Genomic DNA, 72,089 nt, shown 5'->3' with positions numbered 1-72,089 from the left:
CTAACAACCACAACAATATCTCATACCTCGAGGATGTTGAACATATCCCATCAATGAAAAACAGGCCGATAAAACTTCCAATCGCAGAGGAGAACTCTAACATTACCAAGAAATTCTACCAAAATCCTGGTCGAATCAATCCAAATACTAACCCAGTCGACTCGACCTACCAAAACTGAACTTTGTATAACCTCGACGATGCCTAAAAACTGAACAACGTCGCTTAGATATTCGCTCTTCCAATAACTAAGGCTAACTGCCATCTCAAATCAACTAGGAACCATAAGTCCATAACCAAGAAGTCGAGAGAACACCTACACAGAGGCCAAGATACAATTTTTACCAAGTTTGGCTTTGGACTGACTCATCAGTTACACCGGTATGTGATATAGCTTGAATCCTTCAAAAAAAAACTCAACTGCTACTGATAAAAGATACATCCTACGATCGAAGATAGTTCAGGAACTAAACCCGATGATCCTACACATACTGAACACAACCCCTAGGAAATACTCTTATCAAACTCTAAAGTTGCCTGCTACATCAATGACTACCCATTCTTGGCTATAAATAATCGAACCATACCGCGAGTTAGCCATGACCTCTAAATTTGATGCACAACTTGATCGGCTCAATGTCCCCTTACCAAGATCCCTAACACTTACATAACAAGTTCTTCACCCATCACATTCCTGCTACAAGAACAATGCATGCGTCCTTGCAAATATAACTTCTCAGTAACCTGATCCACACTCACAATCTAACCAATCCTTAAAGTTTCCATAACCATGGAGGACTCTGATAGATCCTTGCAACGAGAAACTTCTTAATCATGAGCATTTCGATGGTAACCCAATTTCCTTCCCTCATGCAACTATAAACTTGAACTAAAAATTGAGCTTACCTGATATGCCGATTCCATTGACACATCGCAATGAAACCATAAAATTTGAACCAACCAAAGATCCCCCAAGCAAACTGCCTAGTTCTCACCGACTTAGGGTTTGAACCATCATCAATTGACGTCTACAATACTAAAGCCTCAGAACAAATTAACCAAAAAATACCCTACCTGACTCTCATATTGTATAAACAACCAAAAATTATCCTTCGAACAAGAAAACTCTGAATCTCAGATGAAGACTTCAGAGGCCATTCTCTCAAAATTGCCAACTAAATTTAGCGAAATGGATAAGAACACCATCGGACAGACTAAGCACCTTCTAAAATGAACATATACATAGAAAGTATTACACTTGGGGAGTTGATCCACAACCTCATCCTCCTCTTGAAACTTCAAGAAACCCCTAGAGATGCTCAAAACATAGCTCCGACAAACTCAACATAATTACAAAACTATCTCCAGACTTAAAACAGAAACTACTATATGCCCTGCTCACGGATAAACGTGACGCTCAAGGACCTGCAATATATATTCCACCTGCAACATAGTCTTTACTTTGGCCGTCAACCACAAGAACCATCAAGTCTCAAACATCCCTTCACTACGACATAGATACGATTTACTGCGAACCAAAACTTCAGCTTCTTAAGACAGAACTAATAAGAAGATCACCACCTTCTATCTCAACCATCGACTGACCCACATCCAATATCTCCCCCTCGAGCAAAGTAGGAAGGAAAACACAACCTCAATTTAGAAGGTGACATCCCGTGTCATCGACTGACCACTCAGCCGCAAGCAGTGTTGCAAAACTCGAACTACTCGGCCGATTACTCAGAATCGGCCCTCCACCAAGGCGAGTAATGTCAACTCGGCCAAAAAACTCGGATTTAGTCAAAATCGGCTAAAAATCGGTCAAAATCTGTCAAAAATCGGACAAACTCGGTCAAACTCGGGCCTACTCGGTCTTACTCGGGCCTACTCGGTCAAACTCGGCCAACTCGGTCAAAATCGGTCAAACTCGGTCAAGGGGTCAAAATTGTCATGAAAAGAGAAAAAAATCAAGAATTTCAAGATTAATGTATATAATGCACTTAATGGTTTATTATTTAACACAAGCATGTGATTATTACTACATATATATCTTATATTAGTAATTATCCACGAAGTGAGACAATTTTGTGTATTTCAGTTTTTATGTATTCACATGTATCTAATTTTGGTTATATATTTCAATCGAATTATGATTTTAACTTATGATTTTGACATACATAATTTTCCAAAAAATATTTCTACATGAATTACCGAATCCGAGTACTCCCTGAGTACTCCCGAGTACTCGCTACTCCCCAGTCGGCAGAGCAGGTACCGAGTAGCGAGTTCTACAACCTTGGCCGCAAGCTGCAATCATTGAGTCGATTGCCACAACGACTCCCTTGTTGAGTCACGTGAATCATATTGGCACTACTTCGGGCAAGGTCCTTGATGTCTCAAAATCAGTTAACCCTCGCAGGTCTACACCAACCAGACCCTAACTGCCGCAAATACTAAGGCCCAAATGATTACCGGTCTTATTCTGCACAATCATAGTCGAGAGTTTGACAACAACGGAAATGATTGTAACTACGCTAGTGCTATACCATACTATCTATCCTTTCATATCTCCTTAGAAATATGTTTGACCCTTCCCGGTCCCTATACGGGTCATGTGCTTTAAGTAGTATGGGCCCCTACTACCTTCCACACTTATTCGTACGTGTCCCAAGAATTGCCTCAAAGACTCTAAGTCACTATGCTAAACCACTAACAATCTCAGATACATATGCCACCACAAGCACACACTATTGTCCACCCTAGACTCTCTCACTCTAGGATTCTGCTAACGCATGTGCACGTATTAGAATGCTTTTATAGGAACTCTATCATTTCTAGGTAGGGGTGAGCATCGGAACATGGTACCCGCTTTTGGAATCGGAACCGCCAATTCTGGAACCAAAACCGCCTTAGCCGGTTTTGGTTCCGGTTCCTAAAATTGTGGAACCGCCTTAAGTGGTTCCGGTTCCAGTTTTTATTTTTTCGGAACCGCTACCCGCCGGTTACTCGACGGAACCGGTTTGTGTTTATATATATATATATATATATATATATATATATATATATATATATATATATATATATATATATATATATATATATATATATATATATATATATATATATATATATATATATATATATATATATATATATATATAGGATGAATTGTTCATTCTTGACTACAATTAGACATTGTCATACATTAAAACTGATGTGTTAATTTGCATTGTGCACCTCTAAAAATGAAATTGCATGAAACCCATTTGCATGTTAACCCTTTGTAACATATAATAAGTTACGAACTAATTGGAGTGGAAATTCGGATATTTAATATCCTGTCTTTTAAATTTGAACATTGAATCATAGAACTTTTAAATGTTTTTTTTTTGCTATCAAATTCAAATCACTGTTTCGTTGTCTTCTTTTTTTTTTATTAGTTTGCAAAACGTTTACATATATATTCTCTGTTTGTTTAAATTACCTCAAAGTTTTGCTTATCTTTCTTTGTAAATTAAAGTTTCCATCGTCAATGTCTATAACATTTAATATTTTTTTATTTACGTCATAATCGTCAATTTAAAAAAAAAAAAAAAAAAAAAAAAAAAAAAAAAAAAAACTACTGGGTATCCGGTACCAAAACCGGTTCCGGCGGCTCCTGGACCGGTTCCAAAATCTAAAAAACCGGTGAAACCGGTTCTGGTTCCGGTTCCAAACATTAAGGCGGGTACCCTCTTATGCTCACCCTTATTTCCAATTGTATCAACACACACAAATGCTTAGAAAAATCCATCGCAAACTGCCTTGATACCTAACTTAGACTTCCTCATATACAATCGCTCACACCAGTACACTCTAGCACTCTCCCAAGATCACTAGGAATACTCACCCCCACCCCACTATCAATTGTGAAAGAAACTTCTATCAATATCAACTAGCTATCTTATGAATACAATTACATGCATCAAGGATTTAATAGTCCTTCAACTAAAAGATCGTACACTACAACGGTTAGACTCAAACAAGAGTTACGCAATATGACAAATCAAGCATTCTAAAACTATTCAATCATTGTGGCATGTAACTTAATGTATTTAATTAATAGCTAACTACCATCGATATACTTTCACATAGCACAAAGCTGATGGGTTTAAGCCATAAGAACTTTCTTATGTGCACATGCAAACCCTAATTGCTTGGATCTAGGTTTCTCTAATTGAACATGCATTGAATCCAAGACTTACAATACTAGATCTAATGTAAACAATTGAATCTAATCATATGAATTGGGATCTAGAACAATACCTTGGATTACTTGCTTGATACTTCTTCTTCTTGGAGCTTAGAGTCACAATTGGCACTCCTCTAATGGCTTACAAACACCAACTAGCAAGAGGATGATATTGAGAGAGAGAAGATGGTGGGAAATTGGCCCTAGGGTTCATTGCCTTGCATGAGTGGCGATTTCCCTCACCCTAGGGGTCTATTTATACTATGAGCTACTACGGTTTCACCTTAAACCCTAATTGAATAACTTAGGCCATAAGCAATCCAAGATCCTCCTAGATACTAGGCTTGGACAATTTCAAAGTTCCCAAACCCTAAATTTCGTCCACCCTCATATCCATAAGGATACATAGCCCAAAACACAACTATGACACATTTGACAGTTTATGCCCCTTTATTCAATTAACCTCTTTAAGTCACCAAATTAATTCTTAATTAATATATGACTTATATTAATCAAATAACATTATTAATCCTTTAATATATTATTCTCATAATATATTAACAATAATATCTCTTCTCTCTTAACAAATCATCCTGTCAAGTTGCTATGGTGAAGACAACCCAAAAGGACCATGCGTAACCGGGTCAAGTACTTACCAAATATAGTTACAGCCTTAGACACTAATCCAACAGTCTCCCACTTGAATAAGTCTAGTAACTATATATGCAAACACAAACCGATTAGCAATCGTAGCTCTCAAAGACGCTGTTAAATCTGATCTTATCAGTCTCCTGTCCTTTAGATAAGGGATCGTACAGTCCTCTGTTTAGATATTATGCGGACAATCTCATGGAACTTATTGTCCAGCAATTGGTTTCTCGATCTTAGATTCATTTGACATAGAACTTAATTGAACACATTAATTCAGTCCTAACCGGGCCTGGCACATAAGTCAAATCAAATCATCGAGCGGCCGTGATATCGCTTTTATTCTCTTAGGATAAAAGTAACAGATAAACTTCGACTTATATGCATTTACTATTTACTAATCAACTATACACAACAATGCGTTTTATGACATCAATTTACTGATGCAGTTTCGCATTGTCAATGCACAACCAATTAATAAACAATAAACCATATATCTTGGTTTTAAGACCATATGATATTATCTTTTTGCGATGACTTGTTTCACATTCCATAAAGTGATTCCAGCCCAATTTATTCTGCATTCCTTGAGATAGTCGTGGAATTCAAGACTTAGGTACTCTCCTCCTCGATCGGATCGAAGCATCTTGATTTTCCTTCCCAATTTATTCTCCACTTCATGTTTGAACTCTTTGAACTTTTCAAATGTTTCTGACTTGTGCTTGATGAAATAAATATTCCCATATCTACTATAATCATCGGTGAAAGTCACGTAGAAGCGGTTCCCATCCTTTGTGGTGGATCTAAAGGGCCCACACACGTCGGTATGTATGAGATCCAATAAACCCTTACCCCTCTCACAAGTGCCAGTGAAGGGTGACTTGTTCATCTTTCCAAGTAAAAAAGATTCGCACGTGTCATCTTCCCTAAGGTTGAATGACTCCAACACTCCATTCTTTTGGAGTTGGGCTATGCGCTTCTTGTTGACATGTCCAAGACGACAATGCCACAAAGATGTTTTATCCATACTATTGGAAGAATCCATACACAACACATCATTTCCTAGGTTATCTACAACCATAACAGTTTCATAAATTCCATTACAAGGCATTGATTCAAAATATAAAACACCATTTAGATAAGCATAAATCAAACCATTCTCATTATTAAACGAATATCTAAATCCTTTTCTAAATAAACCATGAAAAGAGATGATGTTTCTTGCCATATCTGGCGAGTAGCAACAATTATTTAAATCTAAATTCAATCCATTACTAAGCACTAAAGAATACACTCCAATCTTGGTAACAGGCGACGATCTTTTGTTCTCCATGATTAGATTTATTCTTCCAAGCTCCACATCCCTATTTCTTCCTAGTCCCTATAAATCAGAACAAATGTGGTAACCACACCCTATATCAAGAACCCAAGAAATAGCATGAGATGGACCATTAGATTTAATTGTGTATATACCTGCAAAAGATGGCTTGATCTTCCCATCCTTGATGGTTGTAGATATCCCGGGCAGCTTCTCTTCCAATGCCCTATTTTGTGGCAATGATGGCACTCTGCCTCCTTTGGGTTAGGGTTGGGCTTAGCAGGATCAACCTTGGTCCCACTAGAAGAGGAATCATCTTGTCACTTTCCATTGCGGTGGTTCTTTGAAGAAGCCTTCCTCTTCCTGCTCCTTCCCTGCCAAATAGCCAAAACAGGAGCAACAAACGGATTGGGAGTTGGTGCAATAGACTTGTCCTTTAGGTTGCTCTCAGCAGTCCTTAGGAGACCTTGGAGTTTGCTTAGGGTGACCTCTTCCTTGTTCATGTGGTAGGTCATCCTAAATTGGTTGTAGCATGATGGCAAGGAGTGGAGAACAATGTTGATAGCCAAATCTTCCCCAAAGTTGACATTCAACTTGCGAAGACAATCGACATACCTTTGCATCTTTTGCAAGTGCACGGTTAGAGACTCTCCACTTCCCATTTTAGCAGTGATCATATTCGTTATGATCTCATAGCGCTCTTGCATTGCGCTTTGGTGGTATCGCTCCATCAAGTCTAGATGCATCTCATAAGGATACATGTCCTCATAGGACTTTTGGAATTCGGAGTTCATTGTGGCTATCATGATGAAATGGACTTTCGTTGCATCACGTTCATGTGTCTCAAAGACATCCATTTCTTCGGGAGCAGCAGTTTCTGGATTGATCTTCTCGAGCTTCTCATCGAGAACATACTCCTTGTCCTCGTAATGCGCGATCGTGTGAATGTATCTTCTCCATTCGCTAAAGTTCGATCCATCGAAAGTCACTGTTTGACAAAGGCTCATTAGCGTGAATGAGTTAGCAGCAGCGTTATTCGCATTAGACATCTACAAATAGAAATGAAAAAAGTTGATTAGAATTAAATCCCTAATTAACACCCAAATGAAAAAAAATTGAGGGCTAGGACCCAACAACATTATTTACACATTAGAAAAGGGATACCGTGATCCAGTATGCAAATAATTTGGAGGTAAGTGAATGACGATTCACTAATTCTTCACCATGAAAAACATAAGATTTAAATTTTAAATGTATTGAGAATTCCTAGATTTCTTTGAGATTCATTGAAACCTTTCAATGGCATGTTTAAATCTCGATATGCCCCTATAGTTTGCGACTGGGATACCGTGGATCACAAAGCGGGTGTGAATAACCATGCAAATCTACATGGCGCCTTCATTGTTACAATCAGCTATTTGATGTGCCGGTAAACCACACACGCTCCATCGAACTATGACAAACAACGAATCACCCTTTGCCACCTTTGCTTAGAACCAATTAGTGTGCCGGTTAACCACACATGCTCCACTAACTTCTTAACAAGGGTGCAAAGTGTAATTTCATGGGATTGCATCAATTCACTTTTCCTAAAGTAACTAAGATTGGGAATTTTATAAAACACATTTAGTTACTTTATATAGATTCATTATACTTATTAATGAGAAGAGGTTTGCCCTATCCCACTCGTTTGGCTAACGACCCTCTACCAGTCAAGCAAGCGGTGGGTGTGAGTGTATGCTCATTAAGCGTCATTTTATAGGCAGCAACCTTATACCCACCTTATAGATTGGCTTCGTGAATGAGGCCTCCTAACAGTAAGACAAGCATCTTTAATTTTATATATATATATATATATATATATATATATATATATATATATATTAAACTTGCAATATTATACTAGTATAGGTTGAATTTTAAACTTGTAAAATTCTAGGGTTTGAAATTTAAAGTATTCAAATTAAACTTTTAATCACAAAACTTAAATTTCAAAACTTGAGGGCAAGTTTTAAACGTTTCAAAACATAAGGATCAAATAGCAAATAATATAAATCAACTAATTAGATTATCTCAATTTGATCTTATTCAACATTACTTGCAAGAGAATTCACCAATTCAATTCAAATAATCAATTATTATCATATAAGGAAATTATTATTCAACTTATTGGTAATTATCTTTTGTATGGTTAAGAATATACTCATATATGTTTAAAATCGGATTTTAATGACCCAAAACAGTTAAGGCAAGTTTCCTCAAGTAAAACAGCAAGAAATCCCGAAACTACCTCTTTCTGACGCTCAAACTCGCCGAGTTCCCACTATGGACTCGCCGACTTGGAGCTACTCACCGAGTCCACGGTGGAACTCGCCGAGTTCATCAGGCAGAAGCACAAAATTCGAATTTTTTAAGCAACAAGCAATCAATCAATGCATTAATTCAATAGAAATCAACCAAATCTCTGATACCACTGATGGGTTTGAGCCATAAGAACTTTCTTATGTGCACATGCAAACCCTAATTGCTAGGATCTAGGTTTCTCTAATTGAATATGCATTGAATCCAAGACTTACAATACTAAATCTAATGTAAACAATTGAATCTAATCATATAAATTGGGATCTAGAACAATACCTTGGATTACTTGCTTGATACTTCTTCTTCTTGGAGCTTAGAGTCACAATTGGCACTCCTCTAATGGCTTACAAACACCAACTAGCAAGAGGATGATATTGAGAGAAAGAAGATGGTGGGAAATTGGCCCTAGGGTTCATTGCCTTGCATGAGTGGCGATTTCCCTCACCCTAGGGGTCTATTTATACTATGAGCTACTAGGGTTTCACCTTAAACCCTAATTGAATAACTTAGGCCATAAGCAATCCAGGATCCTCCTAGATACTAGGGTTGGACGATTTCAAGGTTCCCAAACCCTAAATTTCGTCCACCCTCATATCCATAAGGATACATAGCCCAAAACACAACTATCACACATTTGACAGTTTATGCCCCTTTATTCAATTAACCTTTTTAAGTCACCAAATTAATTCTTAATTAATATATGACTTATATTAATCAAATAACATTATTAATCCTTTAATATATTATTCTCATAATATATTAACAATAATATCTCTTCTCTCTTAACAAATCATCCTGTCAAGTTGCTATGGTGAAGGCAACCGAAAAGGACCATGCATAATCGGGTCAACTACTTACCAAATATAGTTACAGCCTTAGACACTAATCCAACAAAAGCAAGCATCATTTGATCAGAAACACAATAGGAAAAAAGGCATCATATGGATCAGGTAATTCTAACATGTAATTCCTGAGGATCCTTAGCTTACACACTATCATACATCCCTAATAGCTCATACATCACACATAAAAGGCATCTCTCCTAAACATGCACTCTAGCATGCAACCTTGAGTAGATCCATAGCCTAACTTATAGCATGACATCATACTATAACACATATAATAACAAGTCAAGTACAACATATAAAACAAGTATGCATATTTTTGAAAATCACCTTTTGAGCTCTAGCTAAATGTACACATCACATCTTCTCCATTCTTTTCTTCAAATGAATATTCTCCAAAAAGGTTTAGGAAAAGTTTCAGCTCCACAGTTTGAGTTTGGAATCCCATGAGTGTTCAGCCAAATCCCTCAAACTATGGCTATGATACCAACTTTTAACATCCCAAAACCTAGGCTGATCTTTTTTATTTTTAAAATAACATAACATCCATTTTCATAAAATTACATTCAAGATAAACCATTTGTTCATAAGCCATTATTCAGCAATCAGAGTTATAATGAAGATAATGCGGAATCTCGATTCACAAAAATAACTATCAATGTGTGGGTATAGTCCCTCCTTCGCAATCTAACAAGTACCTAAAAATTGTTAATCAACAACTGCAAGCACAAAGCTTAGTGAGTTCACCAGTATAACACATACAATACAACATAAAAATCAGCTAAATGTTATTAACAAACTCTTAAAACTATCAGTGGTCCCAAAGGGCTAACAACATGCCTTATGGATTAACAACACACCTCACAGGTTATCAGCAACCCCGGAGACTTTTAGCAGTCTCATGGACTTATAGCAGTCCAAGAGTTATCACCAACTTATTTCACATATAAAAAAACTCAACAAATAAGATCCAACTGGTCGACATGCATATACTACCACACTGTCACACCCGCGTCCTAGCAGCGGAACTGCCGAGTGGCACGACGTTAGGATGTCGGTTCATAGATAAGTATTTCACATATCATTCATGTCATAAATATTATTTTCATTCAATGATTGATAACTTTCAAAAGAACTTTAATCTTATTACATTGAGGTTTGTCATCGTAATCATACACTTCAATTGATTGTAATTCTTTCATAACCTTTTTGTTGAATGCGATTTTGTCTCCATCGGTGACCTAGGAATACAAGTGAATTTTGAAAGGGTCAAAATAATTTCGGTGACTCCACAAGTTTTGTATACTTGAAAATACTTTTTCGAGTTCCGATAAGTTACCTCTTGTTGTATTCTTAACTTATGATGTGCATTAACTATTCCTTTAATGTTTCTAGTAGTGGGTTTAGATAGTTTAGTGACTAAATTTAAACCTATATGAATAGATGGGCGTATCACATTACTTTCATTGATTTCAAACGCCATTGTTGGTACCAAGGTTGTATTCCCTAATATTCTTTTATCGTTTTGTATGTATTGCTTCCTTATTCAAGGCGTTTTGAATTTGATAACGGTAATTTGAACTCATTTCCTCGAGTTCGAGTGTACTATCACTACATATTTTATTTGTAGTATTTGATAGCTAGTTTAGGTTTAACAAAGTAAAGAAGAGTTAGTATAACTGTGCAATGACTGTTGATTCTAAAAACCACGACGCTTCATCGAACATTGCAAATGTGTTTAAAAAGTTATACATGCTTCGACATGTTGTCAGGTTGTATCTAGCAACCACAAGTGGGAGTGTCAATCCAGAATAGATCTATACATATCTCTCCCACTTACTTTAGATTTGACGATTATAGGCCAGGATCTAGCTGAAAATCTTTTAGCATGTTAATGAATCGTGTCTCATCTTACTCTTGTTGTGAGGGCCTCCCTGGTCGATCTTGTTGTTATTCTCGTTGTATTCATATGTGTTTACTTATTATTATTATTATTATTTGGTCGTTTCGGCTAATTCTGACTTTAGTTTTTAGCTTGTATTTTATAATCTATATGCTTTCATAAAAATCATAAGTTTCTCATACATATTCCGTTTTATTTGTTTTTCAAAAGTCAACCATTCTCCTTGTAGTTTTTGTCGTTGTAAATTCTTATGTACGGTAGACGTTTATTCACTATAAGAGTCATAAGTCACCCAAACTGAGTCGATTTGTTGTGAAATTTAATTTTTCGTGATCGCGATAGCTTATATAATCTATAAATGTTAACATGCTCTCTAAGCGAAGCGACTTTTTGTGTACATATTTCTGAGCTTAAGCGTTGACGAAATCAAGAATTTTAGTATATTGACATTTACAGGACCTCCATTTTTATGTTTACTTGTTTTATTGTTAAGTACTAACAACGGTTGTGGTCGTATTTTCCAGGTTGTCGTATCCTCACCTTGTTGAAGGAAATTTCGTTCTGAAACATGTGTAGTACTCAATGCGGAGGCACTCGCTGGGAGGATCTTAGTGGTTTTAGACTTTCAAAATTATTCTTATGGTATAAATTTTTTAGAATAACTTTTTCTTCTTAAGGTTTGTTTTTGCAATGAGGTTTGGCATGCCTTTGGATTTTTTTTTTGCTTATCTCAAAGCTGCTGGAAGCTTGCTGACTAGGGAGAGGTTTTTCTCAAGAGGCATTTTAAAGTTTATTTATTACTTCTAATTCTTCAACTTCATGAGGTGTTTTCTTTTTACACCAATAGGAAGCCTAGAATTCCTATTGATTAGTTCTGTTGAGGTCGTATTGAACCTCTAACTTTTTGCTCTGCGATCTCTTCGATTCTGTGTCATGTATGCTTATGAACTAAGCAATTAATATCGGCGATCTCCAGGTGATTTCCAGGTGGGATATCGGTTATCGGTACTTTTCAAAATAGCGGTGTCAAATATTGGTCCAAAATATCGGACCGCAAATATCGGTGATATTTACCGATATTTAACCGATATTTCCAGGCGATTTCCAGGTGGGATATCGGTTAGGTAATTTTACTTGCTTTTTTAGTGTTAAGTCATGGCCTTAAGTCTTATGGACTTAACTTAACTGAACCTGCTATTATGTTAAGTACTTAATTGCAAGTTTTAGATCATAAACTCATGTTTTAAGTATTAACCAACAGTATTGTTATGTTAATTGTTACATACTTAAGTGTTAACTTGCTAGTTTCTATAGGTTTGATCATGTTGATGTGCTAAGTACATAATTCTTAAATGATGGTGATGATATTAGAGTTGATGTGGATGATCTAGATAAAATAATCGGATGCCTTGGTTGATGTGGACTTGGAGGAAGATTCAATGGCTTACGTAAAATTATGTTTCAAACATTGACAGTTTTGAATTTTTACTTTTTATATTACTTTTATATATGTTTTATGTTTATATATATTAATTATGCATGATATAAAAATACCGATATCCCACTGATATCCCACCGCGATAACCTATATCCCAAATATCACCCCTTGACCGATATTTGATTTTGGACCGCTATCACTGCCTAGCTTACGAATTTACTTCGAGTTGTGTGTTCCTATCTTTTGTCTAGTATCTTAATTTTTTCATACTAGATATGTTGGTCTTTCTAACATGTTACCTTATGTTTATGTTACTTTTGGATACTTGACATATTTTATTTATTCTTGGCTTTCGTAGACTTTGTTTGGAGCTCTACTCTTAACAAAACGGTGGAACGTTTTTGAAAAGAAATAGGAATGTTACGGATTTACTTAACCTAGCTGCTTGTCATGAATTTTATATTTTTTATTGTTTCGAAGTGACTTATCAAAAACTCTTCTTGACTAAGTCTACGGCTAGTTTGTAACGTATTGAAATTTAAGAGAAAAAATTGATTTTTAATAATAATAAAATCATCATCCAAAACGTTTTCGTAAAACCATAATGGAAAATCAAAGTAAGTTAAGCAATCATCTCAATATGTTAGAGTTATATAAAACGAAAGTCGTGGTGTGTGTGTGTGTGTGCGAGATGCGATCACCCTGACTTCTTCCCATTCGATCCAAAAGGACATGAAACATAAACTATAAACCGTAAGCATGATGCTTCGTGAGTTCCCCAAAATACCTCATACCATACATATCAAACATACATTGGGCCATTCCAACAACCATCGGGCCTCGCCCAACATTAGGCCCCCCCGACATCGAGCCCCGCTTGGAACAAATCTGTCAGTAACATGAGATGGGCCCCGCGTATCACATTCACCAGGCCCTACCCGACATTCATACATACACATAAACACATGCAAGAATCACTAAGATAAATAGCATACAATACACCCATCAAGCCTCACCTAGTATCGAACCCCACCCGGTATATATATATATATATATATATATATATATATATATATATATATATATATATATATATATATATATCACATACTACACATGAAAGAGTCACATAGACAACTAACATCCTAATCATAATAAATCATGGTTCGACATTGGTGCCTTCCACCCGTCAAGCATAGTGAGAAGACTCACCTCAAACTGCTGAAATTCAGATAAATGCTCGGACTGTTGATCTGAAAAGTCCCCACACTATTCAATCAAATAAAACCCAATTAATAATTGGGTCATAAACCAAATAGGAATCTATCTCATTTTCCATCTCCTAGGGTGAAAGACCATTTTACCCTTTCCTCACTTGTCCGAACAACCAAGGCCCGACCCATTGGCCCCAAAATCCTAACATGGCCAAAATTCCTAAATGACACCCGAAGCCCACTATGGGCCTAAATCTAAGAAGGCCCAGATCCTAACAATGACCCAAATTCAAAAGGACTTGGGTCCAAACAAGGCCCATAACCTTAGTAGTCTAAACATAGCCTAAAACCCAAAAGTCAACAAAAGTCTATGGTAGTTGAGTACAGCCGGCGTACTCAGACTTACGCCCACATACAATACACCTTCTTTGGCCAGTATGTGCAGCGTACTCTGCAGCTAACCCAAATCACCATTAAGTGCTTAATTGGTTAAGCCACTATGTCCAATTCTCAGATCTGTTCCTAAATGATGTATCAACACGTTAAGTAGGAAATTTTACTCCTTTGCATATTTTTAATGGGACCCAATACTTAATAAAATCCATAATAAGCACCCAAACTCATGCATGGTCCAATATAACTCATCAAGATTGCATTTTTATGAACACGGGACCTCAAAAATGCTAAGATATAACATCCTTATCTTCTGGTGTATCTCATACTCTCATGCATGACTTTAAGGACCATAAAAAGCACAAAAACAAGCTCTAACTTGATCTAACAAAATGAACCATCAAGTTAAGAGCTTTATACCTAAAAGAGCTTTCGAAGTTGATGATTATTCTAGATCCACAAGCTCTAGCCACACCAATGCAACTTCTACAAATTCCTCTTCCTTCAAAATCACCAAAAACACCTTCAAAGCTTACTTCCAATCTTAAAACACTCATAAGGCAATTAGGATTTTGTTCTTAGGGTTTGGAGAGGTGGAGGCTGGCCATAAGAAATTCCCAAAGCAGCCTAAGGTGTTTAAATAGGGCATAAACCTTAAAAATTAGGGTTTTTCCCTGCTGACCATATGCCACGCACACCTCCACCTATGCCCCGCGTACGTGGGTTTCCACCACGACCAACTTTGACCTAATACGCCCAACGTACTCATAGCATACGCCCAGCGTACTCGGCTAAGGACTAAAACCACCAATCTTTCGAAGGCCATAACTTCTTCGTTCTAAGTCGGATTTCAACGTTATTTATATCCACAACAAGGTAATGAGAAGCTCTATATTCTATCAACTCTCCTTCAACTTAAAACTTCCCGAACTTTAATCCAAAATTCATAAAACGCCCAAACTATCGCTTTAAGGTTATACCCTTGTGCACCAAAACACAAACCAAACTCTCGGATAAGGTAATGTACATTATCCACATCCAAGGGTTCTAAATCCCTTCTTCCCCAAGGCCCATAGCTTTATGATAACAGATCTTCAGTTCACGGCCCCGAATTAGGAAACGATTTGAAACGGGGTGTTACATAGTTTCTTTTGGTGGCTTGATTTTATAGTACTTACTATGTGATTTTGACTTCTATGATTTCTAGTTGTGTAGCCCTTCAGGACATAGTTCTAATAACTTAGTTTTCTACACTCTTTTGTGTAACGCCCGCAGATCCGGGCTAGTCAATTTAGAGGTAATAAGGGTCGAAAACGACTTTTCGACAAAATATTATTTAGAATGAATAATCTTAACCAGGTTGTATAATATGTCACAAGGTTTCCGTACATATAAAGAACGCCAAAATCCGAGTTATAACGAAGAAGTTATGGCCCGTCAAAGTTTTTCTGCAAAACCGGTACGGCACCGGGAGGCATAAAAAGTGAATTTACGATAGAAGACTTTTTAGCCTTAGTAGTCTAAGCCAAAGTCATAGATTATTTTAAAACGAGAAAATCCATAAAAAGAACGCCCAAATCTGACTTCGTATGAGGAAGTTGTGATTTTTCAAAGTTTCGCCTTAGCAGTGTATAGCCCGAAACTCAAATTTTAGTTCGAGCGGTTTTTGGCTTACGCGACCTAAATGAGAGTTGAAGATCTCATTAATAGGAACTCAACGGTAAAAAGATAGACGAAAAGAGTCCGTACGAAGGAGTTACGAATTCTTCACGGTCATTTAATAGTCTAAACGCCTCCTACTGTTAAATTTAAGATCGGTCGAGAATTAGCCAACGGAGTATAAACAAAAGTTCTAGATCTTGATTTTACCTACACATGGATATAAAGAACGTCAAAAAAGGAGCTTATATACGTGAGTTATGATTTTTCTAAGTTTGAAGGCTGATACGCGATAGGGGGTGACGTGGCACCACCAGAATTGGACACATGGCACCACCATAAGGTTGCCACATGCACCAACTCGGCGAGTAGGTCAGTCAGCACCCCTATAAATAGAGGTGTCGGGCATTCCAACTTCCTCACCCCTCAACCCTCTTCTTTCTCTCTCTAAACTCTCTCTCTCTCTAAGCCTCCCTAACCCCCCAAAGCCTAGGGTAACTCCCTAGCACGAGGCGGAAGCCCCGGAGCGCCCGACGGCTCCGAGTAAAGAGCCTTTTGGCTTGAGAACACTGCTCCAGCGAAGCCCAGTTTTCATGAAAACCCGCTGTAAGTGAGCTATGTCTACCCTATCTTTAGTATAGCTTATGTTTTAATATAGTAACGTTATTAGGAACTTATAATAAGTATTTGGGCTATTACTATGAGTTATATTGAGTGTTATTTAATTCTTATATAATAATAATAATAGCTAGACTATTAATTTGTCGCGGTTATCGTTAGACTAAACCCTAGTGGTATTGATACTAGGTTTTGTCGAAGGAAAATTGTTTCGAAAGTATCGAAGCGCTGTCTGAGTGCTGAGTCACCACCTTTCAGGTGAGTGCATAGTCCCTTTCACCTTACACATAGATATGAAGTATTTTAATAAAAATTACATGCTATGTGTGCATATTGTCTGAATACTTGCTGTCTATGCTGGGTGAAAGATTTTTATACATGTTTTAAATGATTTAAACTGTATATATATTTTATATCTACAAAATGTGTTGGGTAAAACATGGGTAGATGAAATAGTTGTTTTGTGATAACACGATGGAAGACATCAATGTTGTCAGTGATCCAGTCATCTAGTGGAATATAGATGATGCCGATGGACAATACTAGACAGTCTGGTGGAACGCTAGCAAGCTCGTAACCTGTATGTATTTTTGAACAGGTGCTCATTAGGTATTTTTGAACTGAGTGTGTTCACTAGGTATCTTTGAACTGAGTGTGTTCACTACATATCTTTGAACTGAGTGTGTTCACTAGGTATTTTGAACTAAGTGTGTTCACTAGTTACTTTTGGACTAAGTGTTTACCAGATGTCTGGAGTACGTGTTTACCAGTTGTAATCTATAAGCTTTGGTAACGATGGACTTCATGCCGATTCCTTAGGATAATCCTTAGGAATGAATGAACGAGAAATAGCTAATTCTTAGGGTAGATCCTTAAGAGTAAAGAAGATAATGGGGATGGGTAATTGGGTTTAATTGGTTGATTATTTAAACGTAATAATTATATTATTGTGGGTTGAAAACCCTATGTACTCACCAGGTTTCCCAACCTGACCCACTCAGTTTATTTAATCACAGGTGTTGATACGAAGTCGCATTACACTGAGAGATTAAAGAGATGTAGATCACTAGTGTAAATAAATGTAAGTTCCGTTTATGCTTGTGTTTCTGTATTGACAATGACATCCCAAACATTTTAAAATGAATAAAATACGTTTCTTTGAAAATGATTTGATAACGTATTGATCGTGTTTTTCTGGGAACAAATTCCGCAACATTTTTTTGAAATGAAGTACTCTGATTTTTATAAAGCATAAACAAAATCGGTCTTTTCTGGCCGTGAAAATTGGCGATGTCACAGTTGGTATCAGAGAATTAGTTTAAGCGAACTAGGAATTTGTAGGAAATTTCTAGATGTAAACTTAGAATGCTAAGCGATGATTGTGAGATGAGTGACCGCTATATTTTAGATGCAAGCACTAGTTTATTTTAGGGAAGATGCCTAAAATGTTTTATGTGCTAAATGTTTTATGTTATAGCTATAAAGATACATTATATGCTATTATTTTTTCGGATCTATGGTCCGTTGCCGACCGGATCTGGAAACATTATGTGTTTAGGTTTCTAAACGTTTGATTACGGTATTACAACTGGCATATAACTTTTCGGTGCAACAAGGAGATCTATACTTCTATTGTAAATAAAATCTTTCCTATCTTAAAAATTCTCGCCTCGGTACACCGAACGTCTGCTTGGATGTACAAAATGTGATGGTGAAGACAGACTAGGAAATATCCGAGGAAGATGACAACCTGAGCCTAAGAATGTGATGGGTCATGCATCGGTCGTTGCGCCTACACCCGAACCTATCACAATGGCTGAAGTTTAGGAAGTGATGCGAACCATGATGGACCGAGAAAATTAAGGAAATGAGATGGCTTATGATAGTGAATGATACCTATCGGAAGATACCATAAGGGAGGTATCATGCCTTTAGAATATGTCTGATAAAATAGTAGTACGTCTAGAGAAGTACGGTACATCTGAATGTACATATTTGATTGGCGGGATGATAGAACGATTGGTGTAATTCCTAAAGTTTAACTATCATCTAGAATTTTCATCACCAACCGAGTTGAAGCAGATTTGATGATTGATGATACGCATCGAAGAAGTCCTAGTAGAGTCTAAGGGAAATTTTTATGATTATTTGGACACACTCGCATGCGTTAAATTGTTTTGTGATTTTAGGACTTGGGGACTGTCACACCCCCAAACCAGACGGCGGAAACGTCCGAGGGTGGATGACTTCATTTGTAGTATCACAACACATGTATCATAGTAATTAAAGCACAAACAACCATTGTATTTAAAAGTATAATATTTACATGTGTTCAATCATTGTATATTCAAACCAAAATAGTTATACAAAAGAAGAAGATAAGATTCCTAATGGCTCTATCTTCTCAAAAAGCTCGGGGAGTACCTGTTATTATTTCCCTGATAATACAAGTAATTTGAAAAGAGAGTATCAACAATAAGTTGAGTGAGTACATAAGTCTTTATGTTTGAATGGGTGTCTTTGTATTTTGAATATGAAAACACTTCTAGAAAATCCCATATTTTCTGTGGTATGTGAAAAGTAGTTTTATTCCCATAAAACCATCCTATTTGTAAACCAATGTATTTATAAAACTTGTATTTGAGAGTGTGCTTGGCTTCACCAGCTGTTATTGAAAACTATAGTATACCATTGTACTTTGCATTTTGTAAACTGGTACTTTGAAGATATACTTATGTTTAGTTGTTTATACACTAACGTGTTGTTAATATCTATTTAATGGTCTATTATAACCATACTAAGACATGAACGCCTGAAACAAACGCCTAATGAGCGCTTAAACTGTTGATAACAATTGCCACTCATTGGCGTGTATGCGTGACTGTAGCTAGCAGCCTAAGTGCGGGGTTGTCAATCCCGATATAGATCTACACACAACTTGTTTCGATCCCCGGACTGGAGATTCTGGTTATAATGTCAGGGATTTACTTTGGTTGTCTAAAATGAATTAAACAACCTGAATTTAATGTCTCATAAAAAGCATATAAACGTTACATGTATATTAGTTATGAAAACCCAATCATTCAGAAATAAATGATCGATAGTATGTTCTTGACTTAGTATCCCGAACATGTATTTGATAAGTGTAAACCCTTGATCTGTTTTGAATTAAAACCCTTGTTGCATGTAAAACAGTGTATTCATATGAATTATTGCTCTATGTATCATAAATTATACCTATTATAATTTATATGTACTTTATGAATTGGTAAATAACTATTTTTACATGTAATCCTTTGCTCAACATGTTACAAAGGGAGATTTAACTGATGAAATAACTTTTTTTTAGATACATATACAATTTCATATATAAGTAAAATTTGAACGACCTTCGGACAAATAACTGGTACTATAAGTCCACATCCAAACAAGGAAAAGGACCTAGAATGAATTATTAGTCCTAAGCCTTTTAAATCTTATTTATATTAAATTATATATACAAATATGTATATTTGGGAAAAATATAAGTTTATAAAAGAGTTCAATATTTAAAGTATTTTTGATGCTTTAAAATCATTTTATCGTGATTTGAAATCATTTATTTATAACACAAAGTTGTTGTGTTATACTTGTATTTCCCCCCCTTAAAACAGTAGAAATTATGAAAATACGGGGGTATGAAACCACTTGATAGATGGTAATTCGGACAGAGTTTCGTTTCACGAAAAGGAGTTTATTTGTCGACAATCGGCTCAAATCGGGCAGAGTTTTGACAGGAGAGAGGATGAATTCTCAAAAATTTTGGGGCTTCACGGCTTACTTCGGGCTCGAGTCTTGATACCGGGGCTTTAGGGGCTGTATATGAGCTTAAGGGAGTGGAAAAGGTGAAAGAGGGTAAAATTTAGGGTGAAAAAGTGAAATTATTCGGAAGCCCTCCATTGCTATATATAGACCGAAGGCTCGGACCTGAAGCTATGCGAGGGTGACACGCGTTTGACAGATGGCGAGGCGAGGGTAGTTCTTCGGACCGGAGGCTCGCTGCTAGCTGGCTCGGATTGGACCAACCCTCGGTCCAATGGAAAGACAACGCGTGCGATGGAGGCTGGTCCGAGGCATGCGAGGGAGAGGTCCGGTGTGTCTCATGCGAGGCTGTCCGGTTCTAAGTAGACTTCAGACTTGGTCGAATCAGGAGGTCACACGCGAGGTTGCGGTCCAATCATAAGATGCCACGTGGAGGCTCGCATGCGAGGGTGACGTGGCAGTTACTGTTCATGCGAATATTCCCCGTTTTTGTTATTTTTCTTTATTTTTTTGCCAAAACTTGTAAAATTTCGTAAATTTTGCATACGAACTCTGTTTTTGACATTTTTTATATGCACGCGTAGTTAAAATTATACTCTACGACTTTGGTTTAGACTTCGTCGGCTAATTTTGACTTTATTTTTAATATTATTATTTTAAACAGACCGGGACGTGAATCCGTTATAAATTCATAACTTTTTCATACGACGTCCGTTTTTATCTGTCTTTTTACCGTTGTACTACTAATGACGAGACCTTCAATTCTCGTTTAGGTTGTGTCGGCTAAAAACCACTCGATCTTTATTTCGAGTTTTTAGCTGTACACTGCTATACTGAAACTTAGAAAAATCATAACTTCCTCATACGAAGTCAGATTTTGGCGTTATTTTTATGAAAGTTCTCGGTTTAACAAATACTATAACTTTCATTTAGATTGTTAAGGCTAGAAAACCTTTTATTAAAAATTCAGTTTTTACACTGAACAGTGTTTTGCCGGTTTTGTCGTGGATTTTCGACTGGTCATAACTTCTTCGTTATAACTCGGATTTTAGTGTTCTTTATATTTTTGGAAACCTTGTTACAATCTCTATCACATGGTTCAACCCAATTGAGATTATTTAAAAATTTATTTTTGAGGGTCAATTATGTAAATATAGATAGTATGCCAAAATTTCTCTTTATTAATTTACAAATAAGTACAAATTGACCTACACTATTACATAGGTTTGAAATAACGGTTTGTTACATTATCCCCCCGTTAGAGAGAATTTCATCCCGAAATTTACTTTACAGATAGACTAGGGGAAAAGATGTGGGTATTTTTGTTGCATTTGATCCTCCCGCTCCCAAGTGAATTCAAGTCCCTGCCTTGCATTCCAGCGAACCTTCACTATCGGAATGCGGCTTTGTTTGGTTTTCTTAACTTCCCTGTCTAGTATCTCTACGGGTTCTTCCACAAAATTGAGGCTCTCGTTTAACTCGATTTCCTTGAGTGGTATCACAAGAGTCTCGTCGGAAAGACACTTTTTCAAGTTCGAAACGTGCAAGGTAGGATGAATGTTACTTAGTTCTTGGGGTAATCTAAGTTTGTAAGCTACAGGGCCGATTCGGGCAAGAATCTCGAATGGTCCTATATACCTTGGGTTCAGTTTGTCACGCTTTCCAAATCGTATCATGCCTTTCCAGGGTGAGACCTTTAGCAAAACTCGGTCGCCAACCTGGAATTCCAAGGGTTTTCTCCTTTTGTCTGCGTAGCTTTTCTGTCTATCTCTGGAAGCTTTAAGTCGTTCCTGAATTTGTACGATCCTTTCGGTAGTTTCTCGAATAATTTCTGGACCAGTGAGAGCACTGTCAGGAGTTTGACCTCTAGCTAGCTGTGTGTCACCCACTTCAGCCCAGCACAGAGGGGATCTGCACTTGCGGCCATAGAGGGCTTCGAATGGAGTAGCTTTTATGCTAGTGTGATAACTGTTGTTATAAGAGAACTCAACAAGGGGTAAATGAATATCCCATGCCTTTCCAAAGTTTATCACGCAAGCTCGTAACATATCTTCTAACGTTTGAATCGTCCTCTCACTTTGTCCATCGATTTGCGGATGGTAGGCTGTACTCATCTCTAGCCTAGTTCCTAGAGAGTTTTGTAAAGACTGCCAAAAATGAGAGGTGAATCTACTATCTCGGTATGAAATAATAGATATTGGTACACCATGTAGTCTAACAATCTCCTTGAGGTATGTTCTGGTTAGCTTTTCCATCTTGTCATTCTTTTTGATTGGTAAGAAGTGTGTGGATTTGGTTAATCTATCGACGATTACCCAAATAGTATCATAACCACTTGATGTCTTGGGTAACTTGGTTATGAAATCCATTGTAATCCGCTCCCACTTCCATTCATGGATTTCAGGTTGTTGTAATAAGCCTGAAGGTTTCTTGTACCCTACCTTAATTTTGGCGCAAGTAAGGCACTTGCTCACAAAGGTAGCGATTTCGTCCATCATATTAGGCCACCAATATAGCTTCTTAAGGTCCAGATACATGTTGTCTGAACTTGGGTGGATGGAGTATCGGGTTTTGTGTGCTTCATTCATAACCACATCTCTGTAACCACCGAACTTTGGTGTCCAGATCCGGTTCATGAAAGAATAGACTCCATCATCCTTGACTTCGAAGTTCTTGTCCATTCCTCTCAGAGTTTCTCCTGCTACATTTTCGGGTTTCAAGGCTTCAAGTTGAGCTTCCTTGATCTGTGTGGACAGATGTGAATGGATTGTCATGGTCAACGACTTTACCCGGCCTCCCGAGTATTCTTTTCTACTAAGGGCGTCAGCTACTACGTTTGCTTTACCATGGTGATAAAGAATTTCACACTCGTAATCATTTAGTAGCTCCACCCATCTTCGTTGTCTCATATTCAACTCTTTCTGACCGAAGATGTGTTGGAGACTTTTATGGTCCGTGAATATTGTGCATTTCGTGCCATATAAGTAATGTCTCCAGATCTTCAGAGCAAACACCACTGCTCCTAGTTCAAGGTCATGTGTTCTATAATTGACTTCATGTGTCTTTAGCTGTCTTGAGGCATAGGATATAACCTTTCCTCTTTGCATAAGAACACATCCAAGCCCTTGATTAGAAGCATCACAGTACACTACGAAATCCTCTGTCCCTTCAGGGAGAGACAGGATCGGTGCACTACACAAGGCTCGCTTCAGCATTTGAAACGTTGTTTCTTGCTGTTCTCCCCAGCTAAAAGTTACACCCTTTTGGGTCAGAGTAGTGAGAGGCTTGGCTATTCGAGAGAAATTTTGAATAAATCTATGATAATAGCCAGCAAGACCTAAGAATTGACGGATTTCTGTAGGTGTTTTAGGTGCTGACCAGTTTTCAATTGCCTTTATTTTGGAAGGTTCGACGTGTATTCCTTCTGAACTGACCACGTGACCTAGGAAATCTACCTTCCTGATCCAAAATTCATACTTTGAAAACTTCGCATAGAGCTTCTCCGATCTAAGAGTTTGTAATATTTGACGAAGATGTTGGCCATGTTCCTCTTTGCTCTTTGAGTAGATAAGGATATCATCAATGAAGACTATAACGAATTTGTCCAAGAATGGACGACACACTCTGTTCATTAGGTCAATGAACACTTCAGGTGCATTCGTCAATCCGAATGGCATCACTATAAACTCGTAATGACCATAACGAGTTCTGAACGCGGTTTTGGGAACGTCTTCCTCCAAAATTCGTAACTGGTGATACCCGGATCTTAATTCTATCTTCGAGAAGTAGTTTGCCCCTTGAAGTTGGTCGAACAGGTCGTCAATGCGAGGCAAAGGGTATCGATTCTTGATGGTAAGTTTATTCAGCTCACGATAGTCTATACACATCCGGAATGATCCATCCTTCTTCTTTATGAACAAAACCGGTGCTCCCCAAGGTGAGAAGATTGGTCTTATGAAACCTTTGCTTAGGAATTCGTTAAGTTGGTTGGATAATTCCTGCATTTCAGAAGGTGCAAGACGATAGGGGGATTTGGCTACAGGGGTAGCTCCAGGGATTAAGTCGATTCGGAATTCGACTTGTCGCTCGGGAGGCACCCCTTGAAGATCATCGGTAAATACATCGGGAAAGTTGCAGACCTCAGGAATGCTTGCGATGTCTTTCACTTATTTCTTTTTGTCTACCACATGAGCTAGGAATGCACAATACTTCTTGCGAAGGTATTTATGTGCCTTGATGCATGAAATAATCTGAAGGTTCGTTCCGGGTTTGTCGCCATAGATAATAAGAGTTTCGTTAGTTGGTAAGTTCAAATGAATAGCTCTTTCATAGCATAGGATGTCGGCATGGTTGGGGCACAACCAATCCATACATATGATGTCAAAACTTTTGATAGAGACAGGCATAAGGTCTATTGGGAAAGACAACTCATTTAAGGTAAGGGTACATCCTATGTATATATCATTGGTGGATTCGGATTTCCCGTTAGCCATTTCTACTGTGAAGGTTTTATTTAGTGGTTGGGAGTTCTGATTTAGTAGGTGTTTACAGTTATGGCTCACGAAGCACCTCTCGGCACCACAATCAAAAAGAATGCATGCATAAGTATTGTTGAGAAGGAACGTACCCGTGACCACAGCAGGGTCTGCTACCGCTTCTTCGTGACCTAGTGCTAGAATTCTCCCAACCCCACCAGCATTTCCAGCTTTTGGACAATATTTCTTGAAATGCCCCACATCACCGCATTGGTAGCATGCTCGACTTACTCCAGCGGCTGGTAGTTGGTTAAGGGGTTGAGGTGGTGTTCTACAGAATCGGGCAATATGGCCCTTTCCTATTGCAGTTATGGCACTGCATTTCAGGGCAATTTCCGATGTGGTGAAAATTGCACTTGTTGCATTTAGGGAGGCTACCGGCATAGGGCTTAGTTGGTGCTAAGTAGTTAGGGGCAACAGCAGGTGCAGTAGTAGGTATGGTAGTAGGCACAGTAGTAGCATGGACTGCCACTATTTGTTGCTTCTTTGAAGATTCTAGAGGAGATTTTCCCTTCCTTTTGTTCCAACCCTTCTTCTTGCTGTCGTTGTTGTTCTCCCTAGGTTGTTCTGGGGTAGTAACCACAGAGTTTTGACGGTTTTCGTGGTCAATAAGTGACTGTGCCATTTCCTTGGCACTGTCAAAAGTGACAGGTTTAGATGCAATGACAGTTGCTTGTATCTGGGGCGACAATCCCCAAATATACCTTTCAATCTTTTTGCTCTCTGGAGCAATCATCTCCGGACACAGAATCGCCAAGTCACAAAACCGATTCTTGTAAGTTGTTATGTCTACACCGGCCATGGTAAGACCCCAAATTTCTTGTTCCAGTTTCTGAATTTCCCCTCGCGGGCAGTATTCCCGCATCAACATGGTTTTTAGGTTCTCCCATCTTATAGTATTAGCCACTATCAAAGTTAGTGACTTAACATGGCTATTCCACCATGTTAGGGCCCTATCTAAGAAAGTAAAGGCAGCAAATTTAACTTTGCTACCCTCTGGACAGGAGCAAATTTCAAAGACTGCTTCTATCTTCTTAATCCACTGCCTTAAAACCATCACTCCTCCAGTTCCATTAAAGGTCCTGGGTTTGGCATTCGAGAAGTCTTTATAAGTGCACTCTCTCGAGTGCTCATGACCCTCGGCAAGGTTAGAAGAACGTGGACCAGCTCCCGACCCACTAGCACTAGGAGTATTGATATGAGATAAGGCAGCCACTACAGCTGCCGTGACTGTCGTTTGGAACATGGCAGCATCGAATTGAGGGGGTGGTGGTGGAGGTGGCGTCGGTGCTTCCGTTTCATTGTTACGTCTTGGATTCCTACGAGGAGGCATCATTTTGTATAAAAGTCAATAGATAAAAAGATAGTGAGATATCAAGAATAAATATGAATTTGATATCTCTGAACTTAAACACATAATTCAACAAGAATCTTGTAAAGAATTGAAAATGGATGTCCATTGCAAGTACAACTTGCAACTAGATAGATTAAAATGAAGTGTTTATTTTTCAAAGAGTATGAAAGTACATGTCGATGGTGTTGGTATATTAAGTATATGTAATTTGGATACTTAACCCTAAGGTAGGTCTTTAATAAACCACAATATTGCAAAAGTATCGACATCAAACCGTCCTACCGAAAATAAAAATTTTCACGGTCGTATTTGAAAAGTATGAAAAATAACACTGGAACATATCCAAAATCCCAAAACCTTGGAATGGAATGTTTATGTAAATTGTAATAACTCTTGTTGAAGTAAAGTGCTTATTATTTTATTGATATTTGATTTATACATATCCTGAAAGTAGTCTATACATTCAGTAATTTAAACTAGAAAGTAGTGTAACACTACTTGCGGCGGTTGCTACGATGGTTACCGGGTTCCGCTTCGTCTTGCGATTTCCAGCGCCTTTCTTGGGCAGCTTGATGTTCCCTCAGTCCTCTGATCTCTGATTCGGCAGCATTAAGTTGCTTTTGAAGGGCTTCAGTATGGTGTTGGGTATCATCTTGCATATCGTCAAGACGAAGGATATCGGAAACGTTAGCCTGCGCAGCCGCATTTACTTCTAGGATGTGATTGATTGACATCATTGATTGATCGAATTGTCAGGCAATTCGGTTCACTATAACTGGAAGAGCTCTGTCGGTTTTTCCTCCTTCTGAGACATTATAAAAACCCTGTGCCATTCCGTAGGGAGGGCGTTGGCCGTCTTGTCGACTCCAATGGTTTATGTATTGGCCCCACTCGGGTATGGGTATTGCTTCCTCTTGTCTCGGGGGACGTATCCCCGGGTTGCAGACTTGTGGCTCTGTATCTGTACCGCTTGATTCGTTGTCCTCAAATGGTTCTTCATCTGAGTCTTCTTCTGGATCCTCCTCCGGATCTTCCTCCGGATCTTCCACTATCCATCCTTGATTGCCATGATTTGGAAAATCAGGGTCCCCTGGTAGATGATGTCCTGCCATTGTGTCTGTACGAGAATAAGGTTATGAGAAATGCCTGAAAAGAAAACTAAAGCATATCGATATTTATAATATTCTTATAGTATTTTATGTTATGTTCTTAAAGTTTCTTCGGTAGTTGGTAAGTTTTAGACATGTCACAACACTACTATCACTCCCAAACACATGTTGGTCATGTCTGAAATCAATATAGTTGATCAGGCTATATTAATTCTAGATATGATTACATAACTGCCCGAGTTTAATTGTAATGTTCAACATCCAAATACTTTTAAGTTCTTATGACTATGTACTTGTAGGTATGAGGGTTAGTATACTTGTTGTAAAAATACTTAGAATTCTTACAAGTATACTTGTAGTCAGAGCTCTCAGCCCCAATGTATTTACAGTTTGTATATCTTTTATGGATTGATATACTGAGTTCACTATAAACAATGCTCTGATACCAATCTGTCACACCCCCAAACCAGACGGCGGAAACGTCCGGGGGTGGATGACTTCATTTGTAGTATCACAACACATGTATCATAGTAATCAAAGCACAAACAACCATTGTATTTAAAAGTATAATATTTACATGTGTTCAATCATTGTATATTGAAACCAAAATAGTTATACAAAAGAAGAAGATCAGACTCCTAATGGCTCCATTTTCTCAAAAAGCTCGGGGAGTACCTGTTATTATTTCCCCGATAATACAAGTAATTTGAAAAAAGAGTATCAACAATAAGTTGAGTGAGTACATAAGTCTTTATGTTTGAATGGGTGTCTTTGTATTTTGAATATGAAAACACTTCTAGAAAATCCCATATTTTCTGTGGTATGTGAAAAGTAGTTTTATTCCCATAAAACTATCCTATTTGTAAACCAATGTATTTGTAAAACTTGTATTTGAGAGTGTGCCTGGCTTCACCAGCTGTTATTGAAAACTATAGTATACCATTGTACTTTGCATTTTGTAAACTGGTACTTTGAAGATATACTTACATTTAGTTGTAAATACACTAACGTGTTGTTAATATCTTTTTAATGAGTTATTATAACCATACTAAGACATTGAACGCCTGAAACAAACGCCTGATGAGCGCTTAAACTGTTGGTAACAATTGCCACTCATTGGCGTGTATGCCTGACTGTAGCTAGCAGCCAAAGTGCGGGGTTGTCAATCCCGATATAGATCTACACACAACTTGTTTCGATCCCCGGACTGGAGATTCTGGTTATAATGTCAGGGCTTTACTTTGGTTGTCTAAAATGAATTAAACAACCTGAATTTAATGTCTCATAAAAAGCATATAAACGTTACATGTATATTAGTTATGAAAACCCAATCATTCAGAAATAAATGATCGATAGTATGTTCATGACTTAGTATCCCGAACATGTATTTGATAAGTGTAAACCCTTGATTTGTTTTGAATTAAAACCCTTGTTGCATGTAAAACAGTGTATTCATATGAATTATTGCTCTATGTATCATAAATTATACCTATTATAATTTATATGTACTTTATGAATTGGTAAATAACTATTTTTACATGTAATCCTTTGCTCAACATGTTATAAAGGGAGATTTAACTGATGAAATAACTTTTATTTTTATATACATATACAATTTCATATATAAGTAAAATTTGAACGACCTTCGGACAAATAACCGGTACTATAAGTCCACATCCAAACAAGGAAAAGGACCTAGAATGAATTATTAGTCTAAAATGAATTAAACAACCTGAATTTAATGTCTCATAAAAAGCATATAAACGTTACATGTATATTAGTTATGAAAACCCAATCATTCAGAAATAAATGATCGACAGTATGTTCTTGACTTAGTATCCCGAACATGTATTTGATAAGTGTAAACCCTTGATTTGTTTTGAATTAAAACCCTTGTTGCATGTAAAACAGTGTATTCATATGAATTATTGCTCTATGTATCATAAATTTTACCTATTATAATTTATATGTTCTTTATGAATTGGTAAATAACTATTTTTACATGTAATCCTTTGCTCAACATGTTACAAAGGGAGATTTAACTGATGAAATAACTTTTTTTTATATACATATACAATTTCATATATAAGTAAAATTTGAACGACCTTTGGACAAATAACTGGTACTATAAGTCCACATCCAAACAAGGAAAAGGACCTAGAATTAATTATTAGTCCTAAGCCTTTTAAATCTTATTTATATTAAATTATATATACAAATATGTATATTTGGGAAAAATATAAGTTTATAAAAGAGTTCAATATTTAAAGTGTTTTTGATGCTTTAAAATCATTTTATCGTGATTTGAAATCATTTATTTATAACACAAAGTTGTTGTGTTATACTTGTATTTCCCCCCTTAAAACAGTAGAAGTTATGATAATACGGGGGTATGAACTCACTTGATAGGTGGTAATTCGGACAGAGTTTCGTTTCACGAAAAGGAGTTTATTTGTCGAGAAACCAGCTCAAATCGGGCAGAGTTTTGACAGGAGAGAGGATGAATTCACGAGAATTTCGGGGTTTCACGGCTTACTTCGGGCTCGTGTCTTGATACCGGGGCTTTAGGGGCTGTATATGAGCTTAAGAGAGTGGAAAAGGTGAAAGAGGGTAAAATTTAGGGTGAAAAAGTGAAATTATTCGGAAGTCCTTGCATGCTATATATAGACCGAAGGCTCGGACCCGAAGCTATGCGAGGGTGACACGCGTTTGACAGATGGCAAGGCGAGGGCAGTTCTTCGGACCGGAGGCTCGCTGCTGGCTGGGTCGGATTGGACCAACCCTCGGTCCAACGGAAAGACGACGCGTGCGAAGGAGGCTGGTCCGAGGCGTGCGAGGGGTGTGCGAGGAGCGTGCGAGGGTGAGGTCCGGTGTGTCTCATGCGAGGCTGTCCGGTTCTAAGTGGACCTTGGACTTGGTCGAATCAGGAGGTGACACGCGAGGCTGCGGTCCAATCATAAGATGCCACGTGGAGGCTCACATGCGAGGGTGACGTGGCAGTTACTGTTCATGCGAATATTCACGGTTTTTGTTATTTTTCTTTATTTTTTTGCCAAAACTTGTAAAATTTCGTAAATTTTGCATACGAACTCTGTTTTTGACATTTTTTATATGCACGCGTAGTTAAAATTATACTCTACGACTTTGGTTTAGACTTCGTCGACTAATTTTGACTTTGTTTTTAATATTATTATTTTAAACAGACCGGGACGTGAATCCGTTATAAATTCATAACTTTTTCATACGACGTCCGTTTTTATCTGTCTTTTTACCATTGTACTACTAATGACGAGACCTTCAATTCTCGTTTAGGTTGTGTCGGCTAAAAACCACTCGATCTTTATTTCGAGTTTTTAGTTGTACACTGCTATACTGAAACTTAGAAAAATCATAACTTCCTCATGCGAAGTCAGATTTTGGTGTTCTTTTTATGAATGTTCTCGGTTTAAAATAAACAATAACTTTCATTTAGATTGTTAAGGCTAGAAAGCCTTTTATTAAAAATTCAATTTTTACACTGAATAGTGTTTTGCCGGTTTTGTCGCGGATTTTCGATTGGTCATAACTTCTTCGTTATAACTTGGATTTTAGTGTTCTTTATATTTTTGGAAACCTTGTTACAATCTCTATCACTTGGTTCAACCCAATTGAGATTATTTAATAATTTATTTTTGAGGGTCAATTATGTAAATATACGTAGTATGCCAAAATTTCTCTTTATTAATTTACAAATAAGTACAAATTGACCTACACTATTACATAGGTTTGAAATAACGGCTTGTTACATTATCCCCCCGTTAGAGAGAATTTCGTCCCGAAGTTTACTTTACAGATAGACTAGGGAAAAAGATGTGGGTATTTTTGTTGCATTTGATCATCCCGCTCCCAAGTGAATTTAGGTCCCCGCCTTGCATTCCAGCGAACCTTCACTATCGGAATGCGCCTTTGTTTGGTTTTCTTAACTTCCCTGTCTAGTATCTCTACGGGTTCTGCTTGGATGTACAAAACGTCATGGTGAAGACAGACTAGGAAATATCCGAGGAAGATGACAACCTGAGCCTAAGAATGTGATGGGTCATGCATCGGTCGTTGCGCCTACACCCAATCCTATCACAATGGCTGAAGTTCAGGAAGTGATGTGAACCATGATGGACCGAGAAAATTGTGGAAATGATATGGGTTATGATAGTGAATGATACCTATCAGAAGATATCATAAGGGAGGTATCTTACCTTTAGAATATGTCTGATAAAATAGTAGTACGTCTAGAGAAGTACGGTACATCTGAATGTACACATTTGATTGAAGGGATGATAGAGCGATTGGTGTAATTCCTAAAGTTTCCCTATCATCTAGAGTTTCCATCACCAACCGAGTTGAAGCAGAATTGATGATTGATGATACGCATCGAAGAAGTCCTAGTAGAGTCTAAGGGAAATTTTTATGATTATTTGGACACACTCGCATGTGTTAAATTGTTTTGTGATTTTAGGACTTGGGGACTGCGAGACAATACTTGGGACGAGTATGAGTAGGTGTGAAAGGTAGTAGATGTATATACTACCGGAAGCACAGGACTCACACTTGGATCAGGGAAAGTCACAAGGTTACCAAGAGGCTAGTAAATGATTTTGTTTTATTCAAGCATGTCGTTACCATCATTTCGGTAATGACTAAGAGGATGATTGTTATTCCGACCCTAGTGGTCATATAGAATTGAGTCCGACTACGATAAGTATGTTACGTGGTTCGGAGAACCAAGTTTGATGTAGCATCCAACTTAAACCAAACGATTGAAATCAAAGCAATCAATAGAAGTATTGTGCTCGTTGTTAAAAGAAGTTGATAGCTAGAAATGCTACATGTTAAAATGTGATTATATCACATTAGACCATGAAGGAAGGCATATTCCATTCCGGAATTTGACTCTAAGAGACCTGAGTCTAAGCGTTGCTACATACGATGATAGGTCATTAGAATATGACACATCGGTCAATTGTAGTAATCAAATTAACCTATCCTAAGTTTTTTAAGAAGAAGGAGTCTCTGATAAAGAATGAGTTTGTGACACGAAGGTCATGATTGAAAGTCTAACGAGCAAGTGCAAGATCGAGCACCGCCTGCAGTCAAGGAGTCCAAGAGATAGATACTCATTCGAAGAAACGAGGAAGTTATGATTATTACCAAGGATGAAGAGATAACGAATGAAGTCATTATACTATCCTGTTTCGTTGATGATTCCGGGACGTAATCATCCTAAGGGGAGATAATTGTAACGCCCGCAGATCCGGGCTAGTCAATTTAGAGGCAATAAGGGTCGAAAACGACTTTTTGAAAAAATATTATTTAGAATAAATAATCTTAACCAGGTTGTATAATATGTCACAAGGTTTCCGTACATATAAAGAACGCCAAAATCCGAGTTATAACAAAGAAGTTATGGCCCGTCGAAGTTTTTCGGCAAAACCGGTACGGCACCGGGAGTCGTAAAAAGTGAATTTATGATAGAAGACTTTTTCGCCTTAGTAGTCTAAACCAAATTCATATAGTATGTTAAAACGAGAAAATCCATAAAAAGAACGCCCAAATCTGACTTCGTATGAGGAAGTTATGATTTTTCAAAGTTTCGGCTTAGCAGTGTACAACCCGAAACTCAAATTTTAGTTCGAGTGGTTTTTGGCTTACGCGACCTAAATGAGAGTTGAAGATCTCATTAATAGGAACTCAACGGTAAAAAGATAGACGAAAAGAGTCCGTATGAAGGAGTTACGAATTCTTCGCGGTCATTTAACAGTCTAAACGCCTCCTACTGTTAAATTTAAGATCGGTCGAGAATTAGCCGACGGAGTCTAAATGAAAGTTGTAGATCATGATTTTACCTATGCGTGGATATAAAGAACATCAAAAATGGAGCTCATATGCGAGAGTTATGATTTTTCTAAGTTTGAAGGCTGATACGCGATAGGGGGTGACGGGGCACCACCAGAATTGGACATGTGGCACCACCAGAAGGTTGCCACATGCACCAACTCGGCGAGTACGTCCTCCTACTCGGCGAGTAGGTCAGTCAGCACCCCTATAAATAGAGGTGTCGGGCATTCCAACTTCCTCACCCCTTAACCCTCTTCTTTCTCTCTCTAAACTCTCTCTCTCTAAGCCTCCCTAACCCCCCAAAGCCTAGGGTAACTCCCTAGCACGAGGCGGAAGCCCCAGAGCGCCCGATGGCTCCGAGAAAAGAGCCTTTCGGCTCGAGAACGCTGCTCCAGCGAAGCCCGGTTTTCATGAAAACCCGTTGTAAGTGAGCTATGCCTACCCTATCTTTAGTATAGCTTATGTTTTAATATAGTAACGTTATTAGGAACTTATAATAAGTATTTGGGCTATTACTATGAGTTATATTGAGTGTTATTTAATTCTTATATAATAATAATAATAGCTAGACTATTAATTTGTCGCGGTTATCGTTAGACTAAACCCTAGTGGTATTGATACTAGGTTTTGTCGAAGGAAAATTGTTTCGAAAGTATCGAAGCGCTGTCCGAGTGCTGAGTCACCACCTTTCAGGTGAGTGCATAGTCCCTTTCACCTTACACATAGATATGAAGTATTTTAATAAAAATTACGTGCTATGTGTGCATATTGTCTGAATACTTGCTGTCTATGCTGGGTGAAAGATTTTTATACATGTTTTAAATGATTTAAACTGTATATATATTTTATATCTACAAAATGTGTTGGGTAAAACATGGGTAGATGAAATAGTTGTTTTGTGATAACACGATGGAAGACATCAATGTTGTCAGTGATCCAGTCATCTAGTGTAATATAGATGATGCCCATGGACAATACTAGACAGTCTGGTGGAACGCTAGCAAGCTCGTAACCTGTATGTATTTTTGAACTAGGTGCTCATTAGGTATTTTTGAACTGAGTGTGTTCACTAGGTATCTTTGAACTGAGTGTGTTCACTATGTATCTTTGAACTGAGTGTGTTCACTAGGTATTTTGAACTAAGTGTGTTCACTAGTTACTTTTGGACTAAGTGTTTACCAGATGTCTGGAGTACGTGTTCACCAGTTGTAATCTATAAGCTTTGGTAACGATGGACTTCATGCCGATTCCTTAGGATAATCCTTAGGAATGAATGAACGAGAAATAGTTAATTCTTAGGGTAGATCCTTAAGAGTAAAGAAGATAATGGGGATGGGTAATTGGGTTTAATTGGTTGATTATTTAAACGTAATAATTATATTATTGTGGGTTGAAAACCCTATGTACTCACCAGGTTTCCCAACCTGACCCACTCAGTTTATTTAATCACAGGTGTTGATACGAAGTCGCATTACACTGAGAGATTAAAGAGATGTAGATCACTAGTGTAAATAAATGTAAGTTCCGTTTATGCTTGTGTTTCTGTATTGACAATGACATCCCAAACATTTTAAAATGAATAAAATACGTTTCTTTGAAAATGATTTAATAACGTATTGATCGTGTTTTTCTGGGAACAAATTCCGCAACATTTTTTTGAAATGAAGTACTCTGATTTTTATAAAGCATAAACAAAATCGGTCTTTTTTGGCCGTGAAAATTGGGGATGTCACATTTTGTATGGTGGTATAGGTATGAATTGTGAAGTGGGAGTATCCATTAAGGGTCACAATATGGCTTGCCCTAATTGGCTCCTTCTATTATAAGTGGCTAGGGTTTTCCTACCCTAGTAAGTTTTTAATCACTTTGGGTTCTTCCATTTAGTGTGTTTCCTAATTTTTCTAATTTCTATCATTCCTGAGTGGGCGGTGTTCATACTTACATTAGAATTTACATACATTAGAAATCGTGTTCTTTTTGCCATAAGGTAATGGGGTTTTTGTCCTACTTCTAGAAATGTTTCCTTTGGGTAGAGTTTCACCATCATCATCCTCTTCATATTCTATTAAGGGATTGAATATGCATCATCTATTCCTAAGGTTTTGAAATTAGCATTCAACTAGTTAAGTGATACATTATTGTTGGCGAGCTTTACCCAATTGTTCTTAGCATGGTAGCGGGTCTATAGGCTTGTTTCTATTTTATTTACCTGATGGTCTAGGCTAAATGAATCGTTATCTCTATTGAAGGACCCTGGTGCATGCTTTTTTTTGGTGGTTGCTACTATGCTAGAGGTATCTTCATCTTTTGTTGACTCCGAAATTTCTTGTGATGTTTGTGACATTATTTCTTCTTGTTGTGCTTGAAGGTTTGTGGCTAAATTATGGTTATTGTTTGTGTTAATCTAATTTCTTAGCAACATATATGCTTATCCTTTTCTTGGTAGGTTTGTTGACTTAAGTTGTTTTTCATTCTTTCACTATCTGTTTTTTGTTCGTTTATTCCAGTTTATAGCTTTTTGGTGCATGTAGACCTCATTTAATTAAAATATATGGTATTCTAGGTAAATTTTCTATGGTTTTAGGTTGAAAAGGGTCATGTAAAATAGTGTAGGGTTAAAAATGAAAATTTTGAATTTAGTGATGCACGTCGCGCATATGAGTATGCCGCACGAATGGGACCAGGCATATAAAATGCACGTTGGTCCCTCTGTCGACATTCACTTCCCTTAATTACCCGTTTTTAGGTGTTGGGGATTTTGGGTTATTTCCGATTTTTGGTTAGAAAAGTGAAATTAAACGGTTATATTCTTAGTTTATCAAACGATCAACATGTTTATAAAGTCGATTTCTCCTAAAATCCAACAAATAGCCTTCAATTTCTAGTTTTTTTTGGGTTTGGGTGAAAATTTAGGGTTTTATTTGAATCCGGCTTTCTATTGTGTTTTAAACCAAATTGGTGTTGTAATATGCTTATAAATGCATCGATAATCGATACCTAATGTTCCTTAAGTCGAAATTTGGACATAATCAGTCCCTAAGTTTGATCTATCATCGACGAGTTCTTGGCGCATGCGGTACATATGAAGATGCATGAGGCACATCTTCAAATGCACATCAGGCATCTTGAACTGTGTGCGAGTGGTAAAAATTTCAGATTTTTCATTTTTATGTCTTATTTTACATTTTTCCTAATGTTTCTTGTTAATTTTCTTAGGTTCCAAAATGAATAGGAGACAATAGGCTGGTATGTTTCCCCATGACTAGCTAACACATTTGTTCCTATCATTTCCGACTACTCTTCCTGACCGAGAGTCTTATATCAGGAGGGGTATGGATTTGTTGACCCGGCAGTTTAGTATCCCATAGTCCTCGATTGGTAGATTGCAGGTAACGTCAGTTTGACTACACTGTTGGAACCATTCCTCCCACGGTCTTTCTATGATGAAGCGGGTCTCGTGACTTTTGTTAGTCACACATGGTGCCATGTTATGGTGATTTGAGAGGTTATTTTAAGGGAGATCTGTATCAATTTTCTTTCTACTGTTCGGTTCAATCGGAAGTCCAGGATTTGGATAGACAATTCATTATTTCCATTCCGTCTAGGTGGGGTTGCTTGTTCCTATAGTTTGATAGAGTTAGGACAGCGATTAGGGATCTATTCTGCAAATGATATTGATCATCCCCTTTTTGTATTCCTATTTGAACAAGTGTATTCTCTTGGAGCCGAGGGAGTACAACCATTTGGATATCTAGGCCTTGGCCAGTGGGGAGTATGTATCTAGGATGAAGAAGAAGAGTAGTTTCAGATCCCTTTTTCATAGATGGGTTCATCGCTTGATCGCCTCTACGATTCTGTAGTGGTGTTGATTATGATGGCATGTGCGGAATTAGAAAGATCTAGTGAATCATCATGTAGAATCAAGAACACAAGAAGTAAATAAATCTTTGTAAGCTCTTATTAGATCTAGAAAGATTATACAAATGGGTTTGTATACAATTTCTCTCTCTAGTCTAACACTCCAAATGGTTCACTTACATAATGGGAGTCAGTCACTTCCTATTTATAGGAAAGACTCAACCCATTTACACATACAAAGAGGAAAGCCTAAAACACTACATCCAAGCATGACTTTGCACCCTAACATTCTCCCCCTCAAATGTACGATTGGATGTATGGCATTAATCTCCAACGAGCTAGCGCGATTAAGACCAAACTCCCCCTCGAAGTAACACAGGTCTTCAAATCCGCAAATGAATATTCGACAAACCCGAGAAGCTTCGAATACCCATCATTCTCCCCCTTTTTATAATCAAAAAATGATTATAAAACCCACTAAGGATGAGAAGTGCCCGAGGAATAGACAATACAATACTCCCCCTTGATGTGTACCAAAAATGAATCACCAAAAATCTTGCACTGAAAAACAATCACAAAAAAGCCACAAAAAATTTCCGATTTATGAAATTTTTTGACTTTTCGGGTGAAAGTTGCAAGATTTTTCAAAAACTGGGTAAAAAATGTAACTTTCTGAATTCTTGCAGGGACCTGTTGCGCCAAAAACAGCTTAATATGCGAAACTCTAGCCCATTTGTGAAACTAGGCATAAAGCATAAATTCGCACAAACTTCAGGGACCAGAACTAAAAATTCTGCAATTTCTCAGTTTTTATTACCCATTTGTGAAGTTGGGTATAAACTGTCATTTCGTGAAAAGATCAGGGGTGCAAACTGAAACTCTTTGTGTTCTTCCCTAAATCACCATATGCAGTAAAAGACTTCGCATGTCACTGATGCGAACGAACAAATTCTTCGCATCTTTCATCCAATATAACCAAATATGCGAAATTGATTGAGACTCAAACGCGAACTCATGTTTGAAACCCAAATGCGAACACAAATTGATTTCACCCATATGCGATCAATGAATATCCAGATGCGAACTCAACTGATTTCATATGCGAACCATATCACCATTTGCGAACATTCAATCCAGTTAATCGATTTTAAAAATCAAATTCTTCAATTATCTTGCCTTCGCGTTTAATACACAAACCAAATGATCGACTTTAAAATCCATGGCTTCGTGTTCTTCCAGTCGATTTTGAAGATACAAAATGTAAAAGTGATACTATTCACAAATCGACCTAATCGACTCCAAACTATCATTCCAGTCAATTTAGATTTTAACCTCAATCGATTCCGAGAAACCTTCGTATCTAACAATCCCAAATTAAGGTCGATTCCATTCTTTATCATACCCAAACCAAATATGCGAACTTGATTCACATAACCATTCGATTCTTCAAAATCCAATACTTCGCTTTTACTGTCAAACACTCTAAACCGATCCCCGATCCATTTCGACTGTCGAAATCAAACAATTATCGAGATTTTAATCAATCGACCGGCATCATTTATCAAACCCATTTGACATTAACAATCAATTCCCAGTTTGTTCTTTGAGCAACCCAGCACACCGATATTTGACTTTGGAAATCAATCGACTCCACTCCTTCTTTTTCTTGACTTCGCATCGATCAACTCTTGCATTAACTTTGCTTTTCATCACAAGAAGTTTAATTTCCATGTCTCGTTCAAGATGCGAACATGACCCATTCATAGTGTTCGTTCATCATGAACACTCCCATTTAACTCCAAAATTAAACCCCAATTAAACTCGATTTCGACTTTCCCAGACCAAATATAACTCGTATCAACCAATTTCAACTTTCAATTCACTGAATCAACAATTGAAAATTGAGTTTGACTTTTCTTCAGTTTGACTTTTCAAAATCAAATGCAAATAAACACAAAATCGATGTTTCTAATGTCGAATTTCAGATCAAAACATGAACGTTCATTTGTTCTTCATCAAGCTATCTGTTAACCAGCATCGATTGCTTGACTCCTTTCGTTCATCAATCGACTCTAATTTAGACATCTCGACTCAAAAACAAACCAAATCGATTTGAGTACAAAGCATAGACATATGAAAAGAAATCGAAACTTATTTTCAGATAAGTTTTGAACATCAATCGATGAAAAAAAATTAACGAGATGAAGAACTCAAGAACAACTCATCATGACGATATACGAGCCGAGGGTACAAATAAAGGATGCGTGTGAACTCACGATCACCAACATGATTTCAATCTACTAAATCAGATCAAAGAGTTCTAATTAATTGGGCTTAAACATGGATAAGAACTGTAGCAGATAGAAGATATTGGAACATTAGAGATTATGGGTTTAATTCGTTTGGATAGTAACAGAATTTATCAAACTGGGCTTTTATGAATCAGTAGAGGATTCGATATATGAGTTTTAAAATAAGATCAATGAATTTAAAAATATGAACAATGGATTTCGAATTTGTAAGTTTGATCTAAACAAAAATAATTGGATCAACAATGGGGTTAAAACTGATTTGATCCAACGAGGCAAATCGATCAAAAATGAAAAACGTAAAATATGAATCGAAATCATGGATGTTTTGGAATCCATTTGAGAATTTGAGATACCTTTTTGACGAATCGAGTTCTGTTTTCAAAAAAACGAATCGAATTTAGAAGATCTTGGTTCTTTTGTCGGAATGAGAAAATATCCAAATCGAACATTGTACCACCCACCATGCGAGATGTACAACTCGTTCTTCATGTTCTTCGTATTCTTCAACGATCCAAGAACATCTTCAAAAGAACGACCAACACTTTTGGATTTTGACTTGAAATTCAATGCTACATTTAGAGATTGTTGCTTTGGAACCCAAATTTGTTTCACGGATTTTGGCTTCACAACATATGACGATTTTTGTGAGTAAACCCGCTTATTCTTCCAATTCATCTTCTTCTTCTTTTTCTTTCTCATCTTTTTGCATCTTGAAGACTTTATTTCATGAACAAACCCACTTTCAACAACATGAACATTTTGAGTTTGAATCAAATCTTTTGGAGTTTGATATTTGTGAATTTCTTGAACCACCGGCTTCCAATAAGGAATCATTCCTTCAAACGATTCACAAGAAAACAAAATATCATCGGTTTGAACTCCAATCGAGCAAAAAACTTTTTCATCATGAGAATCAACTTGAATCTTCTTATCATGAACTTCAATAACATCACATTGAACTCCATTGTCTTGAACTTCAACAAACTTAAGAGCACGAAGATCATTTGGGTTTTCAATTAGAGAAATGTATTTCTTATTGAACAAATCTCGTTCTTCTCCTTCCTTTTGATTTCTACTACGAACTAATATGGACAAGGCAATTTTATTCAACCATGCAATCTTACAAATTGGTTGAAATACCAAGCTTCCATGATCATCCTTCAAACCTCCATAAGAAACCATATTACCCCATGAAATCAATTTGCTTAACACCAACCCATAAAATTGATCTTCATTGACTTTGTATTTGATATCTTCAATGATCACAATCCAAAAATCATATGGCAAATCCACCATGATCAAAAGAACTTGAAAATTTCTAGAGAGAGAAAGTGATTTTGAATGGGTTTTCTAGAGAGAGAAAGTAAATATCACTTGAATTCTAGTGAAGAAAATCGAATTATGAATAGAATCAAAGATGAATTCAATTTCTAGAATCCAAAAACTCTCTAAAACATAAAGATCCAAGATCATAATATGAATCCAAGAAAGCCATCAAGGATCAATTCTTGATCAAATCAAGAACACCGGCTCTGATACCAATTGTGGTGGTGTTGATTATGATAGCATGCGCGGAATTAGAAAGATCTTGTGAATCATCATGTAGAATCAAGAACACAAGAAGTAAATAAATCTTTGTAAGCTCTTATTAGATCTAGAAAGATTATACAAATGGGTTTGTATACAATTTCTCTCTCTAGTCTAACACTCCAAATGGTTCACTTACATAATGGGAGTCAGTCACTTCCTATTTATAGGAAAGACTCAACCCATTTACACATACAAAGAGGAAAGCCTAAAACACTACATCCAAGCATGACTTTGCACCCTAACAGATTCATCATCATAAGGATCATAATAAGGTTCCCATGGGTGATCATTTTCCTATGTGGTTCTTGCTTTGCATCGATGCCCACATCGACATTCCTTACACCATTGTATCCTTCCTCTCCTCTAGCCTAGCTTCGGACACTCATCTACGGATCAAGATTGATGGTCGCCATATAATTATTCGCTTGGATCATTCCTATGGGGTTGATACTCATGGGATGACTCGTTTCCCATCCGGGAGTTAGATGAAGTGGCTCTGAAGAGGATAGAGGAGATTATACATGGGCCGGACCACATCTAGAGGATCCCTCCTGATGATTTCGTTATAGATATTCACCAGGTGGATGCAGAGCGTGGAGAGGAACATGATTTTGAGTAGGACCGTCGTTAGGAACAGGTTCGATGTGATCCACTAGCTGCTCAGCAGGTTCTTATGCCCGAGATAGATATATCTATTCTTTCTAGGCATATGGATGAGCTTCATGGGGAGTTTTATGATTTCATGTTGGAGGTTCGTTGGGATCATTTGTGGATGATGGATTCCATGGTGAGTTACTTACAGAGTGGAAGATAGCTAATACCCCTCATCCTCGCCCGAGGGATGGAGCGAGCACGTCTGGGACGCATCCATGCAATGATGATGATGACTACGAGAGTGATGGTGATGGCGATGATGATGAAGAGGAATATGATGATAGAGAAATTTAGTTATTTTCTATATTGTTTCCTTTGTATATGATGTTTTGTTAGTTTGTATGAGTAGGTTATGTTGTATGGGTACATACCTTTCTTTTGTAGACTACTTTTGTAATTATTTTCTCTTTTCTTGTCAGGGTGGTTTTGTTTATTCTTTTTGAATTTTTCAAGTGTTAAGTTTATCAATTACCATGTTTAAGTTTAGTAGTGCATTAGGCCTATCCAAAATAACACATAGCTAATCAGTTCTACGTCTAGTCTTGGCTTGACCAATGTACTATTAAACTTATTTAGGGTACTAATATTGAATTCAAGGAATTTCTAATGTGTATTTTGTTACTTTTGTTTTATACTTCAAGACTATCAAATAATGTTGAGCCAGGTGAGAAGTACCAGAGGGTAGGATGATTTTAGCATATAACCATTCTGAAATCCAGCAACCCAAGTGATAGTTCAAACTAGTCACCTTTCATGTAAGTAGTCTATCGGTAGTTTAATTAATAATGATACTTTTAGTTATAAGTCTAAGGACAAATCTATATAGAGTATATGTCCCTAGGTGATAGTTGCATTTCCTAATGAATTACTAATTCTCTATAACCTTTAGTTATACCAATCTGTCACACCCCACCCCTAGCGGTGGAAACGCCGAGTGGCACAAAGTTAGGATGTTTTCTAATAAATAAGGATTTCACCTATCATTCATGTTATAAATATCACTTTCATTTAACGATTGATAACTTGCAAAAGAACTTTAATCTTATTACATTGATTTTTGTCTAGGCAATCATACACTTCGGTAGACTGTAATTCATTCATAAACTTTTGTTGAATGGTCTTTTGTCTCCATCGGTGACCTAGTAATTCATGTGAGTTTTGAAAGGGTCAACAAAATGTTGGTGATTCAACAGGTTTTGTATACTTGAAAATACGTTTTCGAATTTCGTTAGGTCAGCTCTTGTTGTATTCTTCACTTATGTTGTGTACTAACTGTTCCTTTAATATTTCTAGTAGTGGGTTCATATAGTTTAATGACTAAATCTGAACCTATATGGATATATGGGTATATCGTATTACTTTTGTTTATTTCAAAACCTATTGTTGGTACCAAGGTAATATTCCCCTCATATTCTTTTATCATGTTATGTGTACTACTTCCTTATTCAAGGCGTTCTGAATTTGATAAGGGTAACCTGAACTCGATTCCTCGGGTTTGAAGTTACTATCACTTCGTATTTTATTTGTAGTATTTGAAAGCTAGTTTTCATTTGACAAAGTTACGATGATTTCCTATAATCAAGCTATGACTGTTGATCCTAAAAATTGTGACTCTTCATCGGACGTCGCAAATGTGTTTAGAAAAATATACCTGCTTCAACCTGCCATCTAGTTGTAGCTAGCAACCACATGTCAGAGTGTCAATCCTGTATAGATCTATACCTATCTCTCCTGTTCACTTAAGATTTAATGATTATTGGCCGGGAGCTAGCTGAAAGTCTTTCAGCGTGTTGATTAATTATTTCTTATCTAACTCTTATCGTGGGAACCTCCCCTCATCGATCGTGTTGTTATTCTCGTTGTATTTATGTTCTTACTTATTATATATATATATATATATATATATATATATATATATATATATATATATATATATATATATATATATATATATATATATATATATAATTTTTCTTATACTTATATATAATTTGTGTGTGTTGCGTAGCTGAGTATTTAGGCAGAGTAATCATTAGGTACTAAGCTTATCCAAAGGGTGGCTATGATAACAACTAGAGTATCGTGTCATGTAAACCGGCATCATAACTAGGTATGATCTTATCTATCAACTTGAATCAGCATAACAACTAGGCGTAATATTAGCTAAAAAGTTTAATAAGAGTATCTACCGAGCATAATATCATCTTAATGTTATGAGGATAATTATTTAACTATAATCAGTAATAACTATGTAATAGTTGCATTTTAACATATACCCCCCCCCCCCCCCCCCGAAAAGGTTTGGAAAATGGGGCTGTGAACTCACTTGTAATTCATGAAACCTTTGATGTCGGGTAGAATTTGGGAGTCTAGAACTTGTGAGGCGCTTCAGGAGCCAGTGGCATGAAAATCGAGAGAGAATGAGGTGTGAGAAAGGTTCAACCTAAGCTTGCTATTTGTAGCAATTTTTGGGGTGGATGACGCGCAGTACGTCTAAAACACCTAATGTTGACACATGTCCTCTTCTTATGGTTCCACATCATCTGTATCCTAACGAATCAGGGTGTCAGAATGCACATCGCACGCTGTGCGTGGGTGCGGTGAGAATGTTTTATAATCTTTGAAAATTCATAACTCTCGCCTATGAACTTCATTTTCATTGACTCTTATATATCCGTGTAGGTCTCGATGTACTCTACAACCTTCCTCTTGGTCGTTTTGGCTAATACTGAGTTTATTTTTTAGCTTGTATTTTAAAATCAGTATTCTTTTATAAAAATCATAACTTTGTCATACAGGTTCCGTTTTAGATGTTCTTCGGCTCGGAATTTCTACTTTGAGTAGTGCTACGATTTGCTTTTGGGTGACTTTTTCCAAAATTCAACAATTCTCCTTGTAGTTTTTATCATTGTAAATTCTTACGTACAGTATACATTTAATTACTATGGGATTCATAATTCACCCATACTAATTCGGTTTGTTGTGAAATTCACTTTTTTGGGATCACGGTAGCTTATATAATCTATAAATATTAACCTACTTTCAAAGCGACACAATTTTCATGTACTGATTTTCGATCTTCATTGTTGACAAAATCAAGAATTTCAGTATATTGGGGGTTACAGAACTGCACTTTTTATGTTTCTGTGTTTTATTGTTAAGTACTAACTGTGGTTTTGGTCTTATTTCCCAGGTTGTCACACACAGACATGCAAGTATAGTGAGAAGAGTCACCCGGACGATTAAACAAAATCCCAACAGCTATCTCATCAATAGAATAGCCAACCCAAGCTTCCTGAAGCCAAACTAAAACAAATCCTTATTCAAATAGTCAATTCTACCCAAAGCTTGACCAAAAGTAAACAGGTAAAAACTCAACGGTCAAAGCTAACGTCAAAATTTCCAAAAGCAACCCTCCAAGTCGTGGCCTTCCTTAGCCACATCATGGGCACAAAATGCCAAAACAGTCGATGATTCCCCAATAGCCACGTCGTGGCAGCCTAAGGCCATGTCGTGGGGACTCGTTTGAACAACTCAAACGAACTTAATCCATTTCCTTCTGATTTCAAGAGCACCAAAGCTCCGATCTGATCCTTTCCAAGGTCTTAATAGATAAAGTTTCTAACTTTATCCGTTAGGAAGGTCCAAACCACCAAGATGTTGACTTTCTGTCTCAAAGGGACCCAAAAATGCATCTTTCTTAACTTAATCCATTAAGTCCAAGTCTCCAAACTTTAGATCTGAATCAACATGATGTTTAGATGGATAAAAAGTTTCCAATTTTATCCATAACAATGTCACAAAATTTCAAGATCTAAACTATAATACACCAAAATGACCTAAAGGACCAAGATAAATTACATGGTTATAAGGGAGGGAAAAAGATCACAAATCTCTTAATCCGTGAGGTCCAAGAAGCATTCCAAATTGATGAAAATATGATGGATTTGCGTCAACTCCAATATCACCTAGAAAATGGACCAAAAGTGCCAAAAACCGCAAATGACAAGATCTAAAGAGCTAGATAGCAAGATTGGAACTCTATACTTACAATAGTCCATAAATGAAGTGCCTTTGATGGATCCAAACTTGAAATAACTTTCCTTGCACCAGAAGAACCTTCTTGATCTTTAAACATCATCAAAATAACCTACAAAGCATCCAAAAGAGGATAGAGGAGGGAGGAGAAGTTCAAATCTTGAAATGGAGCCTAGGGTTTCTCCCAATGGGTTCTAGATATGATGGAGGCTGCTAAAATGCCCGAAAATATGGAACCTTATGCTTATATACGTTGAAAACCCTAAAATAACGGGCTTGGGCGTGACAGACGGTCTATCCGTGGCCACATTTCTCCACTCAGTGGGCTCTGATCTCCATTCCAGCTTCAATTAGCCATAACTTATTCGCTCCAACTCCGTTTTCGGTGATCTTTCTATACATAAAAAGGTATTGACGAACCCCACAACTCTATCTAAATATTTTTTACTTAAAACACTCTAAGACATAAACCAAGGGCTTAGATGTAACACCTAGTTTTGAATCGTTTCATTATTTGGGGCCGTGACCCGGTTATTGGTTATCCTAAGGCTTAGGGCCTTGGGGAAGAAGGGAATTGGTCATTTTTGGATGTGTTAGTTATAGATTAACTATTTCGAGTGTTCGATGGTGTTTCAGAGCCCAAGATTAGCAGCTCGATCCTTTATCAATTTTGGGTTTCTATTTAGGAAGCTTTAAGGCGAGGGTGAGTTGATAGAAGTGTAGGGCTTCTCGTCACCTTTCCATGGATATAAGTTTCGTTGAAAACAAATTTAGAATGAAGGATTTATGGCTAAATGAGGTTAAGTGTTGTAGGGGATCATCTACTACACGGGGTGTACTAATCATGTATGCGGGGCGTATTGAGTGGCTCGGTCGCGATTTCTCCTCTAGTACGCCAAGCGTACTAAGAGGTACGCGGGGCGTACTCCCTTCAGTATCAAACCCTAATTTTCGGTTTTTACCGCTATATAACCAACATTATATCCTTCCTCTGGACATTTTAGGTCAGCCTCCATCCCCTTTAGCCCATATTGTAACCCTAGAGTGCCTTGAGTGAGTTTTGGAGCTTGGAAGAGTATTTTGTGGTGGTTTGTTTAAGAGAAGAAGAAATTTGAAGACTCATTCTTTGGAAGAGGGCTTTGAGATCCACCTTTATCATCTCATTTAGATGCTTGTAAGGTATGAAGTTCAAACCTTGCCATTTCATTTCTTAGATCTACTTCTTTGCATGTTTTTATTCATTTTGGTCCTTTTCTGGCTGGTGATTGGGAGTTAAGGCCGTTTTGGAGCTTAACCATATAGATCTGCACATATTAATTTTTTCATGGGCATAAAGGTGCAAACTTTATGGTGGTCTTGGTCTCATGCATGTATTAAGTCATTCATTAAGCTCTTTTGATCTCTAGAACCCCATTTAGCCATGCATGCACATAAAGTTGGTAGGTTTATGTGATTAACCACCTTGTGGAAGTCAAATATGAGTTTGGATCGAAGTCTTATTGGGTTAAGAGATGAAACGGAAAAGTTGATCATATTGGTGAGTACGTTGGGCGTGCAAGCCTTTTTTGCAGTACGATTGGTGTATAGGCTGAGTACAGCCCATGTACTCAGTAGGATTGGTTTCTCTTGTTTGGGCTTCAGTTTTGGGATTAAGTGGGATTAGTTTTCTTGGGCCATCAGAATCCATAGGTTGGGCTGTTGAGATTTTGTTGGACTTCTTGGGAAAAGGCCTATGAAAGGGATTGGGCCCAATTTGGGAAATTGGGCCATATGTGGGCCTTAGATGCTTATTTTAGATTCTAGGCTTTTGGACATTTGGTTTGGGCCTTGTCCTTGGGCCAAGTTATAGATAGGTTAAAAAGGTCTTTTACCCTAATTTGGACTCTTAGTGTGAGTCGGTATCTAGTTATTAATGGGTTGTCATTTTAGTATTTGATAGCATGTGGAGTTTAGCGGATCTGCTGTCGGAGTTTTATCCCTGGGTTTTAGTTGTACTTACGGGTCAAAGGCACGATGTCGGCCCATTGGTTTGATGTCCTTATATTCAATGATATGTCGAGTATGAAATAGATATGCATGATTATATTCACTGACATGTCGGGTATGAAATAGACTGGTGGATCTATAGGACTACATATGATTCTGTCAGCATGATTATCTGTATATGGTTGTTATCTTTCGACATATTATGTTGGGTTGAGGTTGTACTAATTCTTGTTGTATCCAAAAAACCTTGGAGCATTCTAGATATAAACTAAGGATCGGGTTGTATACCAGACTCATACTGAGGGATAAAGTGCACTCCCGATATGAGCTGAGGACACGGTGGTAAGTCAGGCTCGTACTAAGGACTTGAGGGTATTGGATCATTCCAGGTATCAGCTGAGGGTCGGATAGTGTATGCTAGACTTGTACTGAGGACTCAGTTGCATTCCAGATACGATCTGAGGACCGGTTGGTAGGCTAGACTCGTATTGAGGGTTGAACATTTGTATGCCAGTATGACGACTAATTGGAGTAAGGAACAAGCTAGACATAAGTTGTGGGCCCTGAATGTAAGCCAGGCTTAATTTGTGGACTCGGGAACAAGCTAGATATAAGCTATGGGGCCGATAGGCAAGCCATAATCATATTGTGGACTGAGGGGTAATCCAGTCTTTTATTTGTGAAACCAAAAGATGCATTTATTTGTACATGTTATATGTTTCTGTGTTGGTACTTTGGGGGAACTCACTAAGCTTCATGCTTACTCTTTTGTTTATAGTTTCAGGATCTTCAGAGGAGTGTTCCAAGGAAAAGGCGTGACCATACACATCCTTGGTTTTACAACTGAATGGATATTGAGAGACTCTGATTTTAAAGAATGTTTTGGAAACAATTATTTTGTAAACAATTTTTATTAGTAAATGAGTTGTTTTGAAAGGTTTTCACTAGTTGTGATTTTCGATGCATTACAAGTTGGTATTAGAGCCTTGGGTTGAGTGAATTGCAGGAACACTCGTGTGAATACAGTCTCAAATTAAGGAACTGTAAAGGTTTTAAAAATGATTTTTTTCGATGTTTTCAAAATAATAAAGAAAGGATGCGATGTGTACGATCAGCCGGAGCCAGTAAGTAGACGCCAAATTACCACATCGTTATTTTATATTATGATATGTTATAATTGTTTGTTATTGATAGGCTAAGGATCTTCGGGAATTGCATGGTAGAATTGTTTTATTATATGATTTCTGATATCCTAGGGTTCTTTCTTATATGAAATTGACATCGTTATTGTGGTCACTTAGTGTGTGCATCATAGTTGTACATGACGAAGATTCTATAGACTGAGAATGTTTGATTTAGCTTTACTTCCTGTTAGAGTCAATTCTGATGGGTTTTGTGCATAGCAAACAGTCCTTACATGTGCATGCAACCCTAATATGTTGGATCTAGGTTTTCTCTATTAGACATACAAGCATTGAGCACAAAACAAGAAACCCTACGAGGAAACTATAATTTTCGAAAATAAGAATAAACTAGGGTTTAGATACATAACTTGATTGTTATATTGTAATAACTATGAAATCCTTGAAGATCTTGGACTTGAGAGCTAGTGTCACAAGTGTATCACCTCTAATGGCTCACAAACACACAAAGCAAAAGGATGAGAGGAGAGAGGGGGAAGATACTTCAAAATTTCGGCTATCCTTAGGGTTTGGCGGCATTGTCGAAATCAGTAAGGTTGAGGATCCTTAAATAGTTGTTGGTTGCTTAGAGCCAAAGCTAGGGTTTGCTAGAGGAAACCCTAATTCCCTGCTTAAGGCCTAAGGAGCCCAAGGACTCCCATCCCTTAGGCCTTGGACAAAAATTCTAGGGCCTCCCAAGAATTTTTCGTCCAACACTTCTACGGTGGTCCAAAAGCCCAAAACCACAACTATTAATTAATTGTTAAATAGCTCCTGTACTTTTAATTAATTCCTATAATCCCAAAATTAATTCCAAATTAATTTCTGATTAAATATTAATTAAATAACATGATTTGTAATTAAAAATTACTTTCATAATATATAAAAAAAAATCATTTTTCTATATTAATTTATTATTCCAAATAATAAATCATTCCTATTTCTCAATAGGTCATCCTGTCTAGTTGCTAGTATGAAGGTAGCCCAAAAGGACTGTGTTTCTATCAATTCAAGTACATACCAATTATAGCTATGGGCTTAGACACCTAATCCAACAGTCTCCCACTTGGATAAGTCTAATAACTATAATTGCAAGTATAACTTCAAAAATTGATTAGCAAAACGTAGCTCTCAAAACCGTTGTCGAAATCTAACCTTGTCAGTAATGTGTCATAAGATAAGTGATCATATAACGCTACTTTATGCAGTATATCATGTGGACAAATGATATGGAATAGAATAATTCTCATTGTCCAATAGTTTCTTTCCTGATTTCTGATTTATAATGACAAGGAACTACAATTGAACACATCAATTCAGTCCTGACCACGCCTGGAACATAAGCCAACACCAAATCATCGAGGGGCCCAACATATCACTTTCCCCGTTAGGGCAAAAGAAAAAGATAAACTTCGACTTGTATGCTTGCACTATTTACTCCTCAAATCATGCACAACAATACGCTTTATAACATCAAGTTACTGATGTGTTTACACATTATCAATGCACAGCCAACTCGTAAACAACAACTCATATATCTACGTTTAAAGATTATACAATATTATCATCTCAGAATTACTCGTGATAAATTCCATAAAGTAATTCACTGAACATGGGTTTAATCCAACACTCAAAATCCCTATTTTCCAAGTACTCGTGAACATTGCAGCAAAACCATTAATATGTCTAAATCCTTAGACAATCTACAACCCAATTCATGACAGTCTTAATTCACCACTTACTTCCAAAGTATGATCGACTTTGGATATTTGAATAATCTAATTATTCGGGAAATAAAACATGCAAAAATGAAGCACAATGATAAACAATTGACAAAAGATAGTAAACGATACTCATACATAAATCTCTATGATTTAATCATCAAATGCCAATTACATTTATTTGTTACAAGTTTCCAAATATTTATCTAATCACTAAAACTAATATCATCCTTCAGACAAATGCTCCTCGCATGTTGAACATGATTAACCCTACTTAGACCCTTCGTGAGGGGATCAACAAGATTATTTGCATATGATATCCTCTTCACAACGAAATGTCCTTCTACTCGATGTCAGATAAAGTGGTATTCTATGTCCATATGTCTAGATCTGTCATGATCTCTTGGTGCCTTAGTTAAGGAAACCCCTCCTTCATTATCATAGAAAATCTCCATTGGCTATTTAATGGCTAGCATAACTCCAAGGTATCCAATGAATTTCTTCAACCATATAGCCTCAATTGATGCTTCGCTCATTGCAATGTACTCTGATTCATAGGTCGAATCAGTCACCATTTCCTGCGTGGAACTTTTTCAAGTCACCACTCGTCCATTAAGGGTAAACACCCAGCCGATTGAGAACGGAAGTTGTCTCTATCTATCTAAAAGCTGGCGTCACTATACCCATTAACTCTTAAGTCATCATTGACACTAAGCGCACGAACCGAGTCCTTAGTTCTTTGTAGATACTTAAGAATGTTCTTGACCGCTATCCATTGAGCTTTACTTGGATTTCCGTGATATCGACTAACCATTCTCAAAGCAAAAGCCACGTCAGGGAGAGTATATTTTATAGCATGCATGATCGATCCAACGGCAGAAGCATATGTAACTTGACTCATTTCTGCTATCTCTGCATCAGTACTCGGACTCTGAGTCTTACTCAATTTGGTATTGCTCTGGATAGGCAATTCTTTTCTCTTGGAATTCTCCATGCTAAAACGTTGCAACACTTTATCCAAATATGTACTTTGACTAAGTCTAATTAGTCTTATACTCCTATTCCTCAAAATCCTTATTCCCAAAATATAAGCGGCCTCTCCCATATCCTTCATGGCAAAACACTTTCCAAGCCAAGACTTAACCTCTTGAAAAGTTGGAATGGCATTTCCTATGAGTAGTATGTCATCAACATACAATACCAGGATGGTGACTATACTCACACTAGCTTTGACATATACACAAGATTCACACTTATTTAGAAGTCAAACTCTTTAACTTTCTCGTCAAAGCAAAGATTCCATCTATGAGAAGCTTTTTTCAATCCATAGATTAATTTCTCAAGCTTACACACTCCATTGGGGTACTTAGCATCCACAAAACCCTCTGGCCGACTCATGTAAAAATCCTTAGAACACCTCTTTCCATTGGCAGACTCAGGGCCCGCCATTGCTTTCTTGTAGTTAGCAGGTTCATCCAAATTTACCAGTATGATATTAATGATAAACGTATCACCTTATTCAATTATATGGAAACCATACAACACAAGCAAAACGCTAACTCTACTAGAACGCCTAAGAGGCAATGACTTGTCAACTGGTTCAACATGAGTTTCTTCCTCAAGTTAAGCTCTAGCGTCAGAGGTTCCTTCATCATTTGAATCTTCAATTTCTTCAAGATCAATTGTACTCCCACTGTCCACTTGGCATATGAGCTCTCTCTCATGAAAGACTCCTTTTCATGCTACAAAGACCACGGTTTCACTAGGTCTGTAGAACAAGTATCCAAAGGACTTTTATGGGTTGCCAATAAAAATACATCTCTCACTTCGAGGTTCAAGCTCGTCATGAGTGTCTCATCTAACGAAAGCTTTACAACCTCAAACCTTGATATTTGCCAATGAGGGAACCTTCCCTATCCATATCTCGTGAGGTTTTTTGTAACCTTCTTTGTTGGGATAAGATTAAGAATGTGGGTGGCAGTCTCTACGGCATACCCCCAAAATGATATTGGAAGTGAAGCTCGACTCATCATGGAATGAACCATGTCCAACAAGGTTTGACTACGCCTCTCAGCCACACCATTAAGTTGTAGTTGATGGGTTTTAGCCATAAGAACATCCTATGTGCTCATACAAACCCTTATGCTTGGATCTAGGTTTCTCTATTGTACATGCAATTCATCCAAGACTTTAAACCCTAGTTCTAGCATACAATTAATCATATTAACATGTGAAAGGGTTTTAGATCTTACCTTGATTGTTATGTAGCAATAACAATCTCAAATCCTCTTTGTAATGACATTAGAAAGCTTAGAGTCACAAGTGTCACTCCTCTAATGGCTCACAAACACCAAGAGCAAGAGGATGAAGAATAAGGAGAGAGGAGACTGCCCAAAAACGTCCAGAAACCCTAGTTGAACTCTTAGCCACGTTTTTGGGGCTTAAGGGTACTATACATACATGTAGGCTATTAGGGTTTTCAACTAGGAAACCCTAATATGACTGCTTAAGCCCAAAGCAAGCCATGGACCCTTTTTGAATATCCCTTGGACGATTTCTAATGGGTTTCCCCATAGAAGTCGTCCAAACTATTATTCCAAGGTAATCCATAGCCCAAATGCAATTATCTTATAATTACAGTTCCAGTCCCTTAAGTTTAATTAATCTCTTTTAGCCACAAAATTAATTATCAATTAATTCTTGACTAATATTAATTAAACAATATGATTTCTCCTTTAATATATTATTCTCATAATATATTAATAAATCATATTTAATCCTTTCTCTCCATAATTCATCCTATTAAGTTGCTTTGGTGAAGGCAACCCAAAAGGACCATGCACCATCGGGTCAAGTACATACCAAAATAGTTATGGACATAGACACTAATCCAACAGTCTCCCACTTGGATAAGTCTAATAACTATTATGCATATGACTTCAGATCCTGATCTGCAATCGTAGCTTTCAAAAGCCGCTGTCAACTCAGATCTTATCAGAAGCGTCCTTTAGATAAGGGATCATATATTCCTCCATTCTAGATATCGTATAGACTGAGACATGGATTTAAATCATTCTCTCTGTCTATGTGTTGTTTCCTAATTTCCGATTTATGACGACTGACAACAGACTACAATTGAACACATCAAATTAGTCCCGGCTTGGCCAAGCACTTAGGTGTCATCACTAAATCATCGAGGGGCCCACAGATATCGCTTTCATCCCACTTTGGATAAAAGGAACGGATAAAATTTGATCCAATGCTTGCTTGCGCTCACTTACTGAATCACACACAACAATATGTTTTATGACACCAAGTTACTGGTGCATTTACATATTATCAATGTGTAACCGACTCGCAAGATACAACTCACACATCTCGGTTTCAAGAATATAAGATGTTATCGTCTCACAAATCACTCGTGATAAAATCCATGAAGTGATCCAAGTGAGCGTGGGTTTAATCCAATGCTCAAATCATATTCGTAAGCACTCGTGAACGTTGCAGCAAGCATTTGCTTATGTCTAATACACTTTAGACAATCCACACACCAATTCACGACAGTCTTCATTCATACTTACTTCCAACATATGAACGACTGTGGTCCGTTTGAATAATTTGATTGTTCTGAATCAATTTAATTATTCAGGAAGTCAAAACATGCAAAGTGAAACACAAGAATAATACTAATCCCATATGGCCCCAAACTCTAGGTATAAATAAAAACATTTTATTTAATCACCATATTGATTACTCATTATTTGTTGTTTCGGGTAATCAACTTCTTATTACTTGAATTATTACTACACTTGTCCCATGCTCTCAGTATGCACACAATGTTTACCTACGGTCCTTACTTTGTGAAATAGATTAACTGAACACATTTCCAACCATACTCATTTCACAACTCCCAATCCTTATCACAAGTGTAAGAATATCAAATTCTTTCCACTTATAGAATATGCTAGATTCTAACATTTTATGCAATGATCCTTTCGTAAAGTCACAGCTCAAAATCATCAAGATTTGGCTAATCTCTATCAAAAACAATTCTATAGATATGATGTCTCTCACTCAAAGTACATTCCTTTGAACATCCTTCTTGCATAATAGTTTCTAATCTAGATATAGATTCACAATATCCAACTCCCAATATGGAAACATTTCCATATTTTCCAGATGACAATTCATTCTTAATAGAATCTTATCTATTCATAATAATGTCGATATGGTCCATCCAATACCATACTTCCAACTACTCACAAGCAACCAATCCTCAGCGTGCTTTGGATCGTCCTTTGATATTTGTTTAATTATCTTAGTCAAAACCGATTCTTGTCCTTTTTCCCTCTTAATGTGCTAGACATTTGGAAAATTTTAGAATGTTTAAATATTATAGCATTTGCAACCGATCCTGTACCCGAAGCTTATGGGACACGATGCATAATGTCTTACATAAAGATTATATACTTTATCAATCTTTCGAAATAATATTTTATGTGTCACGTTCTCATAATTCGAACTATGCCAAAATCATAATCGAAATTTGAGAACACACTATGTATCCTTGACTAAATTTATTAACATTCCACAACCTAAGCCTTTAGATTTGAAATGAAGCATAATATTCTCTCCCTTAATTATAGCAAAACAACTATTCAACCCTTACAACTTTGCAAAGGATAACTCTTGTTTTCTATAAGTAATATTGCTAACTTGCAATACTTGTTTTAATAATCATACAAGAACAACATTTATGCTCCCACTATCATGATGATTATTATCAAATAATCATAACACTTATGCTCCCACTAGCTTTGACATGATAATCATTTATTTAAGCATCTTAAACTTATACACCTTTGCCTTAGATAGCTCATATGTGTGTCTAAACAATTAAGACTAATTGACAAATCTCACAATTCGAATCATGGAAAGGGATACCGTAACCATAATCGAATTCGAGAATACAATTTCACAATCACTATCTTCTTAAAATCTCTCTTAGTGAAAGCATTTCCTGACAGTCATCTTCATGAAGGAGGGAATTTTATGACACTTAGATTTTAATGGTGTATTTGTTCCTATCCATGCGAATTTGTCCAAAACCAAAATTTGCGACAAACCCAAACTCATATGGACCGAACCTTCTCAATCTTGATTTCTTGCCTTATGGTAACACGGCTGCCCACCATGTCTTCCAAGTAATTAAGCAGCTCACCCTTTCCTATCAATGTACTTTTCATTGAACAAGGTGCTTGCCTTTTATGCATTCAAATGAGAACTCATAGAACTCACATGCATAATTAACTCAATTGAAACCGCACAGAAACAAGATAGTGTCAACACGATAGGTTGTAAACCTCAACTCGTGTGCTAGTGATGATCGATAAGGTTTATTTTTGATTAGTTCTTGAAACTTTTCAAGACCATTAAGACTCCCACTGACTCCTTGACATATAAGATTATCTTGTCAATCAACATTTCTCGACAAACAAATAATCAAGAGTTAGTGTAGATTTTATCAAGACTAAACATTTCACAAAATTGGTCCTAGTTGGTCTTTGTCTTACCTATGACATCACAACTTTCCAATTTCAAATGTGCAGTAATAAGAAAACCCTTTTTTTCAAATTCCACATTTGATGAATGTTATAAACCTTCTTAAGACTTGTCACTCATTGTCACAATCTTAACTCTAAGACTTGGTTTTGGAATGAAGTATGATTGACTTCTTGATTTAACCATTTCTTCAATTCTTGATTCCTCTTCTCATACATACAATTGCACTAAGACTCACTTAGAGGATCAATTGAGATATGGTTCTTAATCATTAAGACCTATCATAAAACATAAAAAAAGGTACTCTCCCTTCTTCTTAGAATACAAAAATTTTTATCTTTCTGCCTACTTGATTCTTCTTATCCGTTCTGCTATTGATTTAAACTCTTTCAAATCAACTCAGAATTACACTTAATCTTATAAGTATAATCATATCCACTAAACCTTTAGTAAATCATGAAGAATATCTTTGTCACTCTTGTGGTGGACTTTATCAATACACAACCTTGTGTACTTGATCTCCTAGTCCTTCACTTGACACTTTGTCAACAAATTAGTCTAATTTCCAAATATGAAATTTCTCATTCATCATGCAATACTTGTTGTACGATTCCAAGTTTCTATCCAATTGAAACTTGGGCGATGAGAAACTTTCCATATTTGGTAAATTCTTGACCTTTCCACAAATAACATAATTAAGAATCAAATCCATTATTGCTAATAATAGAAACTTTCAAACATCAATTTTTCAAACACGCCATTGCAAGGATAAATAAATAAATAAAAAATCAAAATTTATTTTATTGCGGAAAAATTTGTCCTTACAATGCAATTCAATTGAAAAACTATGTTAATACATATTTCTTAGCAATCTTATTCTAACTCCAAGTAGTAGCTCAAGATTCTAATCTTCAAGTAATGCGATCGAAATCCATTTCTTCACGATTAGATTCCACTCACTTCTTCCCTTAAGCTTTCTCTCTTTTCTTCGATCCTACAAGACATCGAAATGTAATCCTATCACATCATGTATTAAGAATCTAGAATAGGAACTTAAGAGAGTTAGTTAATGGATTTTACCTAAAGTAGAGCCATACGTTTTGACTCTCCCATCTCTTAGATCTCTTAGGTAAATAGGGCAGCTTTGTCTCCAATGCCCCTTCTCTTGGTAATAAAAGCAAATTGACTCTTTTGGAACAGCACACGGAACTACTTCTGACTTTGCCTTTCTCTTATGATCAAACTTTTCGATCATGGCATGCTTTTCGTTGCCATTGTCTATATCCATAGAGGTCTGGAAGGCAGATCCACCAATCAACTTTACTTTTCCAGTGCGCCAAATCATTGTTGATTCAGCAGCAATAAGCATATAGGTGAGAACAATGAGGGTTACGTCGTGGTTCATCATATAGTACTCTCTTACGAACTCACTATATGAGTTAGGAAGTGACTGAAGAACCCAGTCAATAGCCAGCTCCTCACAGACAACAGATCCCAACATTCTTAATCTATCAATGTGTGAATTCATCTCTAGGATGTGTGCACACACTAACTTTCCTTCTTCATGTTTACTTGCCAAAAGGGCTTGAGTGAGTTTGAACTTTTCAATCTTTTGAACTTGTGGGTTAGGGAGAATAATAGGAGGAGGTGGAGGAAGTGAAGCATGATCTCGTGTTCCTCGATCGAATCGTGGAATATCATCTTCATGTGAAAAGCTTGTTCCACGGGATTTGGGAAGACCATAGTTGTCATACTTTGACATCTACAAAAAGGGAGAAAAATTAAATTCAAGTTAATTGATTGATTGAGTCCTTAATAAATCACCCAAATGAGATATTAAGTCTAGGACCAAACACAATACTCTGCAACCTAGAAAAGGGATGTCGTAATCTAGTTGCAGAATATTTGAAGGTAAGTGAATGACGATTCACTAATTTCCACCATGAAAAACGAAAAAGAAACTTAAGTTTTAAATCTGTGAAAATTCCTAGATCTTTTGATATTCATTGAACTTTTCAATGGCATGTTTAAATCTCGATATGCCCCTCTAGTTTGTGACTGCGATACCGAGGATCACAAAGCGGGTGTGAATAACCATGCAAACTTCCATGGTGCCCCCACATGTTACACTCATCTATTCGATGTGTCGGTTAACCACACACGCTCCACCGAACTATGACAAACATTGAGTCACCCTTTGCTACCTTTTCTTAGAACCATTTAGTGCGTCGGTTAACCACAGACGCTCCACTAACGTCTTCGCAAAGGCACAAAGTTTAATTTCATGGAATTGCATCAATTCACTTTTTGCCTAAAGTAACTAAGATTGGGAATTGTAAAAGCATTTAGTTACTTTTGTACTTCATTATACTTATAATGGAAGGTTTCTGTCCTATCCTACCCGTTCGGCTAACAACCCTCCACTAGTCAAGAGTGCGGTGGGTAAGAGTGGATACCCATTCAATCGCTATTTTACAGGAAATTTCCTTAAACACCCCTTATAGACCAGCTTCGTGAATGAGGCCTACTAACGGTAAGACTGACTGTTTACTCATACATATATAATACTAGACTTTTAAGGTTATATATAGTATAGGGTGTATTTTACACTTTTAAAATACTAGGTGTTCTAATTTAAAAAATTATACTTTTAATTTAATTAAATGTAAAACCAAAAATTTATGGGTTTATTAAATCTCTTTTAATTATACACCTTAATTAATTAATAAAACATAAGGGTGTGATTTGAACGTTTTCAAAACAATACTAGGGTTTTAGAATTTAACATTTCTAAATTAAACTTTTAAATTCCAAAACATGAGGGCAAGTTTTGAAACATTTCAAAACATTAGGGTTCAACTTATTTAAATTTCAAAACCAAAAATTTTAAGTTCTAATTTAAACTATAAAACCTAAAGGGATTAATTTGAAATTTTTCCAAACTTTGTCAAGAATATTCTAGATCACATAATTCAAATAAGGCAATTAACTATTAATTGGTGGTTATCTAATTAGATCTAGTTTAAAGTCTTGCAAGATAATGATCAAATAATTCATATAATTTAACATTTATCAAATAAGGTAATAATTATCTAATTAGATGACCAAAATCTTTTATTTTGACAAAGATAATCATAAGGGATCAACAAAATTCGAATTTTATTAATTTTAAACAATTATGGAAATTATCCTAAGTCAAAATAGGTAAAAATCCCAAAAATTCGTCTGTCTGACAGCTAAACTCACCGAGTCCCCCTATGGACTCGACGAGTTCACCCTACTTGACGAGTTCACGTTGGAACTCGACGAGTTTGTCAGGCAGATGGCCAAAAACTCGATCTTGCAACATGAATGAATGTACTAGGCATCAATACAATAGAAACCAATCAAGTCTCTGATACCACTGATGGGTTTTAGCCATAAGAACATCATATGTGCTCATGCAAACCCTAATGCTTGGATCTAGGTTTCTCTATTGTACATGCAATTCATCCAAGACTTTAAACCCTAGTTCTAGCATACAATTAATCATATTAACATGTGAAAGGGTTTTAGATCTTACCTTGATTGTTATGTAGCAATAACAATCTCAAATCCTCTTTGTAATGACTTTAGAAAGCTTAGAGTCACAAGTGTCACTCCTCTAATGGCTCACAAACACCAAGAGCAAGAGGATGAAGAATAAGGAGAGAGGAGGCTGCCCAAAAACGTCCAGAAACCCTAGTTGAACTCTTAGCCACGTTTTTGGGGCTTAAGGGTACTATATATACTTGTAGGCTATTAGGGTTTTCAACTAGGAAACCCTAATCTGACTGCTTAAGCCCGAAGCAGCCCATGGACCCTTTTAGAGTATCCCTTAGACGATTTCTAATGGGTTTCCCCATAGAATTCGTCCAACCTATTATTCCAAGGTAATCCATAGCCCAAATGCAATGATCTTATAATTACAGTTCCAGTCCCTTAAGTTTAATTAATCTCTTTTAGCCACAAAATTAATTATCAATTAATTCTTGACTAATATTAATTAAACAATATGATTTCTCCTTTAATATATTATTCTCATAATATATTAATAAATCATAATTAATCCTTTCTCTCCATAATTTATCCTATCAAGTCGCTTTGGTGAAGGCAACCCAAAAGGACCATGCACCATCAGGTCAAGTACATACCAAAATAGTTATGGACTTAGACACTAATCCAACAGTAGTGCCCTAGGACGTGTTAATTGTGAAACAATTCCACATTCCTTGATATAGTCATGGAACTCGATACTAAGATACTCACCACCTCCATCAAATTTGAGCATCATGATCTTCTTGCCCAGTTGATTCTCGACTTCATTTTTGAACTCTTTTAACTTTTAAAAGGTTTCTTACTTATGCTTGATTAACTAGATATATCCATATCTGCTATAATCATCAATGAAACTCACATAGAATTGATTTTCATCCCTTGTGGTGGATCAAAAAGGCCCACATACAATTATGTGTATGAGATCCAACAATCCTTCACCTCTTTCACAAGAACCGGTGAAAGTTAATTTAGTCATCTTTCCAAGAAAACAAGATTCGCATGTATCATCTGACCTTAATTCAAATGATTCCAACACTCCATTCTTTTGGAGTTATTCAATGTGTTTCGTGTTATGTCCAAAAAACAATGCCACAAGCTTGCTTTGTCTAAACCATTAGACGAATCAATTTGCAAAAGACTATTACCTAAATTGTCTACAACCATCACAGTTTCATACACGCCATCACAAGGTAATACTTCAAAATAAAATACTCCATTTTTATAAGCATAAATAGAACCATTCTCATTATCTAAAGAATATCTAAAACCTTGTCTGTATAAACCATGAAATAAAATAATATTCCTCGTTATTTCTGACGAATAGAAACAATTATACAAATCTGAACATTACCCACTACTAACACTAAAGAATAAACACCAATCTTGGTAACAGGTGAGGATCTCCTATTTCCCATAATCTGGTTCATCTTCCCATGATCCACATCCTCACTTCTTTTTAGTCCCTGTAAGTCAGAGCAAATGTGAAAACCACATCTTGTATTAAGGACCTAAGAATTAGAATGTGATGAGTTTTTTGATAGGATAGTGTAAATACCTGTCGATGTTCGCATAACCTTGCCATCCTTTATGTCTTGCAAGTACTTGGGGCAGCTTCGTTTCCAATTCCCCTTGTCATGGTAGTAAAAGAGAGTAGCCTCCTTAGGATCAGAGGCAGGAGGAGCATCAGAGCTAGGTTTTCCTTTTGTTCCGTTGCTTGAGGACCCCGCTTGGGACTTTCCCTTCCAATTCTGTTTTGGAGGAGCTTTCCTCTTCTTCCCATTCCCTTGCCTAATGGCTAAGAAAGGAGCAACAGTAACAAAATTGGAGGCAATATTCTTTCCCTTCATTCAACTTTCAGCAGTTCTCAGCAAGCTTTAAAGTTGACTAAATGTGGTTTCCTCCTTGTTCAAATGATAAGTCATAATAAACTGATGATAACAACTAGGAAATGAGTGCAAGACTATGTCAATAGCCAATTCCTCATTGAATTTCACATTGAGTTTTAGCAAAGGATCCACATAACATTGCATGCATTGCAAGTGGGTCGTGACAGACTCTTCGTCCTTCATCTACTAGTTAGGAGGGACTTGGCTATCTCATATCTCTCTTGACGAGCTCGTTGATGGTACTTTTCCATCAAGTCCTTACACATCTCATACAGCCAGTAGTCCTCATAAAAACTTTGCAGCTCAGGAGTCATAGTATCCACCATGATTCATGCCACTTTGGTAGCATCATTGCAATGTCTCCTATACTCAGCTATTTCTTCAGGAGTAGCAGTTTTTTCATCAATCTCGTTCAGCTCCTTTTCAAGTACATATTCCATGTCCTTGAAGCGCAAAGCCATCTTGATGTTGTGCATCTAATCATTATAATTGGAGCCATCAAAAGTGACTTTTGAGAAGATGCTCAAGAGCGAGAAGTGGTTTGAGGAGTTGTTGTTGGAGGAGGAACCAGAAGCATTGTTGGAAGTTGACATCTAAAAAAGAAGAAGGACAAGTTTTGATTAGATAAGAAAATCCTCAATATAACAGCCAAAATGAAATATTAAGGCTAGGATCGAACTAAATGATTCACAAATTCAGAAGAGGGATGTTGTAATCTAATTGTAATTATTTAAAGGTATGTAAATGACGATTTACCAATTTCACAATGAAAAATGGAATTTAAATGAATTAGGTTTTAAATAAAATTCCTACATCTTTGGAGATTCATTATACTATTCAATGGCATGTTAAATCTCAATTATGTCATTTCCATTTGTGACTGGGATATCGAGGATCATAAAAAATGTATGAATAACCATGCAAATTAGCTAGACACTCTCGATGTCATTTATCACCTAATTAATGTGTCAATTAGCCACACACGCTCCATTAATCAATGATAATTTACAAGACACCCATTGCCACCCATTATTAGTCTGTATTAGTTTGCTGGTTAACCACACACGCTCCACTAACGAATTATATAAAGTGCAATGTGCAATTTCATGGGATGGCATCAATTTCACATTTTTCCTAAAGTAACTATGATTGGGAATTTAATAAAAACATTTAGTTACTATATTTATTCCATTATACTTATTAATGAGAACTAAGTGTCCTTTCAAACCCATTCGACTACTGAACCTCCACCAATCAAGGAAACAGTGGGTAAGAGTGGACACCCATTCAACCGCTATTTTATATGCAGTTTCCTTATAGGCCACTTGTAGATCGGCTTCACGAATGAGGTGTATTAGCGTTTCAACTAACTTTTCTTATACATATAGTAAATATTAAACTTTTAATTTTACATATAGTATAAGGGTGTATTTTAAACATTTCAAAATACTAGGATTTTTAAATCTATTTAAAATTTTGAAAATTAAAAATAATTTTAATTCAAATTTTAAAATTTAAAAACTTTGATTTAATACTTATCTATTAATGAAACCTTTAATTAATTTATTAAATCAATTAAGGATTATCCATTAAATTAAACAAATTAATTTAACTTAATCCCTTATACCTTAAATCTCGAAAATATGGGATGGATATATCAAAATCTGTAATTATCTAATTAAACAATTAAAAAGATAATTACCAAAAATAACAACCCACCCAAAACCCTAATTTTCAAAATCTTTAAATGGGGTGGAAGGCAAGGCTTTCAATCCTTGCCTTATTTTCAAAAACCATAGGGTTAGGAAACCCTATATCTCGAAATTTTGGAGGCCAACGGAAAGGGTTGAAAAACCCTTAGCAAATTTTCGAAAATAAGGGTTATGAAACCCTAATTCCGAAATCATAAGGCCTAGGGATTAATTGCCATAAACCCTAATTTTTTCAAGTTCAATCAATTGCATCAAATCTAATTGAAAATAAAAAAAAAAAACCAATAGCTCTGATATCACTGATGGGTTTTGAGCATAGCAAATAATCCCTATGTATGCAACCCTAATATGTTGGATATATGTTTTCTCTATTAGACATACAAGCATTGAACACAAAACAAGAAACCATAGGAGGCAACTATAATTTTCGAAAATAAGAATAAACTAGGGTTTAGATACATACCTTGATTGTCATATAGTAATAACAATGAAATCTTGAAGATCTTGGACATGAGAGAAAGTGTCGCAAGTATAACACTTCTAATGGCTCACAAACACACAAAGCAAGAGGGTGAGAGGAGAGAGGAGGAATATACTTCAAATGTTTGGCTATCCTTAAGCTTTGATGGCATTGCTAAAATTAATAGGGTTGAGGCTCCTTAAACAGTTGTTGGTTGCTTAGAGCCAAAGCTAGGGTTTGCTGGAGGAAACCCTAATTCCCAACTTATGGCCTAAAGAGCCCAAGGACTCCCATCCCTTAGGCCTTGGATGAAAATTCTAGGGCCTCCCTAGAAGTTTTCATCCAACCCTTCTAGGATAGCCCAAGAGCCCAAAACCACAACTCTTAATTAATTGCTAAATAGCCCATGTACTTTTAATTAATTCATTTAATCCCAAAATTAATTCCAAATTAACTTCTGATTAAAGATTTATTAAATAACATGATTTCTAATTAATATATTACTTTCATAATATATTAATAAATCATTTATCTATATTTATTTTTTATTCCAAATAATAAATCCTTCCTTTTTCTCAATAGGTCATCATGTCTAGTTGTTAGTATGAAGACAACCCAAAAGGACTATGATTCTATCAATTCAAGTACATACCAATTATAGTTATGGGTTTAGACACCTAATCTAACAAATTATTTGATTGTCTATGGGATCCAGCTTTATGTATGATTAGCATGCACGAGTGGCTGCAGGGTTGGTGTAAGCTTCATAAGTGGGTATAGTTTATAGTGGGTCAGGAGGAGGAATGATTAACCACTCTTCAGAGTAGGAGGGCAGTACGAAGGCGTATCCAAGATGCTGGGAGATAGAGATCGAGAATTTCGTATGAGGATCTGTCTAATTTTATTGTGTCTTAGTCCCAGTCGGCTCCTCTGCTTGAATGCTGCTTGCTTTGTGCTTTGTGAGACCTATATTGATGTGAGTTAACCATAAAATGAATACATTAAATTACATGTTATGAAGGTTAATAATTTTAGAATGAAGGACTTGGACCTATTGTGTAGCTCTTGTCTGAGTCCAACCGTTGTAGGGTTGAGTCCTTTAGTCGAAAGATTATTTAAGCTTTGTTGCATGTAATTGTTTTCATGAAGTTGTTAGCTAACATTAGTAGGGGTTCTTCAGAAAATCATGGCAAGGGAGGTGGGGGAATCCCAGGGGAGCCTAGGAGGTATCTTAGAGCGGTTGTTTCGCTATTGAGTAGGTATATGGAGTATTATTATGAGTAGGTCTTAAAGGACACGATATGATTCTTGAGGAAAGTATGGATAGGTATGGAAGGTAGTATTGGGCCCTTAATACTAGAAGCACATGATCCATACTCGAATTGAGGAAAATTTTAGGTGCTCTAACGGCTGGTCGGGAGAGATAGCATGGTTTGATACCATGATTCGTGACAGTAGTCCGGTATCTGTTGATCTTTTAGTTATGGTTGCTCAGGCATAAGGATGGGTCTGGTAATTGTTTTGGGCCCCCAGTGGTGATAGCAGTTTGAGTTGATTGGTTTAGAACTCGATGAGTTTGTTAATTTTGAGGTGTTGTGGGTTTTGCTCGAGTTCGTGCATTGAGTCACGTGACTCAAGAAGGAAACGGTTGTTATGATCGACTTGGGAATTGCAGTTGGAAATTGAGCAGTGGATTGATGGATGGGATTGTCGCTATATGCAGGAAGGATTATGCCATTTCAGTTTTTCGAGTTCAGAGGAGTGAGAAGGCTTGTCGACGTTAGAGTGGGGACGTAAACCCAGCAAGGGGTCTGTTGCCACGGTGTTTGGTGGCAGTATGTCAGCATGGAAGTATGTAAGTGGATGGATGTGGTATGATTTCTTTATGATGTGATCGAGGGTGGGATTGTAGGCAAGGAGGGTATGTTTGGATTTTCATTTGGTATTTGCTTATGCATTTGCATGATTGGAAAATTTTAGAGGTCTTTAGCTGAAATTCAGGATTCTCTTAGGATTTGTTTGATATTTATCTAGAAGATCATCCTGCTTTTTTTATACACTCCAAGATTCTGGGGTGGTTGTACCTGGTTAAGCCGGTTTGAGATATGGTCTGTTCGCAACACCAGTGGGTGGTAGTTTGAACCATAAGTGGAGGAGAACTAGGAATTCTACTTGGAGGATCATTGATCTATTTGAGTTTGTGGTGTTGGAAGAATGGTTCATAGGGGTGTGCGATGCGGGTATACGGGATTTCAGTTTAAGACTTGGTCAAGTCAGGGGTATTGCACAAGCGGTGTATTGGGTTATTAGGTTAGTTGTCAATGCAGTCTTGATCATTGGTCTTTTCATTCATCATTCAACGGAGGTTCTCCAAAATTCCATGTTGTGACAGTTGAATTTCAATGGACGGGTTAACCTATCATCAAGTTCAGTATGTTATATGTTCCTTCAGTCTTTAGGTATGACCCTCAACGGCGGAGTAGAATTTTGGTTCATAATAGGCTCAGGTTTTGGTAGCAATCAGGATCACCTTGGAAGTCTTCTAGAGCTAGTTTCTTATTACTGGAATCTGTTCAGTCTCAATCAAGTATGGGATCTTGTTTCGACTGATCATGAAGATGTCATATGTTATTGGTTGATGTGTCGTTACGATAGAAATCTTGTATTTCTTCCCTTTTTGGATGAGGTTATGGGTTCCCTAAGGATGTGCATGGTTCTTTTTGGGTTATAACCTTTGAATTGGATCAAGAGTATGACCGATTATCCTATTCTCAGGTTGTGTGCGACCATATTTTCTTAGGGTTTTCATTGGTAGCAACTTGATCTGTGAAGGGAATCGTTTGAGGTAAGATTTTGGCATTGCTGTGCTTGGTTGGAGTTATGAGGGATGTTGATTAGGTCCCTGCAAGGCGATGGAATGAGGTGAGTATCTATAGGCTCGGAGTGTCGGCCGAATGATTTAATGTCGATAAGATCAGTGTGATATCAGGAGCATTCCATACATGGGCTGATGGCCAGGTACGCATTCCAAACGCATGTTGTGGGCTCGGAGGCAATCCAAACCTATGTTGAGGACCTTGTAGGGGTATTCCAGTCATAGGCTATGGGTCAGTGATCATGATTGTTAATTTCTTCTGATTGCGGTATTATCGGTATTAGAACGTTGATGGAAGTTGGGATGGTTTAGATAAAAGGAGCAGTTAAGGGTTGTTAGGAGTATCATTCATGCATCGAAAGGCCTCTTCGAAATTTTTGCGTTATAAATCCCATTTGTTCACAATTTGTTATTAAGATTTCAATTATTAAGATTGGGTATCGGTTATGAATTCTCGAATTATAAAGTGCCAGGTGAGTGTCTTGAGTGATTTCCCAGGTGGGGATATGCCTGAGTTAATAAGGATTGGAGGCAAATGTGAAAATTCTTGTATTTTTCATCTTTTCTCGTAGGGCAGTGGTTAGAAATGGTGTGTCAGAGAGTCACGGGTTCATTAAAGGCTTTTGGTTCGTATTATTTAGATGGATTAGACCAGAGTAGGTCAGTTTGTAAGACTGTGGGAAGGCCACAACATGAATGGAATCAGGAATTGGTAAGTCGTTAGAGGACGGTTGTGATATAAGACTACAGTTGGTCATGTAGCATTCACTTTTAGCATTGGGTTTGGTGGCATCAGTATAAGTCAAGCCGGTATTAGTGATCTAGGACACGTCTGTGGAGTCACTTATTATTCGGAGAATATTCTAAGTCACTTGCAGCTTGGATTAAATAATCTCAGAGTAATTTATTTGACCCTGTTACGCAGCTCTCGTCTGAGTCTAACCATTGCATGGATGATTCTTGTACTCGAAGGATTATTTAAGCCTTCTGTCAAGTATGAGTGTTTTGCAACAATATATGGTCAGTGAGTTTGTTCCCAATAAAAGCAACAATATAATCAAGGGTTGGGAGCATTTTGTTTAAGTATGGACTTCAATGAGGATTTGGCATGGTAGTGGTTCAGTATGGGTGGTCTGACGGGGAGTCGGACCAATTCGAGATTTCTGGTTTCAGGGAAAGTATAGGTGGTTTTTTGCATGGGATTAAGGATTCATTCTTCATCGGGTTGGAGGGTTCTGCTAGGTCTGGATTCGGTTGCGTTTGGGAAAGCTGTTGTACGTGTGGGCTTGTCATCGTATTGTTCAAGCTGTATGGTGTGCCAGGAATGATAAGGAATGATTTCAAGGACGAAATCAAATTTAAGTGGGGAAGAGTTGTAACACCCAGTTTTGAATCGTTTCAGTAATCGGGTCTGTGGCCCGATCATTGGTTATCCTTAGGCGTATGGACTTGGGGAAGAAGGGAATTAGCCCTTTTTGGATGGGGGGTTATAGATTAAGTGTTTCGAGTTTTCGATTGTGTTTCGTAGCCCAAGGGTATAATAGTAATTTGGTATCTCGGTCCTTTATGAATTTTGGGTTTATGTTCAGAAAATGTTAAGGCGAGGGTGAGTTGATAAAATTGTAGGGCTTCTCGTCACCTTTATGTGGATATAAAGTTTGTCGAATATGGATTTAGAACAAAGGAGTTATGACTAAATGAAGTTAAGTGTTGTGGAGGATCATCTAGTACGCGAGGCGTACTAGTCATGTACGCGGGGCGTACTGAGTAGCTTGGTTGTGGGTTCTCCTTGAGTAAGCCAACCGTACTAAGGGGTACACGGGGTGTACTCCCTTCAGCATCAAACCCTAATTTTGGGGTTTTACCCCTATATAAGCAACATTATATCCTTCCTCTGGACATTTTAGGTCAGCATCCATCCCCTTTGGCCCATATTGTAACCCTAGAGTGCCTTGAGTGAGTTTTGGAGCTTGGAAGAGTGTTGTGGTGGTTTGTGTAAGAAAAGAAGAAACTTGAATACTCATTCTTTGGAGGAGTGCTTTGAGATCCAGCTTTATCATCTGATTTTGGTGGCTTGTGAGGTATAATGTTCAAACCATGCCATTTCATTTCTCAGATCTACTTCTTGGCATGTTTTTAGACATTTTGGTCTGTTTTAGTTGGTGATTGGGAGTTAAGGACGTTTTTGGACCTTAGCCTTATAGATGTGGACATATTAAGGGTTGCTTGGGCATAAATGTGCAAACTTTATGTTGTTTTGGGTCTCATGCATGTATTAAGTCATTCATTATGCTATTTTGAGCTCTAGAGCCCCATTTAACCATGCATGCACATAAAGTTGGAAAATTTATGTGATTAACCACCTTGTGGAAGTCAAAGAGTTTGGATCAAAGCCTTAATGGGTTAAGTGCTGAAATGGAAAAGTTGATCATGTTGGTGAGTACGTCGGGTGTGACAACCCAAAGTTCATTCCGTTATATTACCCCGTTTCCGTTAACGGAATATTCGATTTTTTTAAAGTTCCGTTAATTTGAGGTCGGCAAATAAATAAATATTTTATTTATTTATTTATATCTTATGTCGTTATCGTCGTGATAAAATAAATAAAGACAAGTAACTTACATTTCCATTTAATTGGAAAAAGTTAATTTTTATTACGACCATTTAATTCGGGTAAAAAGTTAAACCTCGTTAAACACTAGTAACGGGTAGTCGTATACCGGGTGCAACACCCAAGGTATATTTATAGGGAGTTGGATACTCCATTTGAAACTTTTACCACCCTAAACCCACTTCCTCTCTCTACTCTCTCTCATCAAGCCGATTTCGCCTCAAATCCGCGAGTTTCCGCCTCCAAATCGTAAGTTCTTGTACCCTAGCTTGTTTTACAACCCATTGCATGTCATTATAGCTCAAAAATCGTCCAAGAAGGCAAGGAGTAAGGAGTTTATGGCCCAAGAACACTCTAGGTCCGTAAACCCCTAAAATGATGCCAAACTTGCCCTAAAACTCCTCCTTAAGGTTGGAAATTAATTTAGGATTAAGCCTAGAAGTGTTTGAACCTCAAAACAACAATTTTTAGAGCATAAAAGAGGGTTTACGTCCCAAGCACATGCTTAGGCCGTAAACACCCTCTAACCATGCAAAAATGCCCAAAAACAGTTCCAAATCATGTTTAAGCTTGAGATATGACTTGGGGAATTTCCATTTCGAGTTTGGAACAATTAAACATCATCATTTGAGGGGCAAACTAGAGTTTACGGCCCAAGCATATGCTTAGACCGTAAACTCCCCCAAACCATGTCAAATGAGAGTTTAAGCCCCCTAAATGGCCCTATACCTTCACTAGAAATTGTTGGGTTGAAACAAGGACCTTAAAATCAAAGATTGGAGGGTGCACAAGAGTTCACGGCCTGAGCCATGGGTCTTACGGCCGTAAACTCCCAAGGAGTGGCCTTTGGGCCGTAAACTCCAAAGGAGTATACTCTTGGACCCCTAAACACCCCTATAGCCTTGTATAATTCCCTAGAACCACTTCCAGATCCATATGAGACTTGAAAGATATCAAAAACACTCCTCCCATGAGTTTACGGCCGTAAACTCATGGGGTATGTGGCCTCCCAACCGTGAACTCACATAAAGTGAGTTTTAGGAGATTAAACTCCTTATCCAAGTCATACACACCCTTAAATGTTACCCGGGACACCCCTAGCACTTAATCAAAGTGTTTTTTGCACTTTAGGATGCGTATACTTGTTTAATTAGTATTATATGTACTAATTGTATGTAAACATACGTTATCATATGTTAATAGGTCACTAAGTGTGTTCAAGTCTTTACTTGACACCGAGCACCCACCCGGCACCTTCGTCGGATCCACTTACAACAGGTGAGTTCATACCCCTTAATGAACCTTTTCAACTGTTTCTACATGTTTTAGGGGGGGGGGGGGAATACAAGTTAAACATGCCAGTTATCATATCAATCACAAGTGATTGATAACCCGCATGCACAAGGATTTATTACACTGTCAACTATTTTACCAAGTATGATACTGTAAATGGTTTTCTAAAACGTCTTTACTTGTTCAAAACTTTCCTTAAATTGACTCTCGCGCTGAATGTTTATCAAAGTTTCATTAAAACTCGTTTACGAAAGGTTTTTAAAAGGTTTTCAAACTTATTTTACAAAAGAATACCAAGTCGTGATTTTCTTAAGTATAAAGGTTTTCCAAAGTTTTCTTCCATGTTTTTATACTCTTACTTGGTTAAGATACTACTGCTTCACTTCTACTTAGTTAATACTCTTACTTGATAACGCTTTTACTTCGTGATACGCTTCCACCTCTTGATACGCTTATACTTGTTAACGCTTCTACTTCGCTTATACTTATTAACGCTCCTACTTCACGATACGCTTCTACTTCACGATACGCTTCTACTTCACAATACGCTTCCACTTAGGTAATGTATGCCTGTACATGTATAGTTATATAAATAGTGGTTAAAGGACTTAGGAAGGCTAGTTCGCCCTATTTCCTTTTCTTCATTGAGATGTGGTCTGGTGGGATCGGATATCCATCCGAAGGTCGTTTGATCATTTATTATATATCATTTATACATGTATAGACATATGGATTTACATAGATCGGTTCAGTTATGAGTCTCTACTGCTAGTCCAACACTTACATCAGAATCCACTATTCGAGATACATCTTCAGGACACGGCCTTCTCCGTTGTCTAGTTGGTAACCAGAGTCTCTTGTAGGGAGAGCGGACATTGTGTGTATAGATCTATACGAGATTGACACCCCCGCACCCTGACTGCTAGCTACAGTCCACGGCCTACCAAGCCAAGGGGTGACAAATGTCACATCTTTATTTTGACGCTTGCAGGGCGTCGAGTTCTCTAGTGTCTATCAGTATGGTTACGAGTATCTCGGGTTACCTTATAATTCATGGCCTTAAGGTAACGACGCTTAACACTGTATGCTGGAAATACACACCTAGAAAATACACACCTCGAATATGCACACCCAGAAAATACACACCTCAAGTATACACACCTAGAATTACACTTTTTAGACCTTGCTAGACGTATCATTCAATTGACACTGTCTGGGGTCTGTATCCTCTGTTTTAGACCTTACTAGACGTATCATTCAATTGATACTGTCTGGGGTCTGTATCCACTGTTTTATACCTTGCTAGACATATCATTCATTTGATCATGTCTGGGGTCTGTCTCTCTTTGTTTTTAGACCTTGCTAGACGTATCATTCAATTGACACTGTCTGGGGTCTGTATCCTCTGTTTTAGACCTTACTAGACGTATCATTCAATTGATCCTGTCTGGGGTCTGAGTCTCTCTGTTTTAGACCTT

Source organism: Lactuca sativa, chromosome 9 (assembly GCF_002870075.4).
Source record: "Lactuca sativa cultivar Salinas chromosome 9, Lsat_Salinas_v11, whole genome shotgun sequence".
NCBI lineage: Eukaryota > Viridiplantae > Streptophyta > Magnoliopsida > Asterales > Asteraceae > Lactuca > Lactuca sativa.
The sequence above is the reverse complement of the archived record's forward strand: the minus strand, read 5'-3'. Positions refer to the sequence as shown.